Source organism: Rhopalosiphum maidis, chromosome 3, assembly GCF_003676215.2.
Source record: "Rhopalosiphum maidis isolate BTI-1 chromosome 3, ASM367621v3, whole genome shotgun sequence".
Taxonomy (NCBI): domain Eukaryota; kingdom Metazoa; phylum Arthropoda; class Insecta; order Hemiptera; family Aphididae; genus Rhopalosiphum; species Rhopalosiphum maidis.
Genome location: NC_040879.1, coordinates 60,484,417 through 60,549,224, shown reverse-complemented (window position 1 = coordinate 60,549,224; position 64,808 = coordinate 60,484,417). Strand labels below are relative to the sequence as shown.

The 64,808-nt window shown below is 33.6% G+C and overlaps 3 protein-coding genes and 1 pseudogene across 3 annotated transcripts; 1 reads left to right on the top strand and 3 right to left on the bottom strand.

Moving 5' to 3' along the window:
• Positions 1–26,091: 26,091 nt before the first annotated feature.
• On the bottom strand, positions 26,092–31,071 carry LOC113557599 (protein ZBED8-like). Its single transcript, XM_026963169.1, has 3 exons — positions 30,532–31,071; positions 29,993–30,415; positions 26,092–26,274 (listed from the first exon to the last, which is right to left on the bottom strand). Exons 1-3 carry the CDS (start codon positions 31,069–31,071, stop codon positions 26,092–26,094), a joined length of 1,146 nt encoding a protein of 381 aa, XP_026818970.1.
• A 95-nt stretch (positions 31,072–31,166) lies between these two features.
• LOC113557598 (SCAN domain-containing protein 3-like) lies at positions 31,167–33,949 on the bottom strand. Its single transcript, XM_026963168.1, has 3 exons — positions 33,898–33,949; positions 31,236–31,703; positions 31,167–31,183 (listed from the first exon to the last, which is right to left on the bottom strand). Exons 1-3 carry the CDS (start codon positions 33,947–33,949, stop codon positions 31,167–31,169), a joined length of 537 nt encoding a protein of 178 aa, XP_026818969.1.
• An 8,487-nt stretch (positions 33,950–42,436) lies between these two features.
• Positions 42,437–44,842, top strand: LOC113557597 (annotated as a pseudogene).
• Positions 44,843–59,310: 14,468 nt separating this feature from the next.
• LOC113557595 lies at positions 59,311–59,673 on the bottom strand. The gene has a single exon (XM_026963166.1). It carries the CDS (start codon positions 59,671–59,673, stop codon positions 59,311–59,313), a length of 363 nt encoding a protein of 120 aa, XP_026818967.1.
• Positions 59,674–64,808: the final 5,135 nt, after the last annotated feature.

Sequence of the window (64,808 nt, the reverse complement as noted above, 5' to 3'; positions counted from 1 at the left end):
TATAGAGCAGGGGCGGCCAACTTTAATAGACTTGCGATTGACCTCCGAGATTTTCTAGGTTATCGCGATCGACCTAAAAAAAAAAGGTTGTCAAAACAAAAAATATATTATAAAATGTATGGTGTCGCGATCGACTCAAATTCATCTCGGGATCGACTAGTTGGCCACCCCTGTTATAGAGTGTACGAACTTAATGCGTACAGCCTAAAGTTACACTACTATCTGTCACTATAATCATATTATTATATTCATACAAGCTTTTATCACACAATAATTTATTGTATAGGACTACAGGAGATCGAATAGGCTAATTCGAATAATCATCAATTTTGTTATCAAACGTTAAATAACTCAGACTAGTCGGACTCACAGTTTTATTTTTTTTTAAATCTTAACAAAAAAGTCAAATTATTAATCAAAATAGAATTATTTAGAATAAACATCATTTAAATATTGTGTATAATGTCGTTAAGTGGTGAATCTCCGGGAATACATTATAAGAGAAACTGGCCAAAGAAAAAACATTATAGGCAAAAGTACCGGAAAGTTGGGAGCAAAATGCAACATTTTCAGCATGGTTTACATGTAGCAAAAAAGGTGATATATATTTTAAGTATAAGGTGTGTGGGGATGAATACTTCGGTGGTATTTCTGCTGTTCGTAAACATTCACGGTCAATATAACATAAAAAAAATTCACAGGCAGTTTCTAATATTACAACGCTCGATAAAATAATTGTACAGCATAATTCACTTGAATTTAGAAAAAAAGAAGCTGAGATTCGACTAGCTATGTTCATAACTGAACACAATATCTCAATACGGACATCCGACCACCTTGTTCAAATGTTTAAATCTAAACGTCCAGAATCGGAAGTAGTAAAAACTATGACATGCAACCGTACAAAAGCGACCGCTTTAGTAAGTCAAGTAATTGGAAAAAATACGACCCCAAAGGGCAATCGCGCTGAGGGTCATAAGGGCGTATCGAACAGTCTCGGATGAGGCTGCCCTTCTACTAGCCTATATGCCGCCAGAGGACCTGCTCGCGCAAGAAAGGGTGAGGTCGAGGAGGCGTCTCGAACAACCTCCACTCCCAGCAGCTCCGCCGACGTCTCTGGCCACGATGAAGGCCATGGAGAGAGAAGTGACTTTGGTAATGTGGCAGCGACGGTGGGCCTTTTCACCTAAGACCCAGTGGACGAGGAGACTCATCCCGGACGTCAGGAGGTGGATGCGCAGACCTCTTCCAACGATACCGCTGACGTTCAGGATGACTCAGGCGTTCTCTGGCCACGGCTGCTTCCAATACTACCTACATCGTATGGGAAGCGCTATTAACCCCCTATGCGTGCAGTGTGGGAGCGCCGTGGACACGGCGGAGTACACTTTTCTCGTTTGCCCTTACTGGTAGCCCTTCAGAACTGAACTTGCAGGCCGCGTGGGGCACAGGTTATCGGTGGCCATCATATCCGGCATTATCTACCCTCTGAGGAGGATCTCTCCCCAGACCCAGACTCACGTGGGTTGATGATCGAAGGTGCCACAGAGTCCCTGAGGCTCTTAAACAGATTGGTGGAAGGCCTCCTGTCTGCCAAGGAGGAAGAGGAGAGAGTTCGCCAAGCCGCCACAGCGGCCGGGCAGAACGGGCGTCCAGGGCGGCGGGCTTAGCCAGCTCGAGAAGCAAAAAAAAAACGATGGTACACGAATATAGGGCGGCGGGCGAGCTGGCCCGAGAAGTGGCTGTTCAGCATGAATTCCAGGGTGGCGGGATGCGTCCGGTCCGTGACGGCAGACGCCAGAGAGTTCCACGCTATCATTAATCGTTAATTATTATTGCTGTTATATTATACTTAACTGATCTGTATTAATCTATTGTATTTCTTTGTAATTATATATATATTTACGAGGCATATCCAGAAAGTAAGTGTACTAAGGCTCTCACGACCGCAGGAAATATTTTTTTATTATGTTCGCTACACTGCTGTATAGCTTTACTCCTCTCGTTTATAACAAGACCATCACAAGTTTAGTACGTTGAAAACTGTGGTCACAAGAATTTTTCTCATGAAACATGTCGATCGAGTTTGCCGCCTAGTGCGAAATCCGCGCAGTCATTCATTACCTCTATGGAACGCTATAAACTGAAGGGTGATAATTTTCTCAAGTCTATTGTTACTGGAGATGAAACTTGGGTTGCACACTATATGCCTGAAACCAAGAGACAGTCCGAACACTAGTGTTCACCCTCAACCAAAAAGTTCAAAACCAATTTCAGTCAAAAAAATCATGGCATCAGTGTTTTGGGACCTCAAAGACGTCATATTGATTGAATATTTACCTCAGAGTGAGACCATCAAAGCAGCAAGGTATTGTGAAACCCTATAAAAATTGAGGAGAGCTATTCAAAATAAAAGGAAAGGTCTGTTAACAAGAGGAGTCTGCCTGCTGCACGACAACTCCAGACCCCACACAGCCAATGTCGTGAAACAATTTTTGGGCTCATTTGGATGAGATGTTTTGAACCGCCCTCCGTATTCCCCGACCTGGCGCCTTCAGATTACCATTTGTTCATTTCCCTGAAGAAGCACACGGGTGGAAAAAAATTGTTTACTGACGAGGAGGTGAAGGGGCGGTCAAGAAGTGGACAAAGGAGGTGGCGGCAGATTCGATCGACATTATTCACAAGAAAAATTCTTGTGACCACAGTTTTCAACGTACTGAACTTGTTATGGTCTTGTTATAAAGAAGAGGAGTAAAGCTATACGGCAGTGTAGCCAACATAGTAGAAAAATATTCCCTATGGCCGTGAGAGCCTCAGTACACTTACTTTCTGGACACGCCTCGTACTATAATTAAAGCACATTATAAAACGCATGTAAGGAGGTAAGTCGGGGAGACTGGCCCCGTCTTCCTTCATTTAAACTTGTATCTATTTATCATTAAATAAACGATGGCGGCCGAGAGGAAGTAATCCGAAAGTGGTTTCTTCTAGGTCGTCGATTCAACCAGGAAAAAAAGGTTAGATTGACTTAATATATTTTACACACACTGCGAATGATCCAATAAAGGAAATATCAGACGTATTGTAACAATGCCTAAGGAAAATTCATTAGTCGGTTATAATTAAATAAATGTAAACACTAACCGATTTTTTGACTAGTGTTAATACATAATATTATAATATAAATCATTTTGTCTTCTTCAAATTCAACAAGTTACTCTACTTGCGTAATAATAATAACGTTTCATAAAATTCCCAATACTTTTTAACCAGTAATCAATTGATAGATAAAATTGTTTTTAATTTTCAAGCATTTTAGTGTTTAGATTGCTTATGTTGATGAAATTATATCGAAAAACAATAATATGTTCATACTTGAAAGTAAGCAAATTTGAAAGCGCAATGGACAACTTTGATTTAGGCGTAATTCGTCCATGCTCGTTCAAAACTAGAACTACAACTATAATACTTGATAGGTGCTTAATTTTTACAGCTATGATTGTGAAGCACTGGAAATGTTGAGAAAATTGCATTTAATTTTATCTTTGATAATAATTGGGTAGGTACCGCTAAATGAACTTGGACGCACAAGGGCTATTTCAAAAATATAACCTTTTTTCTTGGGACGTCCTTGGAATATTAAAAAAAGGTAATTTTAGACGCACTTAAGAAATTCTCATAACAAAACTACTTTATCAGTACTCCTCTGATGTCGGCTATAGAGACCCAATGATCACAATGGACACATTAGACTATATTTTATAGTATTTCCAGATTCTTATTTATTCGTCAGAAAATCTATAAAATTAGTGTAATTTAATTAGTGTATAATTTATTTATTTTAAGTTTTTCGTATTTAGTAAATATTATTAATTTTTAAAGGGTTCCTGTATATTACTTCTTATTGATACGTAAATAATATCCAAATGTGCCGGTACTGATATTTATCAGGAAGAAAAGAAAATCTTAAAAACTATAAAATATCACAATAAACATGAAAAATACTCACAAATAGTACCTACAAATCACATTTAGATAATATAAAAATTCAAAGTATTAATAAAGATAATATTAAACTTATATTTGATAGTATTATTAGAAAAATCACCCTTTTTATTTCACGTATTTAATTGTTTACAGGTATGATTTAAGCCCATAATAAGGCATGTTATAATTAGTCACCACGCTATATTACGTATAAATATTATCATATAATGGAATAGTTCTCACACACACACACACAGGTGCATCAAGTTGTTTATTGATTATTTTTGTTTATTTATTAATGATCACCACGAGTTGTATAATATGCAGATAGCACCGACGCTTTATCTGCCGCCGACGGATCGCTGGTGCACCGCCGTGATTTTTGTCGTATACCCTAGTTGTTACAATAATATTTGTACGTGTAATAATCTAATGTAATTTATTTAATTTTTAGTATTTGTTCTAATAGAAAACTTATTATTTTTTTTATTAGTGTGAATTGTGAGCCCTACAAATTGACACTATTTTGTTTATATCGTATGCGCGAATCGCCAAAACTAGTGTAATATATTTGTTAAGGCGCTAATCACAGTAAGTAGTTATTTATTTACAGTTATTGTTATTATTATTAGTTTATTTAGTGTATTGTGTGTGTGAAATTGTATATTATTCAGGATAGTTAGCAGTTGGTCAGCCATACACCAACTGTACATTTGACTTTTTTTTTTATTATTATTAATTAATTATTTTATTATTATTGGTCGTGCCGAACTGGCAGTTTACTATATCTATTTTTCTTGTTTGGTCAAAAAGGCCGTAAACAATTATTTATTATTATTTTTTTATACCACATATTTGTCACTATGCCTGAGTTACCATTTTTAAGTTACCTTGTCAATTACTTTAAAAGGTCCATGAAGTTAGCAAGAGTATGAAAAGCACTAATTCTCGCTATACCGCCAAGTTTTAATGCTAAATTAGTGCTTAATATACATACACGAATACACGAAAAAAAATAGTGCTACATCCTACAAATGATTATCCACGAATATAAAAATATTCTGTTAACTTCACGCTGCGAGAGGATGGTAAGCAGGGACAGAAACTGTAATGAAAAGAACTAGAACCCTTTGAATATTAGGTGTTTAGTAATTGTTTTACTTATTTAGTCTTTTCTTTTGTCCAAAATAATTGGTAGAATATCTGGTGAAAATTGATATTGACTTGTCATAATTGATGGCAATTTACACTACTAACATTTTTCAAAACATTAAAACACAACTACATTTTTTTTACAGAAGTATAAAACCAAAACAGTAAACTTTTTTTTTTCATTCCTAAAGAACCGAAAAGAAACAGAAACCCAAATTTAAAAACCGAAAAGGAACCGCAAACGAAACACTAGTTTTTTTCAAAACCAAAAAGAAAACGAAACTGAAATTTTAGTTTTTTTAGGAACCTAACCGAAACCGGTATAGTGAGAATTAGTGCTTAACAATTCAGCGACTAGAACCTGAAATGATTTATACGGTTACTAAAAAAACTAAAATTTCGATTTAGGTTTCTTTTAGGTTTTGAAATAAATTAGTAATATTCGGTTATATAATTCGGTTCCGGTATATAGTTCTTTCTAAAACTAGTATTTTGGTTATGGTTCCTTTTCGGTTTTTAAATTAATTTAAATTATAGTTTTGGTGAGGTTCCTGTTCCCAATATTCAAAGGGTGCCGGTTCTTTTCGGTACGGTTCCAGTCCCTGTTTACCATACTCCCGCAGCTTGAAGTTAGCGGGATATTTTTATACTCGTGGATAATCGTTTGTAGGCTGGAGCACTAATTTTTATACTTGTATATTCTGAAATAACTAATTTAGCACTTAAATTTGGCGGTTTAGCGGGAATTAGTGCTTTTCATACTCCCGCTAACTTCATGGACCTTACTTTAAGTCTATACCTATACATATATATTATATACACAAGACATCTATTACACAACACGCATTACATAACTCGACAGTATTTTCCCGACAATTCCGACCACTGATGTTCGAACTATTCACACCACTACACACCCAGTTATTCCAGTATATCTTTATGTCTTAGGTGCTAATGGTGCTCAAGTTAGTTGTTTTCCATGTGCGCATATTATTATTATATGCTCTCCATACAAGTATATTCTTTTTAATTTAATTTTTTTTTCTATTATATAAAAAATAATTAAAGAACAGTGATATAAGTTTGATTTTAGACATACTGAAAAATTCAAGAACTTATAATTCTTGAGTAATATGCTCTCAAATATTTTTAAACTAAAATTTTTATATAAGTATAAATCAAAATTTAGATAAATGGATGAAATCAAACAACTAGTGAACAACTGTTACAAAATAAACAGATTATACGCTGTTCAAAATGAGATCGGTACGGGCGGCCAAATATTGCGCATGCGCCGCTGCCGACGAGAGCGTCACATTATTTCAGTATCGATTGCCGATAAGTTCAAATAATTTAATTTAGAGTAAGAACGATGCACGCACGCACATACGAGTATACCTAATACGCCGAAAGCATGGGCGACCGATGCGTCCCCAGGAAACACAACAAGTTGAATCAATAAGTTGCCTGTGTACCGCCAACGATAACTGGTTCCGCCGAGTACCGATCTCATTTTGAATTGACTATAGAATAATGTATTGTATTAAAATAGAACACAATAAAAATAAACATACGAAGTTTTGCTAGAAAAAAAAAAGTTTATTATGTATAATTGTTTAAATAAATTGAAATAGTTAAATACATAATTTAATATTAAAAATATATTGTATAACACGCAACATAATTAAAAACATAAAATATACGTACCAGATACGTCTCCTAAAAAATAAAACTATAATAAGCATAGGTATAACTAATTCATTTTTATAGTTAAAATAATTTATAAAATATACTATGTGACGTCTGATGCACATTTATAGTATGTACAGTGGATTCCGCTTAATGTGGGCAAGTTGGAACCAGCCTTACTTGCCCACATTAAGCGGTTGCCCATAAAAACCAAAATTAGTTAGAAAAAAAAAATTATAACAATAGTTTTTATTACGCACATATAAATCATACAATTGATACACATTAAATAAAATTAATATTTGGATGTGGAATTGTGGAAGATATACAAAACGTTGTAATTGCTCGTAGTCTAAGCTGTTTAGTGTGGATCTGGTTGACAAAATGGTACACGATTCAAGCTTATCAGACGAACTATTTTCGTTTTTATCGCTTCTGATAACACCTACACACATATATTTAGTCAATAAAATACCATTAAGGTTTAAATGATGATGCTTTTTATTACTTTTGATAAACACAATCTCAGAGATACTACAAAACCCGATTAAATTAATCGTTTTTAAATAACTATATGTATATTCTAACGCTATGATAACATAAAAATTACCCACATAAACTGAATCGAGTGCCCATATAACGCGGTTTTTTAAACATTGATAATATATATTTGTATTGGAACCAGACCATTTTACCTTCCTTAAACGAAATTCACTGTATTTGTGTGTTCACATTACTTTTCGGCTGGGAGATTATAATGTTAAAGTGGTGAGTATCCCCACAAGCCAATTTTTTTTTCATGTAACACTAAAAAACACTGATTTTCAAAATTAATAATGTATGTTCACAATACTTTTCATCAGAGATTCAAAAAGATTTTAAATGTTTAAGTGGGAATATACTCCTTAACACCATTTGTTTTTTCCTATATAAATCATACACGTTACTGGTCACACTGTGTAATATCTTATAAGGTGTCATAATAATATAATTAACTGGAATAAACAACTTTACTTTATTTTACATTAATTAAAATACAAGAGTCTGGAGCGCACATGGATTATCTCTAGCTCTTGCTACAATACTATATTATGCATAATAATTATTAGGTTATGTTATCATATACATTATCATCAAATTATCTACATCATCTTTATCAGGTAATCTAAAAAGTCCACCTGCAACTTTATTATCATTACCTTTAATATGTACCACTTGATAATCAAACTCAGATAAATATAACGCCCATCTTTGAATTATCCCCGAGGCCATAACAGGAATACCTTTATTTTCCCCATACAACGCTAACAACAGTTTATGGTCAGCCTCTAGAAAAAATTTTTTGCCCAAAAGATATTGAGAAAATTTCCTTACACCTCAGAAAACCGCTAAAGCCTCTTATTGTATTACTGAGTATTTTCTTTCAGCCACGGTTAGGATTCTTGGTGCATACCCCACTGGTCGCTTTTCTCCATTTTCAAAAATATGTATTAACACTGCTCCTATACCATACTCCGACGCATCGCAAGACAATACAATATTTAAATCAGAATTGTAATGAACCAATAATAATTCTGATGCCATTGCTTGCTTTGTCTTATTAAATGCGTTTCTACATTTATTTGTCCAAACAAATTTTACCTCTTTTTTTAACAAATTGTAAATAGGACCTAGTAAGATTGATAAATTTGGTATAAACTTAGCATAGTAGTTCACCACTCCTGTAAAAGCTTTTACTTCTGTGACACTATACCTTTACTTGTACTCCAGTTTTTGTGTATTTTCATATAACTCTAATTGGCTATAAGCATTTAAAAAATCTAATTTAGAGAATGTTTTACCTCCTTGTAATGCCACAAAATCTTCTTCTACTCTTGGTAATTGATGATTAATATCTACCAAATATTTATTGAACGTAGTCTTATAATCTGCACATAATCGAATAGATCCGTCAGGTTTAATCACAGGTACAAGTGGAGTACCTCATTCACTAGTCTCAACTTTCTGTATTATATCTTCTCTTTCAAATCTATCCAACTCATCTTCAACTTTTTTTTTAAAAGCAAAAGGTATTGATCTTGGTTTACATAATATAGGTGTACATTCTATTTTAACTTTTAATGTCACTTTTTTGTCACGTTTTTATATTTATATTTACTAATTTTTTCCTTAAATAATTCTTCAAATTCATTCATTAGTAATTCTAATTTATTATTCTTATTTGTGCTTACTACTTCAATCTTTGAAATACCCATAATCGTTATTCCTATTTTTTTCATTAAATCTCTACCTACCAGAGCTCTATCTCCTCTTTTAACTACTAATAATTTACCACATAATTCTCTTTCACCATACTTTAATTTTACTTCAATTTCTCCTGTTGGTTTAATAATTGAACCATCATACGTTCTTAGCTTTAAAATAGTAGAATTAATGTGTATATGAGGTAACTTCTCTTTCACAATTTCTTCGGGTAATATTGATATACCTGCACCTGAATATACTTACATTTCAATTCATACATTTTCAATTTTTACCATTATCATTACAGGACTTAAGCCACAGTTATCTTCACTTTTAACCTCAACTTGAAACATTTCCATAACTTTATTTTCCTCGACTTCAACAAAATGATTTTTAACTGTTTTACACACTTTTGCCAAATGCGCAACCGTATTACAATTTTTACATTTATATTGTTTATACTTACATTCTAAAAATTTGTGATTTGTCAGCCACATACATAACAAGCTTTATCATACTTTTTCTTCGAAGTCTTCTCGCTTCTCATCGTTGTTTATTGTTTCTTCGGCGGACCATAACTATTTTTCTTCTTAGCTCCTTCCCTGCTTCTCCCAATCAAATGCACTTCGATGTTAGATGTTTTTATTGCGGCTTCTTTCTTCATAGCAATTTCCACCAGATCACTCAAATCCTTGGTCGTTTCTTCTTCGTACAAACGATCTTGATTGGACCATCCTTCATCCCAGTAGTGAATTTATCTTTTATTACTGGTATCAAATTTGATTCAAAACTACATTGCGCTGCAAAATTCTTCATTTTTGCATACCACTCTGTTACGGACTCATTAGCATTCTGTCTTAGATTGTAAAATTCCTCTCTTTTTCTATAAACTGATACTTTTTTAGCAAAGTGCTTTTTCAGCACTTCATCAGTGTTTGTGATGGTAGGTGCTCGGTGAGTCCACGGTGATAAAATAGGATAAAAGAACAACATGAATTTCACTATTTGTATGATGTATTTTTATTGATGATAAACAACGGTACACAATAGCTAGTTGTCAAATGTCACTATATCAGGTGTTGACGATATAAAAGAGAATACACAATTATGCTTTACGTAGTCTCATTACTAGGACACGTTGTCACCTTTGACGGTAAGACGGTTCACACAAGAGAGCTAGACGGCCGGCGTCCGGTATTCGTCCGGACCGATATTTGGAACTCAATATTAAGTCCTACTTTTTTATCAAATGCTCCAATTGTAGTTATTGATACTTCAAAACGGAATAATTCAGCTACAGCTTTATCAGTACATGTTCAATGAAAAAAATTGGAAATTAAGACATCAGAATCTCTTGCAGGTGTAACTGCTTATTATTTATTAATTCATGATCATATTGTAGAATATGTACTTATCGCTAGAGAAGAAATAAAACTAGTATAAATAATTTACAATTAAGGTTACATAATATTTTATGAAACAACAGATATTATTTTTATTTTTTATCAAACTGTGTTCTTATTAATTTAATACAATTGTTTAATACAAATGTATTAGGATATAATTTCAGAATTCATTTTAATTTGTGTTACATGAAAAAAAAATGGCGTTGAGGAGGATACTCCTGCTTAAACTTTTCAAATCTCCCTGTCCAAATGTACTGTGAACATACAAATATATACCATTCACATTTAATAGTAATAATAAATTAATAAGGCCTAACTATAATTCTAATGTGTCACACGCTTATGCTCACGCCCTCAATGTCATTATCCTGCGCGAAGCGTTACGCGTGACGATAGTCGCTGCTGGTAACTGCCCGATATATTAAAAGAGAAAAGACACTCCCAAGTCTTACTTCCGGTTAGAATTCTAGATGGTCGTCAAGAACGCCCATCCAAAAATGTTTGAACAAGAGTGCGCACACTAACATTGTGGAGTAGAACACCCTAGGTCGTTTCCCCGGGGGATGTGCTGATGTGGGAAGAGGCGATGTATAAGTAGTGTTTCTGTTTTATCTTATTAATATAAAATAAATAAATACATATATATATATATATATATATATATATATATATATATATATATATATATATATATATATATTTATGTAATATATAATAAATATATATATATATTTATATCTGGCCAGTATGTGAGTGCTAAATCTCTTTTATTACACTTTATATGATTGTAATGTGTACCCTCGGCGTCTATGAGCGTCTGGGCCGCCTTGCAAGATTTCTTTAATATCATAATTATCATCAAAATTATTATTATTATTGTCGTCAAATTTATTATTTTTATTATCGTTAAAATTATTATTATTATTATACTAGGGTCAACAAGTTTCTTGTATTATCAGTCCGATTTTTATGCTGTTCGGCTTAAAATAAATTCCACGTACTTCCACCAAAATTACTATACTTATTTATTCCCAAACTTGTTCTTATTATTCCGTACTAACACAAAAATCCACTCTGCTCTGGCTAATAAGGCCTCGGATCGTGGTTGGCGACCTTTCCAGGTCAAAAATCCATGGTTAGCTATAGGGGCCACACACACTGTCTAAACTAGAACAATATGATTAAAATGGCCTCGGCTCGTGGTTGGCGACTTTTCCGGGTCAAAAATCCATGGTTAGCTATAGGGGCTACACACACTGTTTAAACTAGAACAATATGATTGAAATTCAACTTACTTATTTGTTCTGTTAAAAAGAGGTTATAACATAATAAAAAAATAATTTATTATATTATTTTAAAAATTTAAATATTTAGAGCGTTCTTATGTTGTGAATAAAAAATCTGTACAATGCCACAACAAAAAGCTACCCATGGAAACCGTCATTTTTCGCCATGACATAATTCGAACACTCGAGAAAGATAAGTCAGACCTGAAGTTCACATAAAAGAAAAAATATCAGGAAATGAAACGATGAAAAAACTTAGTAACGTGACTTAATGAAGTCAGAAGAAAAACTGGAAAGAATTATGCCAAATTTTTTACTATAATCAATGATGGCTGCCGTATAAAAAATAACTTATAAGTGATAAATTATCCCAGGAATAACTGTAATGAGATGCATATTATAGAGAACTATTGAACTGCTTTCTAGCTATGCACTTACAGAAGTGTTCAGCTTTCGTAAACCAATACATGTTAAATCTGCTATTGTAACAAAAATATCTCACATTGCTAAAATTATATCTAAGGCAAAATCTTCGTAGCTTGAACGGGTTCAGAACGCTATGCTAAAGGAAGTGACGCTGAGAAACTAACGAAAGTTAATCAGGCGTTCACTTGCTGACTGGTGGAAGACTCTTTACCAGTTTAAAGGTAAGAGAAAAATTGGTTCTAATTAGGCAATAAAGCAAACCACTAAAAAAAAGTCTTGAGATGCAGGTTGGACAAGTTTCTGATGGAAACAAAGAAATTATAAAACAATTAGTTAGGGTTTATGAAAAATTGGGTAAATATACGAAATATGCCATAGAAAATGTAATGGCAATTATAAAAATGGAAGTTATAATCTCACTGCCACAAAAATAAATGCATGATTGTCTTTATTATCATAGTAAATGCCTTTAATACAGTGCTATGTTAGACCAACGGGAAGTCAATAAATTATAAACAATTACCACCATATAGAATACGGGATGAGTAGAAGTGGTAATTAGTAGAGTGGCGTAAATCTACGTAAGGTTAGATTACATGTAACTAATGTGAAACATATTCTATAATTTTCAACTACAGAATCTACTATCAAAGCAAGTGAGAATTATTTGTACCTCAACATAATTAGTATAACTTCAATTAGATTTACGACGAATTTCATTGAGCTGATATATTTAACCCTAACCTTGAGTGAACATGAACATAAATTTACATACATTTAATTTGAATTTGTGTTCATGGCCTCAACATTGTATTTCCCTTAATAATAGCGATGATAATCACAAAAATGCATATGAAATAAATAAATTAGTCCTGGTAAATCTTTAACACTTTGAGATAATACAAAATATCTTGAAAATCAGCTAAGATTCAAGAAACAGATAACGATGTGAGAAAAAATATATCAATGACTGCGTCATTATATTAACTGACATTGATTGGCCAAGAGAAGACCTAAGGAAATTCTTAAAATCATAGTCAACTTATGTGTAGGTACAGGCTTCGGTATATAGTAATAATTTGGAGTATGGAATTCATAATAGGAAGTCGTGAGTAAGTAACACATAAATACATGGTCAAAATCATAATAATCAAGGAGGGAGATGAGAGACATGTCGATAGCAGCGGATCCCAACGTAACTAGGCATCAAAGATCTACGGAAGACCTGAAGATGTCAACTATTATTAGGATATACGATCAAATCAGGACAGTGGTATTTGGATATTCACAAATAGAGGTATAAATAAAATAACAAAACTTAAATATTTACCTTCATTATCTATAAAAATAAATATATAAATATCTTAATTAATGAAATAATTCTAGAACACTAGTTTTCCAGTATAAGTAATTGTATTATATTTTAAACTAAATTTATGTTACGTCATTTTATTTACGATCTAACTTAGTTTTACGATGACGATTATCTTATAGTCTTAAATATTTTATACCTTTTTAACTATAGATATAGATCACTAAAATCATCAGGTTAGGTTAGGTATAATACTTTACCTATATAGGGGTAATACTAGTGAGATAAATGATAACTTAAAATTATATAAAAATAAACTAATAAGACATACCGATTGTAAAATAACATTTATATTATATTTCAATGTATTGGAAAAAAAAATACGTACTTAATGCATCTATAAAACAAAAAACATATGCATTTATAATTGTACAGTAAAAAATGCGAGACAATAGTAGAAAAAAATAGCCTTATGTCTTGTGCACATCCCAACGTTACACTACCACTGACTACCGCTACCCGTTAAGCAGAATGTTGGAAACCCGAGAGCGGACACTCTTCTTGAAAATGTTTGTTTATATTTACTTTCATTTTGTTAATCACATTTTTTTATTGTGCTTAACGATACATTAGATCATTGTACTCCGTACTACGAGAGAATACATACGGCGGCCGACCGAAACTCGTTGTTTTTCGCGCACAAACGTCCCCCTTCATTAAACAATCTCAAGCCGAAACAAGTCGTTCGCTAACGGAACTATAGTCGGTTACATTGCCGTATGTGTTCTCTCATGGTATGGTGGGAGAAATTTGGCCTCGAAACGACGAAGTGCGATCATTTGGATGCGCGAGCCGTATGCGTTCCTCGTGGTACAGAGTATAGTTATCGTGGTTATAGTGTTCGTAAACACAGTTTTCTCTATCCAAGTCACTTAAACAGTTCATATTCTCGGTCTATGTCAGCTTGACTCCGAGGATCGTTTTCTCCTTGTTTTATTATTTTAGGGTATGTTGAATAGTTCATCTTAAATATATAATTATATGTATTTATTATTTTTATCGTTATTTATTTTTATTATTATAAAAATGTTATTACTTACACAGATGGATTGGTCATCCACTGGTAAGTTAGTTTCTAATATTATATTCCTGGTGTATTGTTTATTATAACTATTATCCAGTGTCGGTGTGAGTTGTAGGTGCATTTTGCAGGTAACATTTAGGCTAAAAGAATCTTTGGTGAAACATGTTTAACAAGACAAGTATAAAATTATTAAAGATAAGTAGAAATCATAAATATTATCTCGTACAGAAATTTTTAATCGTATGTCGAACCTAACACGAACACAATATTTACTTCGACATGGAACCGAATTAATAATTTAAAAACAAAACAATTCATCGTTGTTTGGTTGATTGGGCAATTATATTATGTTTTTAATTTTATTTTGTGTATTATATTAAAGTTAAGAAATAACACTAGCAACAGTTATGCAACAAGTATTAAAGGTTAGATTACGGTAACCTTTCGGATAGTTCGTCACTCCCTAAGTAGTATCAAGTATACCAATTTATAACCATTATTCAAATTTTAACTCTTTGTTAATGCCAGTTATTTTAAATTGTTGATTGTTATAGGTTATGTTAATTAAAAATCTATTATAATACAGCCTTTTAGTAATTATTAAAAAATCGAACTCAATATATAAAAATTTAGCTAAAAAAAATATGTGTACATCTGTAAAGGTTTGAATATAATTGGTTCGTTATTTATATCAAAGATTTAAAATACTTAACGATTATTAGACTATTTATATTGTCTTCATATGTGGAACATATTTTATTGATAAATCCTAACCTAATACTTAGTGGCGCAAGAACAAAATTGGGGAGGTATATTATTACAATATATATAGTATATAATAATAATAATAATAACAATATTTATTTACATAAATATTTTAACTCCTAAAAAGGTAAGAGTACAGTGAGTGTAAACCAAAAATATCTCTAAATTATCAATTGAGAAGAAAAGCGAGTACAATTAAATCAAATTAAATATAAATAATTAATTTATAAATACAATTTTATAACTTAATACAATTAAATCTAATTAAACATCAAGATTTAATTTATAAATACATTTTTTTAACTTAGTAAAGGAGTCGAAAATGAGTCAAAATTTGAATAAAATTACATGATGTGGTTAGGCGGCACAACAGACTATTAGTAAAATAATTACTTTACAAAGCAAATGGTGGGTTAAATCTTGAATTAAAATAGGGTTCTTTAAGACCGATTTTTTGTAATAATTCCGGACAATCGATAATACCATTCTAGATTGTATACATAAACGTGATTTCATATACTAATATTCTTGTTTTAAGCGACTTTAAACCTAGTTAGGACTTTATACGAGTAATTTATTTTATAAGTGTAAAAAACGTACGAAGTTTTTTGTATTTTTTCTAATTTATTAACTAAACCAGATTAATTAGTATTTCACAAAACCGTCCCATATTCAAGTAAAGATGTTACTAGCTTCACACATAGCGCATCATTAAAATTAGAGCAAATGCGTTTAATGAATCCTAGAACACGAAGACTTTTTCCATATATTAAATTAATATGGGCATTAAAAGACAAATCGGCTGATAGAATGATGCCTGGATCCCGAACTTGGTTGAAAGAGTTAATAGCCGTTCCGCTAATAAAATATTGACAATTAATAAGAGATTCAGAGCGGGTAAATGAAATGCAAACACATTTAGATGTATTCAGACCGTGGACTACCTTGTCTCTCAAATGCCTTATGGAGGTCCGTGTAGATAGCATCTACCTGACCACCTGATGAAACGATATCAACTAAATATGTATAAAATACTATGGTATTTGTTACTGAGGATTTAGCGCGACGAAAACCATGTTGTTCACTAATAAGAACATTAGGAAATAAAAAGAAAAGTTTAGGTTCGATTATTTTTTCAAAGAGTTTTGGGATAATTTTCATTTTTGAAATTGGCCTGTAGTTTTTGACCGATGATCTATCACCAGATTTCTAAATCAATGTGATAAAACTAATTTTTCTAACTTCGAAAAATTTACCAGACTTTAAGGTGAGTTTAAATAAGTAATGTAAAAGTTTAGTTAATGCCCAGCGGCAGTTATGAAGCGGAATAGGTGGGATAGAATCATGGCCAGATGAAGAGGCACATTTTAACGAAGATAGGGAATCAAAGACTTCGCTGGTAGTAATATCTAACATATTAATATTAACACAGTTGAAAACCAGGTTGGGTATATTGTTTACTAAAAGTATATTTGGGTACGTGATTATGGATGGCATCTGATAGAATGCAATAAAACTCATTGGTGGTAGAATCAACACAAAGTGAGCTGTAAACATTGGACTAATCACTATTAAATAGAGCGTTCGTTAATAAATTTAAATTAGCCCACTTAAAATTATATTTATAGCTTTCATCATGTTGAGAATCAGATGTCATCATATATTCACAGCTAATCTCAAGGACTGGATGATAGAAATCAGTGGGTACAAGTTTTTCATGGCATTCAGATACTATTGTATTAGTTATATTAGAGAAAATTAAATCTGATTGCGCATCCATATGGTTTTGTATGAGATTATATTGTAAAAAGTCATTCTTAGAGAAAAAATCAAATGGCGCATCTGAGAATTCAGAGGTAGCACCATTTATACGGAGGCCATTATTATGAGATATAAATGTTACTAAAGGCAAATTAAAACCACCCATTAATAAAATTGTATCATTAATAAGTAAAGTAGATTGGAACAATTCAAGTGAATTAATGAGGCTTAAATAACTAGATAAGAGACTAGACCGATGAATATAGCAAACGACTAAAAAAATTCTACTCTTACAGTTAAGTTTGACTTTTACAATTAAGTGTTCAAAACATAGAATAGGAGTATTTAACCTGGTAGCAGAGAATTTTTTATGTATACATAGAGCCACTCCCCCACCACGTTTGTATTTACTTGTATAGTGATTACGAACGAAACGGAAATTATTATAATTATTAAAATTAAGCTCATTGTCGTGGATGGAATCACATAACCTAGTTTCAGTTAACGCAAAAAAGTCGTAGATTAAACACGGGACATTGGCACGAAGTAAATTAAGTTTAATCCAGAGGTCTCTAACATTTTAATACAAAAACGTATTAACATTATTACAATTCGAAATAATTTATAATTATTTAAAAAATTTATTATCATTTGACAAATTAGTTTTTTAATGTAATTTGGGTATACCAGCTACATATTTAATGGACCAGCTTGAGTCACCCAAATCTTGTTTAGCCTTGAAATTATGGTGAAGTAACTTCATGTGATTTATTTGGGTTATTGTCATATTCGTACTAATCGACAGTTTTCCACCGAGTACTATTGCGAAGATTAGACTTGACACACAGTATAGAATAAACATCTGACTTGGAGTTAGAATTGGATTAGAATAAGACGGGCGGTTACCCGGCTTACCTAAACATTTAGCATTTGACATTAAGATAGGGTTAGATCACTGAGATAGATAACAACTACTGGAGTGCAGACTCTGTTCCGAAAAACGAGTTGTCGCGTTGAGCGTTACCGCCACCGCCGAATGTCAAAAACCCGTAGCTTATACACGCAACTATAGAGATAGGATGATTCGGTCACTTTGATTCAAAATCAATTTTTTTGAAATGTAACACATTTTACTGAAGTATTAAATTTAATCAATTTTTATAGTTAAAATTACACAGCAATACAGCATTAATGTTGTAACCTGGTTATAATTAGACCGTTCCGGCTTACCTTACGAATAATGTGTTAAAGGGAACGCTTTTTAACCACATTTAGAGGTAAGGTAACTGAGTCCCCACTTTAACCCCTGACCCCTGAGTATAACTTAATATAAGTAGTTCATACTAGAATATGTACTTTTAAAAGTTTGATATATTAAACTCTAGAATTCCCTTTTCAAAAGGAAAAAATAAGCATAGAGCTATAGAATTTGTACAAAATGAATCAACATATGCAGAATCTGATTCAGAAAATGAAAATGACATTAACATATTTTTAGATCAACTGAATAAATACATATTTAGGAGAATATGTTAATGAAATATTAAATTACATTTCTGGTTATATTGTTAGAAGTATCATGACAAAAGTGGGGTGCGACTTTTGTATAAGTATGTTAATGGAAAATCAATTTGACCATAGTTATATAAATAATTTAACATTTATAAAGTCAGTATAAGGTAAATTAATTAATGTTTCAAAATCAGTCATATTAATTGTACAACATTTGGAAAAAGCGTTCCAGGTTATTGTTATCAAAGAAAACAAATTATTTAATAATGTAAAACTAAATGTCAGAGAATATGCTAGAGAAGGAAGTATACTAAGTAAAAATACACTATTTTTTTTTCCTGGCACACACCCTATAAATGTTGTCTTAGAACTCCTAGTCATGAATATATATAATTTAATTAGTAAAAGGTTTGTTAATATTAGAGTGAGCTATTTTGAAAAAGAATTTAATATATGTCGATTACTTAAAAATAAATCTTCCATAAGAACCAAGTTATCTAAATAAATATTATTTAAAAATTTGTATTTATTTTTTTTTAATTATTATTTTACATTTTATTATATTTGTTATCTTGGTTATGAATATATTTTTTTTCTAGTATAATCATTTCTTTACTAATTTCTCTTTATAAATTAAAAATATATCAATATAAAGCCAACATTAAGATAAAAATGTTGATACCAAATTCGATCAGTTACGATCATTTTGTAACTGTAAAACGTTAAGTTAAAGTTTACTAAAATCCAGTGTTCAGTAATGTGCATTTAAATAATTTGCCATTCGGTGGTGGGGGTATCGGTATTCGACACGGCTCGTTTTCTGTTACATTATGAACATAGCGATTCGGCGCTCCAGTAGTTGTTATCTATCTCAGTGGGTTAGGTAAATCCTTGAAGATTTCGTTCACTAAACTAGTAGTTACTAGAGAAACATCAGTATTAGAATCAGGTACATTGAAAACAATCAAATTTTTTTCTTATAATAATCTATTATGAGATTCTTTAACTAAAACAACATTGGATGACTGAAAATGTTCAAGTTGAGATATTTTACTACGTAATAACTAGATCTCTAAGGAAAAATTTTCATTATCTTTTTTAACTTTAGATAATTTAGAAGATAACAAACCCAATGAATTATTAAAGTCGTTAAAACTAGTATCGAGGTTTGATAGTTTAATATTGATATTATTAAAGCCAGAGTTATCAGTAATTACTTTATCGTTGATATCCGATAATACAGACCAAATAGTTTCCAAAGTAATAGGTTTATTGATGTTTTTGGTCAAAGTATTCTTAACCGGCTTATCAATTTTTGGTTTATGTGAACTGGCCATAATGACAATGTAGAGGCGAATAACAAATATAAATATGAAAATGAAAATAAAGAAACAATAACTATATAGGGTAGGTAACTTAGGGTATAATACATGTGGGAGTGACTTCCCACATCGCCGAAACCCAATTTGCCAAATATTTATTTACATGTTCCCAATTTTCCGACTTATTAAAAAATTAAATAAATGGTTATTAATACTTTATCAGTAGATACATTATATAAAATAAAAGTAGGTTATGATATATTATTATATACAGAGCACAGAGCTTAGGCACATATTCTTCCAACAATTTTTTTTAATTCACCATTGTGTGTATAATCGTGCAATAATCCAACTTCTTGTACTTAGATTGCCAAAAATGAAAGAGGCATTATTTTATTTCTGTGTTTTATCCAAATAAATCTCTATTGGCAACAATCATTCCTATTTTAAAATCAATTTGAAATGTTTTTGGTTTAAAAGCTATATCATTTCTCAAGGCAGCTTCTTTAGTTATATTGAACATTCTCTTAAAAGCATTATTGCTTTTATTCGGTAAAAGAACATAAGCGTAAATATAAATAAATATATGAATGTAATACATTATAATGTATAAAAATATGAATATATAATAGGCATATATTTATGTAATATGTTAAAATATATATTAATTTTTGAAATGATAACATACCATAACCATTGGCACCATAACACCCATCACAAAACAGTGTAATGTGTATATTTGCATAAATAATTAGGAGGCTGATTTAAATGTACCATCCACTGTCGGCGAATCGGGAAAATTTAAACTTTATTAATAATTTGTCGACGAACCAAGACATCGGTAAATTAGACTGTCGATGAAAAGGGAATATTTTAAAAATATTTTAAAATTGGTATATTTGTCAGCGAATTGGGATTTTGCTAAGTGGGTATGAACCCATGCGGGTCATTAATGTAAACAAGATAGATAAGAGAGCGATACGGGAGCATAGAAACACACATCTTAACCGTACACAGTAATAAACTGTACTTGTTCGCGCCGTATGTTTTTTGAATTTCGTGTCATTTTCTTCTATGTTATCATTTCAAGTGACTTAGTGTCGTGCCAGCCAGCTGTGCGATGTGGTACTATCAGTCGTCTGATAATGACCGTTGTGTTCCCGTTTTCATTCAAAATTTTCAATTATGTGTCCGTGTTTTCTTTAAGTTCCAATGTTCAGTATCCAATTCAGTCAAGTCATTCTCGCAGTGTCGCCTAAGTTCATATTATTGCACTTTGGTGTGCGTTGACACTGTGGAGATTAAACTTGGCTGAAAAGGTTATAAAAGCCGGCGCGCACGGGCGCCTCTCTTCTCTTCGTATTATTTTCTGCCGTTCGAGCTATGCTAGAACAGTCTCAGCCAGTGGTCTTATTTTTTTGTATTAGTTTGCACAAACCTCATTTTTTTATCATTCAAGTGTTCTTTTTGTTTCAACGTTCTGTGTATATGCATTAATTTTCTGTAAGTATCGTCATTATTCTTATATATGGTAACTAATATTATTTCCCAATTCAGGGTAACCATAAGACATACTTGCAGAACCACATGAATTACTTGTTTGTACTTTTGGTTTCGTTGTGCGTGATGTATTTGAGTTAATCGTTTGAGCTGGTGGCTTGTTGGTTGTACATTCTCGAGATTGTCACACATTTTATTTGATATTGTATTATTTTTATTGTACAAGTGTGGGCATCCCGAGACGGTAGCGTTCTGGTTCGAAGCCGTCAACAGACACCAGTTCCCAGGTAATTGGCTGTCGAGCCGCATTATATTATTACTTAGTTTTTTTATACATTGTGGTAAGAGCCCGCTTAGGCCAATAGTTTTTTACTGTCATATTATTAGTGATCCAGCATAGGCTAATTATATTTTTTTACTTTGTTATACTTTTGTTAAGTCTGCATAAGCCAACAATATTATATTATTCATATTGGTTATACTTTGTATTGGGTCAAACAGGCCAACAAAGCACAATTTTATATTATTAAAGAGCCAGCTAAGGCTAATTGCATATATATTTTTTTAATTATATACTGTTACCATTTTTATACTGTTATATTAAACTATTACTGAACCGGCTTAGGTCAATTATATTGTTATATTATCATATTCAATTAAATAGTGTTTTTTTTTATCCATTCTATTAAAATTATTGTGCGAGTAATGCATTACGTGTGGTTGCCTACTCACAGTCATAAAGGCACCTTTCTCCAATTATAAATTTTGGATGAGAGCCGATCGCGGCAACAGTTCTGTATATACATAAGATAAGTACATAGGTTATTATACTAGACCTCGGAGAAATTTCTGGAGGGATAACTACCCCTTACCCTCCCCTCTGGTTGCACACTGCTAATATTATAATCTGTAAATCGTTACATAACTATAACTCTGGCCCACGAGAGTCCGACCGTAAAAACTTGTTCGTCGCTGCGCATCAGTCCCCCTCCCATATACCGAACCATACCGATCGAAAGCTGGTCGATAACGATCTCCGCTGTATATACGTTACCAAGTAATAGGAATGGCACAATGGTGGGAGAAAATTCGGCCAGCAGACCTAGCTCGCGTTAGTATCGATTCGCGGTTACGATCAGACTCTCGTGGGCCTGAGTATATAACAATCTTATAGTATGTTTAATTAATAAGATTTAGTTTAAAAAAATCATAGAAAATACGTACTTATGTTTCCTATAAAATATACACGGACAAAATATATTATCAATAAACAAGTTAATAAATTTCGTTTTCATGTTTTATGAAAATATATACATCGAAAACAATTTTTTGGTGAATAATGTAATAATACGATGCAGCAATCAACGTATAATGCTGCTAACAATATTCATTTGTTCAATGTTACAGCACCAACTTCGTCGATTTATACATCAACGTGAAAATGAATACGTGATGAATAAGTGTTTAGTAAAATCTTCATTTTAACGTTAACTTGATACAAAATACAATATAAGTAAATCAGCGCGTTCTAAACGGCTCGCGTCTATTGTTTGCTTATTTTCAAAGGAGTTCGTAATTTGCACCAAAATAAAGATATGTTATTTGCGCCGCTACTGATAGCCGAAAATAGTGTTTGTAATTTGCACCACCGTAGCAGTGGCGCATTTAAGGGGGGGCAACTGGGGCAAGTGCCCCGGGCGCCAAATTCTAGGGGGCGGGAAAATTTTTATAGTTTACCACTACATATAATTGAAATCTTTCTATTTAATTTGATATAATATTATTATACAAAATACAAATAAAGATTATAAATTAAAAATAGACATTTTACTTATAACTCATAAGGTCTATGATTATAAACGGTTTTCATACAGGTCTATGAGCGGCACGGGATTGTGACAATCATAGATATAAATATCAATGATTTATTTATATATTATTATATATATCATCTGTGGCGGAAATAACATGTTATTAGCTAATACGAGTTAAAAATAACATAATATCCACATCAAAATATTATTTTCCTTATCGCCGACCGCCGAACGTTATTTTTGTCAATATTAGTGTTGTTGTTGAGCTTTATCAATCATTAATTAATTATGTTGATGATATTCGTACAGATAAAGATTATGAAAATTTTAAAAGAAATGCTATTGAAAAATGTGGAATTATGAACTTTAGAAATACTGAAAAGCGACAAAAAAAAATTAAAAAATTTAATGATGACAGTTCAATGGAAAGTATTGTAACTAATTTTAAAATCAATACCTATTTTGTTATTTTAGACCAATTGAAGTCAGAATTGTTGAGAAGAAAAATTGCATATGACAACCTTTTAAAAAATTATTATTTTTTTTTTAAAATTACTAAAATGACAGCTGCAGACATAAGGGTATCTGCTGAGCTGTTAAGAAATGAATATAATACAGATTTGGGAACTTCATTTCCTAATGAATGTATTCATTTTAGCAGCTATTTGAAAACTATTTCTAATCCTCCTCAAAGTATTCAAGATATGTTAGTGTTTATAAGAAAAAATAATTTGAAGGATATTTTCCCTTATATAGATATTGCTTTGAGAATGTTACTATGCACTCCAGTTAGTAACTGCTCAACTGAGAGGTCATTTTCAGCCTTAAAACGTATAAAATCATATTTAAGGTCAAACATAGGCGAAGAAAGGCTCACTGCATTAGCAATCATGAATATAGAATCTGATGTTACTACAGCAATAAGCTACGACGATATTATTCAAGAATTTGCTCAAGACCATGCACGACGAAAAGTATAAGTACATTTTTAAATATTGTTTGTTCTAGTATATTAATAATTATTTTAAATATATTTATATTTATTATCTACAAAAATATTAAATGTGTATTTCTTGAGGAGGGGGGGGGCGCTAGTAAAATGTTGCCCCAGGTCGCTAAATGTTTAAATGCGCCACTGCACCGTAGACAATGATACTTCAGGAATGAATACACGACTTAGTAGCAGCGCCTTAAACGAGTAGACGGACACTGACGTCCTTTGACGACAGGCGGACACTGGTCGTAACGATAGCGTATTATGGCGGTAGAAAAATCGGATGTTCTATAGTCTATTCAGAATAATAGTGTTACCGGACAGCCGACTTGTGCGCATGGGCATAGATTTGTCACGAAAGCCGAAATACCTCATTCGGAATGATGTCTGAAGTATCTGACCACCGCTAACAAAATCTGGTCACTTCCCGGTACCGCTCTTTTCACTATTCTGAATAGACTATAGACGCCCCCATCAACGATAAAAGCTCGTGCATAAACACATCTAAAATCAATAGTTTCAAAGTTTCTTTTAGTTAAAACTAATATGATCAATATGGTTGTTTAAATTAAATAAATAAATATATTTTATATTATGATAGGTGATATTAAAAATAGTATTTAGACACTTAGTTACTATCGAATAATTACTTTTGTAATCTATTCCTGCATCGGCTTGTCTATTACCTGAAAAGTGATTATAATAGTGTAATACAAGTAATCAATTAAACGTTATTTTATGATTTTTTAATTTCTTATAAACCGAACTATGCATAGATTAGTTGAGTACGAACATCTATAAAATAAGAATTATTTAATATTTTGTAAAATAAACGTGCTTATTATATTGTAGATTGTCATAATACAAAACATTAGTTGTTAGTTTTAAAAATAAATAGTCATTCTGATAATATGATACACTTTTAACGAAAAACAAATTCTAGTCAAAACAGCTGTGTGTGGGTCAAGTATCTAAAATTAATTTAAAACAAATAATATATATATATACAAATATTTAAAAAAAATTATTATCATTTTTTTTTTTATTAATTGTTGAAGAATGAAGATTAAGTAAAAAAATAATATTAAAACCTAAAATGTGTGTGTTAATAATAGTGTTGGGTAGAAAAATAATAGAAAAATAGATGAAAATTTGAAATAATACGTTGATACGAAATACATATTTTATTGTGATTTTACTCGTATGTTAAAAATAAATAAGAACTTTATTGGAGGCAGTAAGTCTTTTATAATTAAGTTTATTGACAAGATAGAATAGTAAGTCGTAGAAAAAATTGCGATTTAAATTAAAGACCTTAAAATTTATATCATTATGTACTATATAATAATCATGGGTATAAAAAATAAGTGAAAAAAATATATAATAATAATAATAATTCGATTATTACAAAATAAATCGAGTATTAATGTAGTTAATACACTGACATATTTGTAATTAATTTTATAATTGACTGTAATTGGTCCTTCTTTCATCGTATCCTACATATATCAGTTCGTGTAGCGCAGGTTATTGAATTTACTATTATATTTTAATATTCTCAAAAAAGGAATCATCTACATTTCTAATTATGAATCAATTTATATATATTTGTACGTGTTATATCAAATAATCAAACATTTAAAATTAATATACTTAAACTAATTTGATTTATTTTAGCATACAATACGGGCGAGATATGTTAGTGTGAATATTAGTCAGTGAAAATGACATCAACTTTCGAATGAGCTTTAAAAGCTACAAATATATAATAACAAAAGACTGCATTAGAAGTAATTGTAGAACGGCTAGACCAGAAACCATACTGTTCCTCCATTTACAATCTGTTGGCGCTTGGTTGAATATTATTAAGAACTATAGATTCGAATGATTTGGCTATGTGGGAAAGAATAGAGATTGGTCTGTAGTTGGAGACTAGAGATACATCCCCCGATTTCAGTACTGGAGTAATAGAATACAGTTTCCATTTATCAGGAAAATTCCAGTCATCTTCGAGCGTCTAAATAAAAGTTACAGAGAAAAAGAGATAGAATGCCTGACATAAAATAAAAATAATCCAAACAATCCAACAGGCCCAATTGACTTAGTATTACGCAGAGAAGTAAGACCATCAAAAACATCAACTGAGAAAAAACAGTTATGGAGCAAGTCATACAATAGAATATAAGTGTTGAAAGATCACAATTGCTACGCTTGGGCGTATATACAGAATTAAAAAAGGAAGAAAACAAATTGGCAGAATGTTATTCATCATGTTCTGCTGTATTATTATGGAATACAGTTTTGGGAATAAGATTAGGTATTTAGGTGAGTGGTTTTTCCTAACAGTCCTAAAAACTCTTGGTTTCATTACCAAGCTGAATATATTTACAGCCTCTTCAGCACTCTGAGAAACAATAGAAGACATAGACTCGGGGACACCGTAGACAATAGTGTGAAATAACTGCTTTGACGCTCATAGGTCTTTTGCAAAACTTGAGTGACAGTAGTTGTCGCAATAGCAGAGGTGGAACCTGACTCGTGGGATGCTACCTTATTTTTGAGCAAATCAACTTCAATACGAAACGTTGAATTTTCAACTTTTAGATCTGCAACTAGACACGAAAGCTGTTTAAGGTCGTTTTTCAATTATTTTAATTGAGATGCTTGGGTAGCAGATTGCACTTTATTAGAGAACACATAGTCACCACAAAAGGAGAGTAGCGTAGACATCACATCATCTAAGGAGTTAGTGCTTGTAACTAGTGCATTAGAAGAGGTAGGTCCATGGCGGTTACAAAAAACCCGGCTATTAGCGGTTGATTTTTGAGCAGTATTAACGATTGTTTTACTAGACGACATGACGAAATGTGAAGTAGTACTAAATGTAGCGGTGGTATACGAGAAAGAGAAGCACACACAATTACATTTAAAAATACAAGTATACTGTAGACCAAGAGTTCGCGATTATGTTATCCTTATTACATTATGTATTTTACTAATCTATAACTAATACATAAGCCTAACGTTAAATTTATTATTTTAAATCCAATGCTTATAAGTTATAAGTTATAACTATGTTTAATAATCTCTAAAAAAGGTTGTGTTTACAATAAAATTACTACTTTGTATATTACGATTACTTACCACTAAAACCAGCAACACTTAAAAACACTATTAAATTTTAAAATTATTAAAATTCTATTATGTATAACTATGATTGAGTAGCATAAACAATTAATTAATGTAATGGTTAACTAATATTTAATATATCAATAATTAACAAGTAGGTTCCTAATTTATAATCTGTATCAAGAAAGAAAGGTCATGACGATTTATATTTTAAATAACATCTGTCGAATGTTCCTATGTACTGTGACATTCGGTGCCCTGTAAAGGGTTACAGTGCTCGATATCACTCCGAATAGATTCGGTGCGTTGGAATAGTATATGGCGTATGCGTTTGATAAACACTAGTAATATACGCATCGTATGTGATTCGAATAATATATAAACGGTTATTGAAGACGAATTCAATAATAATTTTTGTGCAATTTGAGGTATCGTCACGCAAAAACCTCAACGGCTCCGAAACGGCTAATTGCTTTTCAACTCAAACTGTAGTAGTTTAATCCATAGGTGATAAGCATAGGCTCCCATAATTAAGCAAGCAAATTCGAAACCCCGCTCCGGCGGCTGTGCACTGGTTTACATATACTGATCAAATTGTTTACATTTTTTTTTCGATTTTTTTCATGAAATATTTTATTTCAAAATTATTTAGAATTATTATTGTGTATAATACGACAAACACACCTTTAAATTTATTTCCATGTATATAGTTTCTATTTTTGTAAATTAATAGAATAAATTACAAATTGTTTTTAATAATACTTGAGTGTCACGAACTCGTGATTTTTGGTAATATTGTATATTCAATACATAAATACATAAATAATTTCACCTATGCACCCACATTGTCCCGATCCCGGATAGTCTACCTGGTATGTTTAGTTGTGTATGAAAATTTGATTTTCACCGTTGATTAATGACTACTTAAAGTTCTAATACGCGATTTAACTTTTTTACGAACAAAACAACACTCGACTATTGACGTCAGAAGGAGTATGATATAATCTATTTCGAAATTTAAGTTTATGTAAAGTTCTGGTTTTATTAATTGGGCTAACATTGTCAGTAAATCGACTTAAGAAGGTAGGACAACCCACCGTAGGCGTGTTGCACAGTCGGTCATTGATTTACATTGATTGGTGAAAGACACCTAAACACTAAAATTCAACTTGTACACATTCGAAACAAGACCACCAAAGTATAGAACCACCGAATCAGTGGTACTAACTTTGCAATCATCATCACCCAATCATAAAACTAATTTTGTGATTACTAGAATTTCTCCAGTCGTGCGTTCGACCCAGGGTATTTTGCTTTTGTTGTAAACTTTTTACTTTTTCTGGATCGCAGAAATCTTTATTGTCAACCATAGGTACCAATAACTGGAAGTATTTATCTGAAATTTTAAAATCCACGAACATTCAAGCCTAAATTTAAAAGCTATAGATACAGACATGGATGTAACTAAAGTTGAAGATTTCGGAAAATTCCACTATGGCTTAATGGCTATGGAAAAAGAAAAATAACATTGGAAAAATATGATGATCGCATCATTGCCACTATACAATATTTAACAAAGCATCACGATACTTTCAGAGAATCTTCAGATGTAGTAAATACAGAAAACAATGGGAAATTTATAGGTATTATTTAAATTATGGGTAAGATTGACCTAGCTATAGAAAATAAAACACTTACATCGAATAATAAATAAGCTAACTAGTATTCATTACCTTGGTCACAATATACAAAACGAGCTAATTGAATTAATGGCAACAGAAGCAAAAATAAATATTTCACCAAAAATCATAGAGTAGAGACATGCAGATCAAAATTGATATAAAAAAGTGATTCACACTAGCGTTTGATATAGATGAAGATAAAGAATGTATTTATCTAGAACAAGAATATGATGGACAAAATGGGGGATTAGAACATTTTAAAAATCCTATTCAAGCTTGTGCCAATTCCATTTATTATGAAACTAAATCCTTAATTGAAAAAAGAAATGGCGTTAATCTTTTCTACTGTCTTTCATTGGTTCCTATCATTATTAAAACTTAAAAACTCTTTCCATTGTAGTCAGGGACCTAGGGTTATGATTCCAATTTAGGATACGGTGAAGAAGTAGCAACATTAGCAGCAATCGGATATAGTTTTAAAAAATGAATGTCTGCTACGCTCAAAAATATGTCGTTGTCGACAAGGTTTGAAACGTTCCTTGAAAATTATCGATATCGTTATACTACCGTATACTATCGTTTAACCCAGTGGTTCCCAACTCAACAATAGGCACGGACCACTTTTATAAATTTTTCACCGTCACGGACCACTCCCTGATTTCAATCCTCCCCCCCTCTTTATATTACTTATTTTTTTTATAGTTTTATATATAGTTTATAATTTCTAGGTACAAAATAAAATCAGAAATACAGTTTATGTCGTGGAAAAATATTTTAACTTATTTATTTAAAAATTTAATTTAATAAAAAAAGCTGATACAAATTTAAATTTTACATTTTTTTTTATTTATTCAATGAGAAAAAAATATAACAAATGTATATTATTGAGTATTAATGTGACTTATTAGGGCGCGCTTCTTTTACCAGTTGTGAAATTCTTGGAACGATGCTGTTGCTTAGTGCCAGTCGCATATCATCACTTGGATTCAGACGATTTCGTTGTTTATTTTTTATAGATAATAGTGAAGAAAATCCTTGCTCACATAAATATGTGGTTGAAAAAACTATGAGGAAACGTAATGCTGTTTGCCGAATGTTTGGATATCCCATGGCCTTTTTACACCAAAACTCTTCTAAGTTTGTACTATATTCAAACGAACTCTTCAAGTTGCTGTCGTTCTGAAGATCTATTAATTCATCTTGCATTTCTTCTTGAACATTGTTGACTTCGACAGTGAAAGGATTACGAATTAACTTCTTAACAACATCAGTGTCTACTACACCATATTCTGGAAAGTATCTGGTAAATTCCTCTTTAAGGACTCTTAAGTGTTCTAATACATTATTCTAAAACATTTGTAGTGTTCGTCATCAATAAGAACTCGCAGTGTAGGAAATACAGAATAATTTTTCATCTGAGTTTTGTCAATCTAAAGATTTATCTTGCAGACAAAAGCGCGAACTTTATCTTCAAATACGAAAATATTTGCGGAACCTTCAAGTTTAACATTACCATAACCTTGCAGTTGCAAATTTAGGTGATTTAAGTGGCCAAATATATCCGCAAGATATGCAATTTGCATTTCAATTTTTGGCTCACAAAGTTGCTCATGTAAATAGTTCATACCTTTATCGATTAAAAAAACCTTCAACTCCTCTCGAAGCTCAAATAAACGTGCCAACATATTTCCTTTTGAAAGCCATCTTGTTTCAGTATGAAATAGTAATGTTTCATACTCAGCGTCCATATTTGCACATAATTTTTGAAAAACACGTGTATTGAGTGCACTATTTTTAACAGCATTCACTAACTGTATGGATATTTTCATCGCAAAAGCTAGATCTTTTGGTAATGTTTTGGACGCCAACGCTTGACGATGTATAATACAATGCGTAGTTAATGTGGTTGGATTTTTTTGTTTTACCAATGTAGCTAAACCTAAACGTGATCCGAGCATAGCAGGAGCGCCATCGGTACAAAATCCAGCAAGATTTTCCCACATTAGTTTATGTTTTTCAAAATAATCAAGGATTATTTTCATAACGTCAACCCCTCTTGACGTAGTTTCTAATACTTGTGATAGTAATAATTCTTCTTTTATTGTATTATCTGCACTTAAAAATCGAACAAAGATTAGCAATTGACAACATTGTGCTACATCCGTACTTTCGTCACACTGAAGAGCAAACCAGGGAGATTTTTTTATGAGGCATATAAGCTGTTCTTCAATGTCTTGTGACATATTTCCTATTCGCGATTTTACAGTGTTATTTGATAAAGGAATGTTTTGTATTTTTTTTGCTGCTTCCTTACCTAAAATCTCTTCTGTGGCTTTCAACAAACACGGTTTGATCAAAGTTTCACCAATAGTATGAGGTTTTTTAGATTTTGCAATTAATAGGGAGATCTCATATGAGGTATGAAGCACTTTTTCAGAGGTTTCAAATCTCGTACCACTTGTCCCAAGTTTCATTTTTTTAAAGTTTTCCTTCTTACCTTCAAAGAATTCTCGAGAACGATCACTAAAATTTGGGTGGACTGTCTTCAAATGTCGTTCTAATTTTGCAGGTTTTAGTGCATCATTACTGAGAACTGTTGTACAAATCACGCACTGTGGTCTTACTTCCTTATTCACTGTAATATCGGTGAAACCAAATTTAATGTATTCATCATTGTATTTTCTTTTCGGCATGTTTAATAGTAATATTATACTATAATAAGTATAATATATAATTATACAAACAAATAAATGTTAATTAATCAAACAACGCACAAGAAAATATGTACTTTTCGTAAAGCGAAGTCACGTAATGTACTAACTTACGATATGACAAATAAATATAATACGAGTAAAATAATAATAGATAAAATATTAATGAAGATAAAATACGAAACGAGTAGGTAATACCTACGTGATAAAATTATCGACGGATTATGAGACATAACTAGTAATAGTTACCGTAATATTATAGTAGTATAGTGGAAAAACGCAGATAAATATTTATCACAATTCAGCTATACCCGCATGACCGAATGTTATTTATATCCGTACATAAATTGTCATCGGTTGCGATAGTGTGTTATCTGGCTGTTACTTAGACGCTAAGCCGTTAATAACAAAAATATCAAGTATAATTTCGCTCATTTTTTCAATTTAAATTTTTTTATTCGCGGACCACTTAAGATGAGTCCACGGACCACCGGTGGTCCGCGGACCACCAGTTGGGAATCACTGGTTTAACCTAATCGTATCAATAACCATGGTTGCTTATTGTGACAGTTTAAACACCCAACAAAAGTGAATAGCCTTAAAACAAAAATATATTGTTAGAGTTCGTATATATGCGTCTATGGCACTCAAAGGGACAATTTAATAGTAAATATGTCTAGAAAAATATTGAAATAATTTTAAATTATCTTTTTTATGTATTAAGTATGGTTATGAATGTTATAATATTTAGTTAATCAATACCTTATAATTTAATCTCTGAGTTAATGCACTAGAGTTTGAGTTTTATATTGGATTGGATGTACTTTTTATTTTTACAGATTCACCACCTTATTGCCCTATTGAAATAATAAACAATGACATCTCAATCGCAAAATGCGATGCTACATTGGTAATACGATAAATATTTTTCGAAAATATCTACCTACCTCAAAGAATATTATCATATGTTTTAATCCCCAAATATAGAAAGACAACAGTGACGCATATACCGACTCCTTACATAACAGCCAATGATAATAATGATAATCTTAATAAATTAGAAAATATAGTTTAGCTTCGAATAAAAAATGAAACTACTTTTTGTAGTCTTGTTGATAATCTGAGTAATCCTGTACCAATTATAAAACAGACCAGTTGTTTCTAAATGACATGTATTTATAGAACTATTATATAACAATGTTAAGTAAACTTAAATATTCTTTAGAATAATAATTATTGATTAATAAAAGATTATTTCATGTCATATTGTAGGTTGTTATTTTATTTTTCAAAGACATTTAGTTTAGTAAATTTAAATCCGTGAATAACAATAATTATTTATTAATTTTACTTTTAGATGACGATATCGAATCCACGTTAAAGAGCAACGAAGTCGTATCTACCAATGGTAATTTATTAACCTAACATATGAGCTAAGGGGTGTTTGCTGTTACTATGAAAGAATGAAAAGACTTCGGAATTTATACTACACAGCATATTGTAAACGTAGAAATGGAAATTGGGAAAAAATGGACGACTTAAAAACAAAAACAATTACAGTAAAAAGAACTATAAAAATCCCTGCAGAATATTTAATATACACTATTTAATAATATTTTTTAATAAACAGATTGCTGTTGAAAAAAAAATTGTATGTAAAATTCTATGCAGTACATATTTAATCAATTTCATTAACTACTTCATGACACTGACATATTAAGTAGTTAGGTTTTTTAATTATAATAAATTTCTATAATTATTACGGATACAACTAGAGTTGCCACCTCTCCGGGTTTCACCCAAATAATCCGGGTTTACATATAAATCTACGGGCTACGGGTTCAATGAATTATTCTCTGGGTCGTCATAATATGACGACATATTTTTATATAATTATAAAAAGTTTGTCAATAAGTAATAAGATCATTGATTTGCTTACGCCAAAAGATAAAATAAGATACGATTTATAGTCTTATATCGACTTGTTTTTATTATTATGCCTTATGCATTCAATTTATACTACTAATAAATTAATAACACGATAATAAGAATAATAAGATTATGAACTATGGTTTATGAGTCTGTGATTACAATTTTACGAATCAGTTTCAACCTCACAGTCGAGTGTGTTTGGTCGAAACTGAATATCTGCGTTTAGTTTTTGTGTCATTGTAATCGTACATCGATATTTATTTTAGATTTATTAATTATTATCACCATGGAAGAATTTGATGGTAATCCAAGAAAAGTCAAAAAGTATGAAACTAAGTTTAAAGACCCATAGTTAACCAACGAAAAGCATAAGAAATGGTTAGTTAAAATAGATGAGAAAAAAGCGAAATGTTTATTTTGTAACGTTAATTTTATTGTAAAATGGGACGGTGAAAAGGCTCGACTACTCATTTAAACAGTGAAAACCATAAAAAAAACTACAAAGAATTTAAAACATAATTCATTAATGACCACATTTATAAATAAACGAAATAGCTCGGATGAACTTATGGTAGCAATCATTGAAATAGCATCAATTTACCACGCAATTAATCATCATCATAGCTATTTAAGTATGGACTGTGGAATAAAATTGAATACTTCTCTATACGGAGATACTGTTATGGCAAAAAAAGTTCACTGTGGACGTACCAAAGCAGAATCAATAATAAAAAACATTCTCAGTCCTAATTCAATAGAACTAGCCATTCAAGATTTGAAATTGGTTACGGCTTTTCAAAATGGTTGTTATTTTTCTATTGCTATTGATGTATCTAATAAAGGTTCCCAAAAAATATACCCTATTGTTATTCAATATTTTCACATTCAAAAAATAAACTAATGGATTTTCATGAGACATCATTAAAAATTTTCGAAAATATTGAAAATTGTACACAGCAATCAAATTTAGACGCTGAATTATTATCTGGATTCTCTGCCGACAATGCATCAATAAATTACGGCATTCGTAATTCGGTCTATCAAAATCTTCTCGAAAAACATCCAGAAAATAAAATAATAAAAGCAAATTGTAATTGCCACGTTATTCACAATGCTGCTAGAAACTCTATGAAATAATTAACATATGACGTAGAAAACTTAATGTTATACGTGTATGCCGAATTTTAAAATAGTACTAAGCGCGTAAAAACACTTCAAATTTTTTTTAAAGAATTCGAAATTGAATACAGAAAAGTTCTTAGACATGGACCAATAGGATGGCTAAGTTTGTTTAAAGCTGTCGATAGACTGATTATGTCTTGGCCTGCTGTTTCATCTTATTGTAATAAGCCCAAAACACACTTTTCTATAGAAATGCTAAGATGACGTTTATTAATCGTAGTAATAGGGGAATCTATAATATATATAAAATAGAGTAAAATTAATAATTTAACCACGGTGCATAAATTCGACTACAAAAATAAGCCTAGGTCAAAAAGGCGAAAACAACATGTTTTTTCCGATTCATGTAAATTAGAATAAAATATATTAATACAATAATCGGATAGGCTAGCGGGGGCTTGCTATCGCCGATAGGACCATATAAGAAGGTAGTCAAGACTATATATTGACTACTTACCCTATTATAAGATTATTGTTCGTCGTGGATTTTGTCACAGCCACATCGCCGCGAGTACTTAATCATTCCCAATAGTGGTATTTTTATGTTAGCAGTAGCTAAAGTAATTATTTTTACAATAAAGTATAACTTACTTACTAAGAATTTACAAGTGTTCATTATTTCAACTACCTACCTTCTCAATACCACTTCAAGCTCGACAAGGACGTGCGATGTCGTTAAATAATTAACGTGAAGCATATCGCCGTGTCCTGCACAACGATCACTACATTATTTTAAATACCAAAAAGAAGAAAGATGTCATCAAGTCATATGGAAGTTTGTCAAAAATATTGATACGACAGAAATGACTGATTTGTCACGCAAAGTAACATTATCAGAATGCTTTTTGTACTTTATTCACCACTATAAAAATACACTAAGTAAGGCAATATATTAATATTGCCTTACTTAGTGTATTACTCGAAACAAATTCCGTAACATCTGTTGACTTACACAATATAATGCAAGATCTATAAGATAAAATTGAAAATCGATTGAATGATTCATTTTATGGTGCAAAAGTTACGAGAGTATTTCATCACTTGAAGAAAATGAGCGAGTAATGTTTAAAAAAGAAGCCGATGAAGTGTATAAAAAAACTATTATTTAAAAAAAATTACGACTTCAACGATTCTATTTTTAGATGTTTTCAAACTTTAATTAAAAAAACAAAACAATGGAGTATAACGATGCAATAAAATGTGTGAATCTGTTAGGATTAAAAAATATTGAAGAAGACCACCGACTTTACGACAAAATAAAAAATGTGCAAGGAGTCTGGGCAGAGTTTTCAAAAATGAACTGATCTTCAAACTTAATTTTGGAAGAGTTGTTAAAAAAAAAAAAAATTTCACTGAACTTACAAAAATTATTGGAAAAATATTTTCAATTTCCCATAAGTAACGCTTTTGTTGAATGAGTATTTTCATTGATAGGAAATTTATGGTCCGATGAAAGAAATCGTCTGTCAGTGGAAATGGTTAATCAGAACTCTGCGTCAAATTCAATTACAATATGAACTGTCAAGAATTTTTGTACTTTTAAAAAAATCTTGAACAAGATAAATTATTGAAATATGCAACAAATAATGTTAAGTATGATTTTAAATTTAAATAAAACATATTATTGTAATTTTGAATAATAAAATATGTGATTATATTAATATTTTTTACATTTCATTTCTTATCATTTCACTTCATAAACTAAGCTATAGATTATAGATTATACTACATGCTTTTGCTTATCGGCCTATCTCCGAGGCTGCTATCTTTTAAAAGTGGCAACCCTAGATACAACTCAATTTATCAATAATAACATGGTATAATAAATTTAATATCTAATATAATGTAACAAAAAATTAAATAAACGTGCATGAAGTTGGTATCCCGACTTTGCCGTATCGTCTTCAAACTAGTATCATCTTTTTACATTAGATACAAATGTATTTATTATTTATTTTAGGAGGATGGTGTGTATAATAAATACTGTGTAATATTTTCTGGAGAAGGTGAAAGAATTGGGAATCAAAAACTTGGATATTTAGTGAAAATTCCTTTTAAGAGATGGAAAAATGCTGTAGAAATATTTAATAAACACTCTGGTTGTGAATACCATAAATCCAATGTATTAAAGAGTATAGATCTAAAAAATGTAATAGAAAAAAAACCAACTCAATTAATATTCAAATTGATATAAATTCCAAGAAATAAATAATTGAAAATAGAAAACGATTATATCCTATTATAGAGATTATTATTTTCTGTGGTCGTCAAAATATAAGTCTAGTAATAGTAGTAGTCTATGTAATATTGTAAATACAAGGAGGTATTTTATTTTTTTAATTATAAAAGAATGACATTATAATATTTAATCAATAAATATTATGAGATAAATTTAAAAATGTATATTATAGATAATAATATTATGTTGTAGATATATTTTTGTTCCTATAACCACCCCCCATAAAGTCATTCTGGATACGCCACTGATAGCAGTAGTAATTACTATGGCTTACATTGACTACCCTCAATATAGAGATTTTGTAGATTCTAACAATAAACATTTTTAAAGTTTTGTAAATAATTAGTTATCAACAGAACATCCAAACAAACATATATTGAGCATTATCAAATATTAAAAACATTTTTAAAGATGTTTATGGAAGAACAGATGGAAATTAATAGATCCAAAGTGTAACTCTTTGTTAATACTCCATCGGCTATTGAATATGTTCATTATTCTAATAGTAAGTGCTTATACTTCTATATTGAAAGAAATAGTGCTACCAATATATTTGTTTAGAAAATGGCATACAAAGTTTTGAGATTCATTACTAAACTATACATTGACAAACACTACTAATTGCATTGGCAGCGGTTGCAATAGAAATGTCGAAACAACTAGAGTTTTTTAAAAACATTTTTTTGTGGAAACTGATTTTCTAGGGGATGATGCCGAATTATTACCCACCAACACTTTTGATCTTAATATAAGGCAAACAAGCTTATTTTTGAATTAAATAATAGATATGATGATACAACATAAAATTTTAACTTTGTATTGTAAAAAAATGCTCTGAAGTTTTAGCAGATTCGTATAGGTTTTTAATAAAAAAAAAATAGAAAAAAATGTGTTGCAAATTGTTTCAATTGATTTGAAAAAAAATGGATTTAGTTTGGAGACGATACAACAAAGACGAGGTGCCAACTTCACACACATATTAAATAATCGAAAAAAGTTGAAAAATTGTAATGGGTGGTGGTGGGAAAATGTACGTTAGTATAATATGTAATAATTATTTCGCAATTATTTATAACCCAAATAATGTTGGTTCAATTTATTATTGTTTATAATTCTCTAAAATCAGTCTGTCTGTAATAGTCCGCCAAGCGTATGCACGTATGGCTTATTAAATACTAAAATTCAGATGTAATATGAGTTAAAAACTTTTTGTTTTAGGTTTTGAGTTATAAACGTAGCTAACCCTACAAATAATTAACAATTACATGAAAAAGTGGTGTATGGATGAGAAGGGAGAAGATTATGGTGGCACTGTCACGTATAGTAGCGGCCTACGATAAGCAGCTTGCTTTGCGCCAATAGGTAAATTGGATAATCTACTAACAGTAAGTATTACTTTTAAATGAACAATTCAAAATAACAAATCTCAAATTCATTCAACTTCACACATATGATTAGGTAATAAATGATAATGAAAAATTCTAAACAATAAATGCAAAATAAATACATTCAGTGGAGCATTTAGAATCAAAAATGAATACATTATTGTATATTTTATGAATTTAAACAGTACTTAGATTAAATTAATTTGTATTTTTTTTTTTTTTAGAAAAAAATTGGTGCATTAAAAACAGTAGATTCAAGCTTTTGATTTCATAAAACTGTGGTCAGTAAATTCAACCATCATCTAAGAATACGAATACTTAATATTAAAACTATTCTAAGTTAACATATTATGTTAAATAATAAAAGAATATATTACATTTACAACTTTCTGAAAAAAAAAAGTATATTATATTAATTACCATACACTAATTAGTAATTTTTAATTAAAATCAGCGATCGTTTTGAATATTTTATATAGATTTTTCAAATTTTAAACAATTATACTGATTTTATTCTAAAACAAAGTAAAAATAAATTATACAATTTATTGTTATAAGATAAGTACATTCATTTTTTGTTACTTGAATAAAATCCATAAAATTTCAATATTTCAAATAATTATTATATACTTATCAAACAATTTGTTATGACTAATTGATAAACTACACCTGTACTTATTGAGTTAAAAATCAAAGCAAACATCCAAGCTTAACATTTTTATTACTTATGAAATAAATTGGTATAAAAATTAAAAGTAAGAAACTGTATAGATTGTATGTCTAAAGTCTATAAAAAATATCGATAATTCATTTCAGTTTAAAATTAATCAACACAAATTCTACACATAATAAGTATGCATGTTAATACAATAGAAATTTCGAATACAAAAAATTATAATTATATATCAATATATTTGTTCATACTTATAACATCAATAGAACCAGCTGGAATAATAAACAAAACTACAAAAATTGTAATTGAAATACTTATTAAATTAAGCTTAAAAAAATTCATTTTGATTATTTGATATACACTAGGAATAAAAATTATATGAACGTTAAAAAAATAAATGAGAATTTAATAAATTAAAATTTTTATTTTTGAAATCTCGTTTACTAATTCCGATATATAATTTTGAGCTATCGGCACGAAACAAGTCGATCGATTATCGTGAAATTGCCCATTTACTGATGTGTATTGTATGCTTTTTTAACACATATGCTAACGATATATGTTTATTTAGTAATATTGAATTAATAACTAGGTTAAGTAAATCAATAAAAATGTATAAACAGTAATATTACTAATATTACTATTTATAAAAATTACTTTTATTTCATATACACAACGACGTTTTCAAAACGGAATATTTAAGTGCAATAAAACAATTATTAAATGTATAATAAACTACATAAATGATATTATATACCTAATCTACTATACTTTGTATTATATTATATTAATATTAATAGTAGGAATAATAATTATAATAATAAAATAAAATAATAAATTGCAGATTTTTCTTTTTACAATAAATTATTATTATTAAAAATGTGACAGCATTAATCACGACATATTAAAAAGATGTCAAGGTAGAATTTGTAATCGTTCTTCAATATACCCGAAACTTGGCAAATATTAGGTTCACAATAATGACAATAACTAGTATAACTATATTATTATTTATAAAATACGAGTGAAATGAACTATCATAAAATTCAAATTTAAGTTATCTAGGGCAACTGATAGGCGTTTTATTATAATTTAATTTTAAAGCAAGTTATGAGTTTTTTAAGATATATCAACAATTCACAGTTATAAAATACTCATAACTCGCTTTAAACTTAAAATACAATTAAATGCTTATGAAATGCTCTAGAAGTTTAGACAATGTTCTTAACTTTAAATTTTATACCAGATTATTTCGATCTAATTTAAGAACCTAATATAGTAATAACAAATATTGTGAACAGAAAAATTTGCCATGTTACGTTGGTCAGAAAGAAAACACAAATAATGCACTGGTATTGTTTTAATGTCATAGACAGCCATATTCTAATATCAATCTTTCGTTAGATATTGACTTAGTCATTTGCGTAAAACAGTTTTATGCGTAGTGAATAATAAAATAAGACATATCATTATGATATTGGTAATATCAAAACAATATTATCAATTTTGTTATTCCCTTAGTCGTACACACTATTGTTCCGAGCGTTGAGCATTTACATGCTATTATTACAATATATTTAATATCCTTTTTACTGGGATTGTACATAGTGTTTTGTGAATGTCATTGTGTATATATAATAAATTAGTCATATTCTGTTTAAAGATTGTATAAGCATTACCTTATTAGTCATATTACTATTTATGGATTTTTATCAGTTTTCGTAACCTAGTTTTTAAATTATTTATTGTTAGATAAACATTATAATACAATTAGTACAAGTGTTAAAAGAACTTATATTACACACCGGTATACATTCGACATTTCGGTAAGCAAGCGATTCGAAGGAGTTGAGGGTTTCGTGTAGAGTGCTTAAATTATACACCATCACACCGGAACCCCTTCAACGAAATAGCGAATAATAAAACATCTAAATAAAAAGGCATAAATGCAGTTTGGCTACCAATCGGTTTTTTTGAAATCTATTTTTAAAATAAATTTGTAGTGAAAGTCAAAAGTGGCACAAAATGATTCGTGTACAATTATACAGGGTGCTACAAGCCAGCTCCGTTAACTAGAACTTGGCTAGATCCACCATAGGTTAGGTTAGCTACAAACTTGGAAAAATTAACTCCCTAACAATTGAATTGGCTAAAAAACTTAATTTCCAATCTACAGCGGATAGGTGGTTTAATAATGATATATTTTTCCTTTATAAATTGAACATTGAGTAAAAAAAGAATAATAATCCTTAAAACCCAATTTTCGGAATATTTAATAAAACTTTTTATTTCGTTCATATTTATTTGAATGTTAATTTTATGTATACAAAAAATACTTATTCGTATCTAACCTTAACCTCTTAAAATATGGTATCATAATAGTTTTTATTTTTTTATTTATATAAAACTTATAAAGTGCTGGAATAGTATTCTTTTTCCACTCACTGTAATAATAAGATCTTAAAATAAGTTTAAAACTTAATTTTATTCATAATAAAAGACTTTATTTAATACATAAGTATTTTTAAGTACTGTCTTTTTTTAGTTTAAATATAATATACATTTTAAAAATAGTTTAAGTTGTAACATTAAAATAATTGATAGGTTTCTAATATCTTAATGTCCATCATCATCATCACTAATTGCTCCATTCGAAGTGGGCAGCTTCAAAATGTCATCATTGAATCCTTGATATTCTTGCGGGATGTATTGTCTGTCATTTGATATGTCCTGAATCTTTTTGGGGTTGACTGTAATTTTATATTGATAGATTTTATCTTCCGGGAACAACACTTCTTTTGTTTTATTAAGTTTAAAAGTTACACTTAGAAGACCGTCAATAAAGTTAGATGCCTTCACATACCCTTTTAGTTCACTTTTATATACCAATTGTCTGTACTGGCTTATAATAAACTTTTCACCTTTTTTTCTATATCAATCGCTGTTTTTTTAAATACTGAGGCCACCATTCATGAAAGTTTAGTATGTTATCATTTTTTATTGATTTTACTTCAAAAGTTGGTGAGAACTTTTTGGCTGTCTTAATAAGATTTTCATACTGATTCGATCAAACTTCCTTACTGCTCGCTTTATCACTGAAAAGTTTCGATCACAGGGCAAAAAACTGTTTTTTCGTACTGGAAAATATTGGTGGATGATAAAAAATCTGTTGTTCATTGTCATAGCCAAAAGCATTTTAGTTACGGTATGGTTTCTATTTTGGCCACCACACGCGTCACTAAATACATGGAGTTCCTTTACTTCATCAGGTATGGTGCTGAAAAAAAAATCATTAAGAAAACTACAGACTTCATTTGGACCCCTTTTGGCGGTACTTTCAGTGTATGTGTAAAATACAAATCTATTTTTTCTAATATCATGAATATTGAATACATAAAACCATAACTTACGTAGGTAGAACATTTCCTGGACTGACATGAATGGAAGGGGAAGGTTCCGCATGTAATCGAATATTATGGCCATAACGTCTTTTCTTTTTTTACAAATTTCAGAAACTTCGTTTATAAAACTTTTTTGCTGTATTTTTGTAAACTACTAATTCTGCAACTGCTACCCTTTTTGCCACATCAGGTTAGGTTAGGTTGGAGATTTAATTTTAGTGTTAAGCTCTTCACAAGTCGAGCACACATCTACTTGTGGTTGACCAAATCTGCAGCCAAAATTGTCATTAAAATATTTCAAATAATATTCATATTTTACAAAATTTTCTAGGCTTAGGTTATTGTCAATGAAAAAGGAATGCATTTTTTTTACCATCAAACATGCCTCTAAATAAATAACAAAGGTAGATGTATAATGTGTCTCTTTTATAGGAAAAGATAAAATATATCGTGGATTTTACAAATCATTTCTGAGTCTAAAGTATTTCCCCGGTTTTAATGTTTTCCTCTCATATCAACAGGTGACTGATTGCTTTCACGTAATCTATTCAAACGTTGAATTACTTTGTTTGATATTGAATGAAGACTCATAAATGCTTTACGGCATACTTCAACACGACTAGCATTTTTTATAGTATATTATTTAAAAGAAGACGTGTTTTGTTTTGATTCGGATGATAAAGCTCAATGTCTATGCACGTCAAATCTATCTATAAGCCCCAAAAGATACGTATCCCTTTCATTTTTAAGACGACCACTAAAAACTGCGGTAATTATAGAGTTTTTTTCTTCTATGGTTAAGTTAATCATATATTTTTTACGACAGTTACACAAGATTACCTTTACTTGTAACAAATTCTTCTCCTTTTTGTCTGGTCGATTTTTCTATTTCTTTTATATGCTGGGATTTATTAAACTTACCACGTTTTCTTCTTGGTTCAGTAATACTTTATTCTGAATCGGATGAAATTTTGCAAATAACAATTATGACACACTTTAAAAACCATGGGCGTATTTTCACGTAAATCCCTATGAATTATATTTTATTATTTTATATTTAATATATTATTGTCATTGGAAATAATTTGTAAATCGTAGTTAGTCGAACAGTAAAAAAAATACAGTAAGTATATTATTAGAACATTTTTATAATGATTAACAAAGCAAAATATTAAAAGTAAAATTTTGTTAGGTATAACTGACTTATGGGTTAATAATTATGGCGTATTATTAGGTGGTATTTTCATATGGTTTACCTTTATGTAAATGTTTTCAAAAATATGATATTGTCTTGAAAGAAGCCGTACAGTTAGCGGAATGCAATGTATCTATTCTTGAAGACTTAAGACAAAATATCGAAAAATAATTTAAATTAATGTATACAGAGGCTGAGGTATAATAATTGTTATTGTCCTAAGAAATTATTTTTGTTACATAGGAATAGATATTGTACCTATATAAATTAAGAAAATATAATTAAAAAATGGCAGACTTTTTGGATATTAATATTTCTATCAAACGCATTAGCAAGAATCGTTAGCAAAAAAGTCAGGCAAATTTATTTTCTGAGGGTAAGACGATTCAACCCGGAACTTACTATAGAATTACCATAGCGATACCGCACATTGATTCTTTTATAAATAAGTTAAAAGAAAAGTTTCTTGTCCACAACAATTTTTTAAAGGTACCTAAGTTACATAAAATTGTTATATGTTATTAAATACTATTTACAAAAATCATTAGGTATGGAATTTTTGTCTAGGTTTTCAATGTATATTTTCTGGCAACATTGATTTTCAAGAATTTGAAGAACTTGTAAATTTTTATCTTGACCCTGATGTTCAGACAGTAATTGCAGAGTTAAAAATATGGCATTCAAAACTAAATATAACAAATAAACATCCTACGATAGCTATAGATGCCCTGAGATTATGTGATTCATCAGTATTTCCAAATGTGCACCAGCTAATTAAAATACTATGTACCTTACCGGTGTCCACATCGACACCCGAAAGAACGTTTTCATGCCTTAAAAGGCTGAAAACATACTTAAGGAATACGATGGCTGAAGTAAAAATAAATAGTTATTTTTCGTATTTAAGGTTAGTATACATCTATTTATGTACTTACTTTTCAGACTCGACTAAATGGATTAACTTTACTATCAATTCACCGAGAAGTTTCTGTTACGCCCGAAGAAATTTTAGATATTATGTCACAACAATCAAGAAAAATAGATATTATATTGTAAACTTTATAGTGTACACATTTTGTAGAAAAAATAAAAATAAGTTTTTTTATACAAAAATTTGCTAGTTTTTTGGGGTATACTATCCCCCCCCAATGAAAATTCATGTCTACGCCACTGTTAAAAAGTATTAATTTATTACTTTATGTCATACAATGAAAAATAAATTTGCTTGAGAAACAGCACTAATCGTATTTATGACAACTACGTGTGAAATAATGATAATATTATATTTATAGGCTTTAATTGATATTTTAATTTTTAAGCGAGTTACGAGCATTTTAAAGTTTTAATGTTTATATTATACAACAAACCGTAGAATGTGGAAATAAATTAGCATTGATGGTTCAAAAAAAAAATCTTAAGAATTATTTTAAACATCCAAAAAGAGCCAAAAAGTATATGTATTTTAGATTTCGTACTTTTGTTTAAATGTGTCCGTAACCGTTTGTTCAATAATAAATGTTTACAAGTATGATATTAAAACCCATCTATTATTTATATAATAATGTGGTAATTAATTATAGTATCTTTTATTCTTAGCTTAGTGCCCAAAAAGAACAAATTTGTTAGGAATATTACAAAGAAGTTTATAAAATGGATGTAAAAAACCCTGGTAATTTAAGAGCGATACCAATGATAACACCACAATATTTGGAACACGTTCGTCTCGTCATAAATGTTAGACATAATTTGTTATTACAAAACACAGGTAGTTAACAGTGTTAACATACATAAATAATAATAACCAGGGCTAGGGTTTGTATGCAATAAAAAATTGTAAAAAAAAAATGTATTCAAAACATTGCCTGCTTTACACATGTACGGAGCGGCATCGGACAAAAATAAAAATATATTTTCATATTTTACTCCTTCGGGCCATAATAAATTCATTGAATCATTAAGCAGATAAGCAATGGTTTTATGATTGCATTTATCTAACTGCTCACAATTTAATAGAAACGAATTACTAGGCTCAGAACTAAGCTTACCAACATATCTACCATCCGCATCCAATCGGCTCGTCAATAGAAACCCAAATGGGTCCATTCTGTATATTTTGTCTAATTGATGTTAAAGTCTCCTCATAAATTAAATTTACATATTTTTTTCTTATTGTACTTTCGTCTGGAATTGTTTTGCCAGTGTTCTAAAAAATCCTTCAATTCTGGATTTTTTAGTTTAAAAATTGGAATGTCAGCACGAATAAATGCTCGGCATAAATCAGTATAAAATGTTGGTGAATTGTCATCAGAAGATGTAGAAGGTGAAGATGTTAAAAATTGTTGCTTAAATTTATTTTGACGCTCTTCATTCTGTTTATGTTTGGTAGTAGAAATATGTTGACTTATTTAAAAGCGCTGGCTTATTGATACCGATTTTTCACAACATTTACAGTATAAAACTTTCCCATCGCTTTAAAATGTTTCATTAGAAAATTCTTTTAAATACGCGGCTACCTTATTATTGATTGAAGTTGCAACTTTAGGCTTTCTAAACAATTTTATGAAAAAACAACAACATTTCGATGTAGGTGCAATAAAAAAACAGCTACGATGCAAATAATTACGCCAGATCAGTAACTACACATACACTGAAGACTGAAAAGTGAAGACCGTAACATTGAATAAGCACGTTACCTACTCACTTTTCCACAAAGTACAATATGATAGCGGCGTATAAAGTATGTAAAGTCCATTAAGATAAAGTAAATAATCAATAGGTAGCGTATTAAATAGTGACTATATTGATATATAGACCATCTTATCGTCCGGCATTACTAAGATCGACAATTACTGAAATAGTTCTAATGTATCTAGTAGTGGCATGCGGCGTGCCGGAAATAATTACCTACGTAAATACCAAAATTGTCGAAATCACTAATCTTGTTAATTTAGACGAAGCAGATAATGTTTAGTCACCGAAAATTAATGAAAAAATCAAAAATTACCAAAATATGTACTGAACTTATTTACCAAATATGTAAAAATATGTATTTAGATCAAAATATGTAAAATAAATTTGGGTTTATTTTAATTAGAATGATCTTAATCGTATAAATTTTTTTCAGATTAAAAATATCTCATTTTAATAAAAATATGTATTTACAATATAATCCGTTCCCTAGTTATAAGATAGACATAAGAATAAAGTTACAAAAAAAATATTTATTTATTGAAATACATCAGTGATTGGCTGTTTGTCTTAATATTATTAAGATTATTATTATAATTATAATTTAGAAATACAATTTATAATTCACATTCAATAGTGGAAATATTTTTAATTTAATGTTTGAAAAATTTGAAAATTTATGTTTGACAAAAAACCAAATTTTATACTTTAATCAGCAGGGCTAGAATTAAATACCTACGTAATATTAGTATTAAATTATAAATATTAATTACGAAATATACTATAAAACATGCATTTTTGGCAATAATATTCATTTTATTCAATAAATGCAATAATATGCATTTTATCCATAATATGCAAAAACATGCAAAATAAAAACATCACCGTACAAAGTGTCCGCGATATGCAACTTAAACAATAGATAGTACAAACTGTCCGTTATCTTAATTCTTTGCTCTGCTCAGATTCTAACAAGATTCTAAGCTTATTATAACATTATTCTATTATATTTTATAATTATTTAATACTTATTTAGTATTTTTTTTTTGTTAATGTTCCTTATATTTTTTTATAGGTTTCCCGAATCATCATAACAGTAAGTAGCAGAATAAATAATTTGATACAAACAATACCTATGATGGCAGTTTGAAACACTTTCTTGAAATACAGGAATATTTAATACTTGATTTTCATTGAATAATAAATATTTCATTTTTCATTTTTATCCAGAACCATATATTCAACCTATTTTTTTCCTATACTAACATTTAAGTTTTTTTTTTTAAGGTACCTTTAATAATTTTTTTTTTATTATTATTATTTTTAGACCTGACACAATACGTTTCGGTACGATGGATAACCTCCTCGCATAGTCGCATTATTCGGTAATATGTTTATTTCTACGTCGTAGTATTCTAATTCCGTATTATATTATTCTAAGGTATCGGTGATCGTTATCCTAATGTTTATGCCTACGTCGCAGTATCCTTTATTATGTATATATTATATTATTGATATAGGACATTAGAGCACGTAGCATGCATATAAAATAAATGAGTAATATTCTATTTTAAGATATACGCATTACCATGTTATAGTCATATTACTATTTATAGGTTTTTATCGGTTTTCTTAACCTAGTTTTTAATTATACATTGTTAGATAAACACCATTTCATTAGTACACGTGTTAAAATAACATACAATACACAACCTGTATACATTCGATATTTCAGTAATCGAACGACTTACGGATTTCGTGTTGAGTGCTAAAAATTATAAACCACCACACCGGGAGCAAATTAACAAAACGTACATGATTTCGACACCAGCATAATTCTCATTGATCGGTTTAAATCGACTTGTTTTCCCACGTTATTAATTAACTGTTATCACAGTTCTACATCTAATTATTAACTGCTATCATTAATTACTATATCTGTTATTAAATTAGGTAAATGCCATAAAACGTTTAATTTGCAAGTTTAATGTGGATAAATATAACTGTTTGTATTGGTTGTAACGTGTATAACAATATAATGTAATATGTCAGAAATATTACCTATTTATCCCAATTGTTGAGTGTTAATTTACATTTATATCATACTTTTAGTCACTCAAGGTCTTCGTCGACTTATCGAAGTAGGTTGAACTCGTATCTTAGCTTTATTAGTATGACAAAGAGAAATCTGTTTTCCACAAGTGGACAAAAATATTTCCCAAGAATTTTTGGTTTTGACATTTCCAAGTTTTTTTAAAAATATTTTTAGGGATTCATTCGTGGATCCAAATTTTTCATTGTGGTGAGTCATTAAATCAATAACTTTTTGAAAGTCATGTTGTACAGGGTTTAATACATTATTTGTTAGCAATTCAGGTTGTTCATCATCTATAACAACCAGACTTGTATTATTTGTAGTATTTGTATCAATTATTCCACATTTATTTTCTTTCATCTCTTCTTCAGCATTTAGCGAATTATAGAATGATAGTGGTTGATCTTTGTCTCCAAACGCTAAAACAGCCATATCATACTTACATTTTGCTGTAACTGGAGGTGCATTAGGCAGTTCTTTACTAAAAAAAAATATACTGCAGCTTGGTGTTTGTAAAAGGTACCTAAATGACCTTGATAACAAGTGCAATACTCCAAAATTGCATTTACCTCATAAATGGTTGTATCTTTTTTACTTGGTACTTTAAACATATTATTTTCCAATGCTACAATCATTTCAATTGTTAAATATTTAATTTTTTTTTGTAATGATAATACTAATAAATGTGATACATCACAACGACTATTACAAAACTTTCTTATTCTACGAATATAATAATGCTCCATTACAGTACTTGTGAAACCACATTATACGCTTTATTTCTGGATAAAACTATATCTTTATATATTCTGACACATACCTCGCTGAAATTGTTAGTTTGGAGACCATGAGTTTCAAAGTTTCTATAACATAAAATCCATATTTCCTTACGCTTCCAATATGAATTTATGTATTTAATCCAGTTAAAATACTTTGCTACATAAACATTATTAATGCTATCTATCGCATTTAAATAAGAGGCTCCAGCCATTTCTACATTATATTATGTTAATATTTTATTAAGCAATGCATACAAAATAGGGCGATTAAATTTTTCAATGTTATTTTCTTTGGCCCAAAACCACCTCCAAACAGATTGACACACGTGAAATCGACAGAGTAATTGCTTTAACTGTGGTCATACAGATTGCAATGCCTGTCTATCTGCTTCACTGTCATCTGTTATAAATAATTTTGAAAAACAGTGACCACCAAACCCATTAGAACCAATACAAGTTTTAACTAATTCAAATCCAGTCTTATAATCATTTATTTACTGACCTTTGGTAATAATTAATAATAAAGCACCAACAGCACACGGTGTAAGCATGAAAGTAATAGAATGATTATGTGCATCACATGACGCTGTACTATCAGAGAATACTATGTCTTTTGAATAGGGCAAATTATGTGCACGTTACATCAGTGGTGTACAAATAACAACAGCAAATGGTTCTTCATTAATTAAAACCTATACTCTTTTTTCTTCATATGATGCTTTTTTGGACTCAAGTTTCTTCAATAAAAATAAAAATATTATAATATATATTTTTACTTAATGTACTAGTAACTAGTGGATAATTGTATATATGTACTAAATAATATAAATACCTCTATTACGCCTTCCCCAATTTTTGGGCCTAAATTAAACTCTCTCCATACATTATGCCAATGCTGAAAGGTTCGATATTTTGAGTTTAAAGATGCATTAGCAAGAACATTTTCATCACCTTCTAACTCTAGCTTACCTTCATGAAATGTTATTGAATCAGTTATTCCTAAATAATGAACTGTGTGATAACTCAAACACCTCGTATTTATTACTAACGAACAAACATAATAAATTATAATTATATATGTTAGCATTAATGTATGAAATTTCGTAATTCTATAAAATAACTAGTTATTCTATAGAATTACGGGTACTTTCAGTTAATGTATTGAATAAATTCATAAATACATACTTCAATTAGTTATTCTACATACTAACTAGATACTTTATAAACTAACATGAATAAACATTTTAATCAAATTATTAATTATAGAAAATATAAATATTAATTTATTTCACGTTAATTTATCAGAATAATTATAACAAATTAAATATTAAAATAAAAAAACTATTATTATAGTTATAATTACTAAATTATTATTTTTTTTACAATTGACAATTTATTAATTAGTATAGGAACTTTTTGGATGCCTTTCGAACTACATCCAGACCATGACAAAATACATAGGCATGAGCAATTCGTGATACGCAGGTCTGTGACGTAAGCATTTTTCTAACTAGATTAGCGGTGGATTATAGTTATCGGCGGCGGCGACTGTAGTGGTTGTGACGACCGCGGACCAATGAGAAACGGAGAAATGCTTACGTAACAGTAAATGGATGGATGGAGGTTGGATGCGCTATTTGCTTCAAAAACCAGTATATTTCTGACATTCCTATATATTTTGTCATGATCCAGACTATATCTGGGACTTAGGTTAGGTTATTATTTTTATAAATAAAACGATATAAATTAACGAATATATTTAGGAATTTTATAGAATAACTAATTATTTAATAAAATAACGTATTAAATACGTTACTGCTAACACATATATATATTATTTTTATTATTATTTTTTCATTTTTTCATTTTATTATGATAAAATTATATTATGTTATTATTACGAGTCCGTCAGGTTAGGTTAGGCTCAGTTGCGTACAGTCGACAGTTGCGTACAGTCGTCAGTTGCGTACAGTCGTCAGTTGCGTACAGTCGTCAGTTGCGTACAGTCGTCAGTTAAGAACAGTCGTCGTCAGCTTTACAGAATCCTGGTCTACCCAGCGTTTACAGTCACCACCTACCGTGGTATCTCGGCCGGGTTTGGTCGGAGAGCTTCAGGAGCAAAAACTTGCCCCCCTAATCCCCCTGATATCCCCTGAACACCACCGATAGGCCCCCGAAAACTCGGACCCTTTAGCATAGGGTGACCATACGTCCCTTTTAAAACGGGATTGTCCCCTTTTTGATCATCGTGTCCCGTTGTCCCAAAAAACTTCGAACGGGACGCTTTTTATCCCGTTTTTAGAAGATTGTCCCGTTTTAATCCCGTTATTTCCAAATAATTAAATTATAATTTATGTTTTTTTTGTAAAAGAATAAAATAAATTGATGAACCAAGTATAAAACAGTTTATATTTAAAACTTGAAACAAAAGTTATAAATAACAGACTAAAATTTCCGTGGAACGAACGTCGAGTGCCGATGCCGAGGAACAATACAAATAAACAATAATAATAAAATAAGCATGATACACGTCGTATAATAGCATATGCATTACGAACTAAAATAAAATATAATACTATTTATAATCGATGATATATTTAGATATTATTATATTAATTTGTTTAATCTAAAAGTCGAACAACAAAATATGTCGAATAGTAACGTACGGACAGTAAAGCGATTGTGTTTATTATAGCCACTACCTACCTATCGTATTTTTATTTCAATTTTGTGAGTTGGTGCATTATTTTTTTTTTTTAAAAATGCCAAAGAGGAGATGCACGTTCACTGTATCTTTACAGTCTGAATTTACTTTCCTAAAAAAATGTGATGAAATTGGAAAAGTGTTTTGTACGGTGTGCAAGGCAGTATTTTCAATTGAACATGGAGGACGCTCAGATATTAAACAGCATATGGAAAAGAAAAAACATACGACGGCCTTATCTAGTGCTTCAAAAAGTGACAAGGTAACATCATATTTTATAAAACAAGGACCAGCTGGCTTAACTAGTGAAGGTTTAAAAATTGCAGCAGAAGAGGGAATGTTTGCATTTCACACTATAGTACATAACCATTCTTTTAGATCAATGGATTGTACTACTACTTTAATAAAAAAGTTACATGAAAAAAAGTTTTCTTGTGCACGTACTAAGTGTGAATCAATTATTCTGAATGTGTTGGCTCCTTTTGCAATGGATCAAATAATAGACGAACTGAAAGCTGTTAATTTTGCGACAGTTATGATTGACACTTCAAATCATAAAAATTTAAAAATTGTCCCCATTCTTATTCGGTATTTCAATCCTAAAACCGGGGTACAAATTAAAGTGTTAGAATTCACAAATTTGAAAGGAGAAACTTCAGGATATACTGTCGTCTTATATTATGGAAATTTTAACAAAACATAAATTAGCTCACAAAATCATTGCATTTACCGGTGACAACTGTAATACCAATTTTGGAGGTGCCGCAAGGAGGGGAACAAAAAATGTTTTTACGATTTTAAACAATAATTTAAAAACTAACATTTGTGGAATTAGTTGTGCAGCTCATATTCTGCACAACGTTATGCAAACTAGTACAGATATCTTACCTATTGATATCGAATGTATCGTTAACAAAATATTTCAGTACTTTTATATTTATACTGTGAGAGTGGAAACATTAAAAGAATTTTGTGATTTTACAAATACACAATACAAAAACGTACTTGGAAGTGTAAAGACAAGATGGTTATCTTTACAACCAGCAGTCTCCAGAATTATTGAAATGTATGCAGCTTTAAAATTGTACTTTGACACTCAGGATAAATGTCCAACCATTTTAAAATCATTTTTTAGTGACCCCGTTGCAATAATATGGTTTCATTTTATACAAAGTCAATTAAAAGTCGTTTGTGACACTATAAAAAGAATAGAAGGGGACAACATATCTGCATGTGAAGTATCAGAAGAATTAGAAATACTATGTGGAAAAATAAAAAATAGAAAAACACAAAACTTTTTAACTTCTAGTGTAAACTCGATGCTTTTAGAACTAGAGACAAAAAATAAATACACAAAAAAACAATTTATAGAGCAAACTAACCAGTTTTATGACACATTTATTATGTACATTGAAAAGTGGGGAAATACATTTGAAGAACTAAAAATATTTCGTTGGACTCTGATAAATTGTCCAACATGGAATGATATTCAAAAAAGTTAAAAATTTATTTTGCAAAATAATAAAAAACAAACCGGTTGGAATGTGGATGAAGATATTCTTTTTGATGAATATAATCATGTAAATAATGTTATAAATGAAAATTTAGAAGAATGGCAGAATAACAATGTTCGTGTTGAAGAAAGATGGTGTGCTATCTATAAAATTTTAAATAGTAAAAATATATCGATAAATAATTTTTGGTTTATTGTAGAATATTCTCTAGTAATGCCTGGAACAAATGCTGCAATTGAAAGAGTATTTTCTATCACTAATATGTTATGGACAGATGAAAAAAATCGCTTTATTGTTCCTACCATCAACTCAATTATAATTCTGAAAAATCATTTCAAAAATTATTCGTGTAATGATTTGTATGATTTTTTGCTAACACAACCAAAACTATTAAACGCAATCAGTTCATCGCAAAAGTACAATAACAGCACAATAGATAATAAAGGACATGATGAGCAATCAACATCAAGTAAACAAGTTTTTTATTAAAATATTAAGCAAGGTAGTTAAAAAATATTTTAATTGTAAATTGTTAATATAAAATATAAAAAATATTTTTAAAAAATGTGTATGTTTTTTTAGAGTATTTAAACTAAAAATTGTTTGTCCCGTTTTTTTTTTTGTAAAACTGGTCACCCTACTCTAGCACTACCCGGGGCTGAGCTATAGGGCCCCGAAATCGGCAAACGCCCGCACCTCGAACACTAAGAGCTTCCAGCCCAGATTCGCCCAGCGATCACGGTTACCACTCGCGCACGGCTGTCCCAGCCGCGCACAGGAAACCCTAAGCACGGTATCCGGTTACCGAGGATATCTCGGCCGGGTTTGCTCGGAATGGTCGGAGAGTAAAAATGTGCCCCCCCCCCCCGAAACTTCTTGACTTCCTCGGTCGTTTACCGATAGGCCTTCGAAAACCTGGACCCTCTAGCCCTATCCGGGGCCGAGCTACAGGACTCCGAAATAGGCAAGCTGCCTGTAAACCCGAAAGGTAAAAAACCTAGGCAGCGGGAACGCCGGCGGCACCCTCATCAGGGTCCGAGCCAGGGTAACCCCTCCCTACTCGGGGCCGACGCCAAAAACCAACCCGGATCCCGGAGCGATCCCCCAAGATGTCGGACCAAGAATGGGACGACGATTCGGACCAGGTCAAGGACATCGAGATGATGTCGGTGGTAAACAGTGGTATACCTAACGGGGCCTCGGGTAGTATGACAGATAGAGCAGCCTCTCCACTTGATGTGGGTATGCTTCCCCAATCTGTCCTTGGTGATGGAGGGAATAGACCTCGAGCCACGCTTATTCTAACTGTGTGCTCCATTGCCGGTGATCGGCGGCCTAGCCTCTTGGTGACCAGCCTGTAGGGGACTCCCCGGGGGTCGTTATCTACTAATCGACACAGCTCTAACCAGCTTCTCTCCTGTGCCTTGCGGATCTCCGTTTTGAGGTCTGTACGCGCTTTCCTATAAGCGTCGAGTTCGGCCTCTCGGGTTTCCCTACCCGATCTGCGGCCGGTGCGCTGGTAAGCTCTCCTCGTTGCAATTGCAGTCCTGCGAAGGGCGGCGATGTCCGCGCTCCGCCAGTGGACAGCCTTCCGTGCCTCGAACGCCGACCTGGGTGGCATGGAGGCATCGCACGTGACGGAGAGTAAGGCCCCAAGTCGCTCTGCGTGCTCCGAGGCGAGTGCTTCGGATGATGATAAACATAACGGACCAGACAGCTCGAAAAACAATTCGGCCGCTACCGCGTTGAACTTTTTGACTGACCAGCCCGGTGCCCTAGCTATCGCGGTGTGACGCGTAGTTTCCTGCGCTGGTCCTGTAGAGACAATGTATTCTATATACAGATGGTCACTTGCTGAGTAGGTGTCCTTGAGTACCGACCAGTCTGTGACGAGCTGGCGGCCGCGGGAGGGAAAGCGTTCCAGCGTGACATCTATAATTGAGGCAGAGTTAGCCCGCCTAAAGGTAGGCCTGGAACCGACGTTGCATACGGATAGACCCAGCGACGTAGCAAAGTCCGACAGCATAGACCCTCTGGTATCTAGCCTCGTTGAGCCCCATTCCGGAGAATGGGAATTAAAGTTGCCTGCAACAATCAGGTTCACTGGTAGTCTTGGGGGACAAGGAAGAAACCTCTACGCGGTGTCCCCTAGTAACGGTGATTTCCAAACACCGGCTAATTCTTCCAAACCCAGGCGCAACCTATCTCTCAGTATAATAACAATGTCTGGCGGTCATAAAAAACCGCGCCTAAAACGGCCCTTATCAGGGCCAGCATTGACGATTGTATCGATAAACATCGAAGGTATTACGAGAGTAAAGGAAGAACTTCTATCTACCATTTTTAAATCAACATCATGCGATATTATGTGCGTCCAAGAGACCCATCGAGACCAGACTCTTAATGCACCAAGTATATCTGGAATGAAACTAGCAGCGATAAGGCACCATAGAAAACACGGTAGTGCCATCTTCACAAAACCTAATATGATCATCCAGTCAGTTAAAATATACGAACAAAACGACATCGAATTTATCACAGTGCATTTACCGAACATCTCAGTCTCTTCAATATATAAACCACCAAATTCTCCTTTCATAGCCCCTAGTCTTAAATCCGAAGACAGCCTACAACATAAACCTAACATAGTCATAGGTGATTTCAACAGCCACAGTTCAAGCTGGGGCTATAAGGAGACAAACGATGATGGCGAAGCAGTAGAAATCTGGGCACAAGGCGAAGATATGGTACTGATTCACGATAACAAATTACCTCCATCCTTCAACAGCGGTCGATGGAAGAAAGGATATAACCCTGACCTTATATTTGTCAGTGATTCTATCAGTCAACTATGTACCAAAAAGATGGGAGACCCCATTCCAAACACACAACATAGGCCCATAATTTGCCAGATTGAGGCTGCAGTGAGACCTAATATTGTCCCATTCCAAAGGAGATACAACTTCATGAAAGCAAAGTGGAACCTTTTCTCAGAAGATCTCGATTCAAGTATAGAAAATCTCGAACCACTACCGGAACACTATGAATCCTTTGTAGAAAAAGTAAAATACATATCCCGGAAACACATACCAAGAGGATGTAGGACACATCATATACCTGGACTATCAAGTGAAATCATGGACAATTACAACACATATATCAACCTGTTTGAAAATAATCCCTTCGAAGAACAAACCAGAAATAAAGGGGAAGAGCTCACAAATGCCATTGCACAGGAAAAAAGGAATAAATGGCATGAGCTTCTAAATAAAACAGACATGAAACATAGTAGTAAAAAGGCATGGGGCCTAATTAAAAGATTAAACAGTGATCCTACTAGCGCGAAAGGACTGTCTAACGTCACTCCCGATCAAATCGCAAACCAATTACTACTAAATGGTAAACCCCAAAGACTTAAACAAGAAGATAAACCTAATAAAAGAATAATACGAAACAAAGAAAAAGAAGGAAACCACCTCAGCCGGCCTTTCGAAGAGGATGAATTGAACATAGCTATAGAGACAATGAAACTTAGGAAAGCAGCTGGACTAGATAATATTTTTGTCGAACAGATCCGCAATTTTGGGCCGAAAGCCAAACGCTGGATACTCGCTCTATATAACGAAATAAGAAACTGGAAAAACATACCGAAAATATGGAGGAAAACAAAAATTATAGCCTTATTAAAACCAGGGAAAGATACGGATGATCCAAAGAACTATCGCCCAATATCCCTTCTGTGCCACACGTACAAACTTTTCGAGAGAATGCTGCTTAACCGCCTAGTCCCCTTCGTAGACAGCACACTAATTAAAGAACAAGCTGGTTTCCGCCCAGGAAAATCATGTACAGGACAGATACTCAACCTGACCCAAACAATCGAGAACGGTTTCGAGAACAAGAAAGTCACAGGCGTGGCGCTCATAGATCTAACGGCAGCATACGACACGGTGAACCACAGACTAATGTTAAAGAAACTATATGATATTACCCTGGATTACGAGTTTGTAAGAGTTTTCGAAGCCCTTTTAGGCAACAGAAGATTTTTCGTAAATCACCAAGGCAAGAATAGTAAGTGGAGAATCTCCAGAAATGGTCTCCCTCAAGGAAGCGTGCTAGCCCCCACTATGTTTAACATTTATACCAACGATCAACCAATATCCACAGATAGCGACGTAAAACATTATATTTACGCAGACGACACAGCAATCACCGTACAACACGATCAGTTTGAAAATGTAGAGGAAAAACTATCGACTACTTTGGACATTCTCGGAAAATACTATAGACGCAATTACCTAAAACCCAATCCAAGCAAAACACAAGTATGTGCTTTCCACCTAAGGAATCGATGTGCCAACCGTATCCTTAACGTCTACTGGAATGAGACGAAAATCACTAATACACAGTGTCCAAAATATCTCGGAATAACACTAGACCGATCTCTCACCTACAGATTCCATTGCGAAAACACCAAACATAAAATAATGACAAGAAATGGCATATTGCGGAAGCTCAGTGGCTCCACATGGGGCTGTAATCCCCACGTCCTAAGAACTACGGCATTAGCCTTATGTTTTTCAGCGGGAGAATATGCCAGTCCAGTATGGGGCAGGTCAGCACATACTAAAAAGGTCGATGTCGCACTAAACGAGTCCTGCCGACTCATAACTGGTTGCCTAAAAAATACGCCGGTAGAACAATTATATATACTTTCAGGAATAGCCCCTCCGCCAATAAGAAGATCCACGCAAGCAGACTGGGAGAGAACGAAAATAACAGCAGATCCACGACACCCTATGTACGGTATAACTCCACAACTCCCTCGCCTTAAATCCAGGAAGAGTTTCATGAACCATACAAAAGCCATCTCATCAACACATCTTGAAGTAGAAAGAACGACCAGATGGAGAAATGAGATAAGCAGTACCTCCAGCTGGGTGCCGAACGAGTCGCTCCCATCTGGTCATAATGAAACATGGCCGGTTTGGCGAACACTAAACAGACTTAGGACAGGAATTGGACGAACGAAAGACAATCTAATAAAATGGGGATTGCTAGATAGCACAGACACCTTGTGCATATGTGGAGAAGTACAGACAATGCAACACATTATCACATGCACAGCTTGCTCCCAAACCTGCACCCCAGAAGACATTCACAAAGGCACAAGCCAAGGAATTAACGTAGCCCGCATCTGGGCAGAAATAATATAAATCCACCATTAACGTACCTTTCTATTTTACCTTATTTATTAATATTGTGAAATGTTTATTTTAAAGTTAATTTTATTTATCTATTTGTTTTTAATTTTTTTAACAACTTATATCATTATTATTATTACTGTTACACTATGCGCCTGACACGAAAAAAAAAAAAAACTGGTAGTCTTGGCTGATGCGAGATCGAGAATTCCAGACGGCCCAGGAACAGGTCATATTCTTGGACTGAGCAGTTTGGAGTGCAGTAGCAGCTGTACAGCAGTACATCGCCCAGCCAGACCCAAACGAAGCCTACGCCCGCTCCTTGCTCGTCCAAGATGACGTCCGAGGAGTTTGCTGCAAACACGGCACATTTCTTGTCTAGGCTTCCTACCCAGTGGTCGGAGTCACACATCGGCCTGTTGTATTCGCACAGGACAGCGATGTTCGACCGTCGTTCTGCCATCGTCTGCAGGAGTAGCTGCTGGGCCGTCCAACTGTTGTTCAAGTTGACTTGAATGACTCCAGACCCCTTGGCCGCGCTCATTTCCGGGCTGGAGCCTCCGCCGCCAGGGACCTGGCAAAAGCACTGACTGCGGTTTCGATCGCGTTGCAGGCAGCTACCTTGTGACCTGTCTCACCGCAGCGTCTGCAGCATTGTGTTCTGTCCGGGCCGGAACACTCCTTCGCTGTGTGGCCGGGGCAGAAACAGCGGAAACATCTTAGCTTCTGGTCAGCGAGCTTGACTCGACAGCTAATCATGCCAACGCGGAGCCGCCCGGAATTGAGTAGCTCGCGTGAAGGTCCGACCGGTAGCGATACCAACACCGTCTGGGAGCCCCCGTATCTTTTCCTAAGACTGAAGACTTTGAGTTGCTCCGATGGAACGCCGGTGACGGAGGCCATGGCTTCAGCCACCTCTTCAGCAGTTGACCTCGACCATGACTTTTTGCTGGAGCGCACGCACTTCCACCTCAGAGCCCGCAGAGCGGGAGATCTCTGCACGCACCGCCTCAAACTGCGCTGGGTCGCCGCGGACTTCGATGAGTAAGCCTCCTGATTTCGCCTGCCTCATGCCGGTGATGCTATCCCTAATTACCTCGCGGTTGACGCCGCCACGAATTTTCGTGGCTAGCGCCGGAAAATCGGTTAAGTTTACATCCACCATTATTGCCTGAGGGCGCGCGCGAACTCGCGGGTTTGCCTTCTTCTTATTCTCGCTCCCTTGCTCACCGTTGACTTGCTCACCTAGCGTTTGGGAGTTCTTCTTTCTCGCCGTCCTCCTCACTACCTCCGTCCATGGGGCCGCGTTGACCAGTGCCACCTCTGCGTCCTCCGCCGGCGGTTTCTGACCCTGGGTCCGTTTTGCCATGCCTGCGTGCCCCTCTGGCTTCCTGTCGACTAGTTGCCTAACCGCTTTGCTGAGCTTACCCACCTCTGATCTCAGCGAGCTGAACTCAGTGGCCAGGCTGTCAGCCGATGGTGAGTCGCTTTCGCTGACAGTAGTTGAAGACCCTGATGCGATTGGCCTGCGCCGCTCGTCATCAACCTTGGTCAACCAGCTATTTCTTACTTCCTGTTGTTCTTCTCGTGCCGCTTTGGCATGCTTAAAGGCGTCAATGGCTTCTGCCAGTGCCTGCTGCACAGGTTTGGCCACGTTTTTTGCCGATATCACCGCGTCTAGCATTGTTTGAAGCCTCCTGCCCACTCGCTCGAAGTGGCCGCTCTCCGTTCTTTCTAGGTTCTCCATGTTCTTGAATAATTCGGCCGCATCTGCCGATGGGTTCGAGGTGCCCTTTCTGGGATTCTTCTGGCTAGCCACTAGTTTTTCTGCCAGTGTTGGCCTATATCCTGCTATCTGCTCCTCGTTGCTAACGGTCAGATCTCCTTTGGACTGTTCACCCGGGACACCCGAGGGGTCCATGGCAAGGGGGAGGTCCGGTGACCCTAGCCCCCTTTGCTGCTACCACTACCTCACTAATCTAACCTAACCCGTAGGCAGCTAAGAAAACCAGTGACAGGCGTACCCAATCCGAGGGTATCGGTACCCTGTACCGTTTTCCTAACGCTACTGGTTGGGTTCCGCTGGCACTACTTGCTCCAAACCCCGGGGATGTGTTTCGAAACCCCGATCTAACACTATCCCCGAAAATGGTACCCGCAGCTCCAAAGGGGGGAAAATCCCTTTTCCAGATCCCTTTGGATTTCGACCAAATTTGGTAGAGCCCTTCGCCTAGACCTCCGGGTGCTTTGTACCAAGTTTGATTCTGATCCCTCCACTGGGAGCCAAGATCCCTTGGAAAGGATTGTAGGCCCGCTAACTATGGGAGGACTTTAGAGAGGGCCCTATGACGAAAGGTTTGCAGTTGGAACTGTCTCTCTAGGTCGATTTCCCAGGGAGTTATACTTAACTCAAATTTCCAAAAATCGGGGGGGGGAGGGGTCACTTTTAGTATGTTACGCACAGAGGAGTGCTGATACCTCCAGTGTTGACCCCGTCCTCCTACGATTTTTGGTTACCGTTTAATACGAAAAAAGAAAAAAAAAACCACGGTGGAGGTAATTTTAAATTTCCGGCCGTGGGACAGATTTCGCCGACAATTGTTCCACGTCGTTATCACTGGCGACAGTTATTCACCGTCGCTAATCAGCTTTTAATGGAAATCCCGTTTTCAAACACGCGGCTTTGGGCGGCCGTGTAAAGGATAGGGCGTACCTTAAAATCCGGTTTACTCACGAAGTAATTGTCGGACCTTGAAAGTGGAGGTGTCCACGAATTCGTCTCGGCGGGCCGGATGCGTGGAGCCACCGCGCGCGATCGTCCGACTTGTCGTTCGCCATCCGGTACCTAGCGATGGGAAAACTCGACGCTTCGTCCGAAGCATTCGGTAAAAAGGAAGGGCGGAACAAGCCCGCCGGAGAAGGCCACCACGAGACCCACCGATCTCGTGGCTAGCCTCAATATCATGAAAGCGACCCTCAATTCCGCGGTCATAGTCACCAGGATCGAATCGGCGAAGACGGACGTACCCCCAGGGGTCCACGGACTCGCGACGATTCTGGCAGACCTCACCTAGGTCCTTGACGGTATCTTGGTGGAAAAGGGGAATCTGTTCTCCTACCCAACGTCGCCGTCGATGAAAAAGCCGAAGAGTTCAGTGGCAGAGCAGCCGGCCCGAAAGCCCCTCATGGCTGATGATATCACAGATACCATCCTAACTCCGAGCTGGTAGGATAACGACAGTGTCATTGAGGCTAGGGCTGCCTTCAGGAGCAGGAAGGCGAGTAAAACAGCAGGAACTGGCGTGGTAAGGGCAAGGGACACAGAGGTCGAGTCGGCCATGGAAACCGACACGGAAAACTGGACCACGATGGTGAAGAAGCAGCCGAGAAAGAGAGCTGCACCTGCCGTCGAGCCACAAAAAGTAGTAACGACAGGTCGCCCGCAGACTAAGGGACCCTCAAAGAAGCCGCCAGCAGTACCTGTCAAACCATCCGAAGGAAAAACCTTCGCGGATACGGTCAGGACGCTGAGGACATCCGGTCTGTCCGCGCAGGACATAGGTGCGAACGTCACCATGAGGGAGACGAGAGACGGGTGTCTACTCATGGAGCAGGCCAGGGGCGCCAAATCCGGCACAGCGGCTAAAAACTTAGCATCCGCCATATCGGCTAAGCTGGGGGATTCTGTTGGAAAGGTTATCCAGCTTGGCGTTCAAGTCGAGGTAGAGGTCCTAGATTAGGACGCTGTTTTCTCCGCGGCCGAGGTGCTCGAGGCTCTCCCAGTCGCCATTTCGGGTGACGACCGGCAGCGGTAGCCGAACGCGAGGCAATCAGCGACGTCAGGATCTGGTCAGTTCGTGCAGGCCAGCAGATCGCCACGGCCAAAGTCAGTAAACTCACCACCTCACTGATCTCCAGGATCCCGGTCGGGTGGACCATGTGCCGAGTGCGTCCGAGGACCCTTCTGCCCGAAATGTGCTTCAGGTGTCAGGCCTTCGGTCATAACTCCAGGAGTGGCACTGCGGCTGACAGATCTGGAGCGTGTTGGCGATGCGGCGGCTCCGACCGCCGCATGGCAGATTGTAATGCGAACCATGACCGATGCCTGGCTTGTGAAATGACGGGACTTCCAAACGTTAGCCACAAGCCCGGGTCTGGCGCTTGCGCCGCTAGAAGGATGGCCGCTGGAGCGAAATCAACCATCAATGGTTAATTTCCTCCAGATTAATTTGAATGGGAACTGGGCGGCCGAACAACTCATGTACCAGACGGCCGAAGAAACGGAGTCCGACATACTTGTAGTGAGCGAACCCTTCACGAAGTGTGGGCGCGAGGATAAATGGTGCTTCAGCACGGACCGAAAGGCCGCTGTGGAAGTTACCCAAGGGTCATCGCTCTTCCGTAACCGGCAAGGTGCGGGCGAAGGGTTTGCGTGGGCGACCTTCGGAGACATGTCCGTCTTCAGCTGCTACTGGAGGCCCGGCACGACGTTCCAGGAATTCGCCTCCTTCCTGGCCAACCTCGAGGATGCTATCCGCGTCAACGACAGCGCAAAAGTCGTTGTAGCAGGTGACTTTAATGCGTGGAATACGGAATGGGGATCCAAGGTAAACAACCCCAGGAGCCGCCTGCTGTCCGACCTCGCAGCCAGCCTAGGTCTGCTACTGGCTAACGCCGGATCAGTCCCCACTTTCGTGAGAGACTCGGCCACGTCCGTGATCGACGTCACGTACCACAGAGGACTAACCTTGAACGACTGGCGGGCCCTCGAGACCGACTCGCTGAGCGATCACGCTTACGTGTGCTTCGGGTCACCAGCGGAGCGACGGACACCTCCGCGGTACAAACCCGCGGAGGTCCACCGCGGATGGTCGGTGAGAAATACAGATGCCGAAGCACTCGTCCACTATTTCCGGTCCGGGCACCCGGAAACCATCGAAGGACAGGTAGGGGCGGACAAGGCCTTGGCCTTGGCGAAAGGGTTCGATGATTTCCTCATCTGCGCGTGCAAGGCGTCTATGCCGAGACTAAGACTGGGCCCCCCAGGCAAACGTCCGGTCCACTAGTGGACTGAGGAAATCGCGAAACTACGACGACAATATCTGGCCCTCCGTCGGGTCTACCAGAACCATCTAAGACAATCCCTAACGAGGTGCTAAGGCGATACGTGACGGCCAGCCCCCGGGCCGCGCTGAGTGTCTATAACGACTGCCTACAGCCTAGCTCACGGACAGGGAGCTCCTGACGGACGACGAGATGGCTCCGCGGCAGATTACGTGCGGGGTTCCGCAGGGGTCGGTCTCAGGCCCGGCGCTGTGGAACGTCGCGTACGATTTGCTCCTCGAAATGAACGTCTCGAGGGGGGTACACCTAGTCGGGTTCACTGACGATCTTGCAGTGGTCGGCGTTGCCAGAATGGGTCAGCTCCTGGAAGAAGCCGTCAACCCGGTGCTCCGGGACATCGACACTTGGATGAGGAGCAGGGGCCTCGAGCTCGCTCACCACAAGACCGAAGCAGTCAGTAGCACGAGTAAATGCGGAGATTGCCTGTTTGAATCCATGTAAATCCCGGCTCAGTGGGGCTGACGATGTCCACTGGGTGCCCGAGTAGGCAAGCTATAGCTGCTTTACCAAACGCATTGTAGTACCACGTGTTGATCCTCGTAGGGAAAGGTTCACTGACGATGAAGGTGTCGACGTTGGATTCTGCGGCTTGCAGTAACGCCAGAGCGTGGAGAGCCTTGCAGCAGTTTAGAATAATCTGCAGGAATTTATGCATCTCGATGGTTGATCTGGGCGTCGGGTTCTATCCCTGGCTCCCTTAGCTTGGTGGATGGCGTCTTGTTTTTAGACAATGCTTTGCAATGGGCGGTGCACTTACTGCTGCCGAGATAATGGTTAGTTGATTCCTCTATGTCCATGCAGTCTGCACCTAACCTAACCTATTTTGTAGCTTTATCGAATTTTTTAGACTCACTATCGCTGACATGAGACCCGGTTATTTCGCTCTATGGGAACCCGAGCTTAGAAGATTCGTC

Excerpts from the sequence above, each read along its gene's own strand:
- LOC113557599 (XM_026963169.1), bottom strand. The coding sequence starts at position 31,071 with ATGTGGGAAAATCTTGCTGGATTTTGTACCGATGGCGCTCCTGCTATG. Across the intron at positions 30,416-30,531 it reads TTTTCGTATTTGAAGATAAA|AATAATGTATTAGAACACTT; the intron begins GTTCGCGCTTTT and ends CAAATGTTTTAG. Across the intron at positions 26,275-29,992 it reads TTCCAAGAATTTCACAACTG|ACGCTCGAAGATGACTGGAA; the intron begins GTAAAAGAAGCG and ends ACTTTTATTTAG.
- LOC113557595 (XM_026963166.1), bottom strand. The coding sequence starts at position 59,673 with ATGGCCTCCGTCACCGGCGTTCCATCGGAGCAACTCAAAGTCTTCAGT.
- LOC113557598 (XM_026963168.1), bottom strand. The coding sequence starts at position 33,949 with ATGACACAAAAACTAAACGCAGATATTCAGTTTCGACCAAACACACTC. Across the intron at positions 31,704-33,897 it reads TCGACCAAACACACTCGACT|TGAATAAGGAAGTAAGACCA; the intron begins GTGAGGTTGAAA and ends CCGATATTACAG.